Here is a 67,330-nt window from a genome sequence, read left to right as displayed (position 1 = left end):
AGTCTCTCTCTCTCTCTCTTTTTTTTTTTTTTTTTTCTTGAGACAGAGTTTCACTCTTGTTGCCCAGCCTGGTGTGCAATGGCGATTACCTTCCACCACCATGCCCAGCTAATTTTTGTATTTTTAGTAGAGACGGGGTTTCACCATGTTGGTCAGGCTGGTCTCAAACTCCTGACCTCGTGATCTGCCCACCTCAGCCTCCCAATGCTGGGATTACAGGCGTGAGCCACTGTGCCCGGCTTCTTTTTTTTCTTTTTTTTCTTCCTTTACGTTTTGAGCCACCTGAAGCCTGAGTTCTTTGTCTCTGGCTGACAAGAGGGAAAGTGGGAAGAGGAAAGGCGCCCTGTGTCTCCAACCAGCAGCCTCTCTGGGGACGCCCCCCACTGCAAGATAATCAGTACCTTTTTTCCTTCTTTTTTTAAGTAAAATGTGTAGAACTACTTGTAATTCTAGGTGGCTAAAATATTTTTTTTCTTTCCTCCCTCTCTCTTTGGACGTTTACCTGACAAGCTCATGGTGGCACTGAGTAGCGTCTGTTGTGAGCAGTGAACAGTCTTTGTTCCCATGTCTTGGTCCTACTGATTATCTTTTTTTTTTTCTTTTTTGAAACAGTCTCGCTCTGTCGCCCAGGCTGGAGTGCAGTGGCACAATCTCAGCTCACTGCAACCTCCGCCTCCCGGGTTCAAGCAATTCTCCTGCCTCAGCCTCCCAAGTAGCTGGGATTACAGGCACCCACCACCACACCCAACTAATTTTTTGTATTTTCAGTAGAGACCAGCGTTCACCATGTTGGCCAGGCTGGTCTCAAACTTCTGACCTCAGGTGATCCACCTGCCTCAGCCTCCCAAAGTGCTGGGATTACAGGCATGAGCCACCGTGCCCCGCCATCTCTTTTTTTTTTTTTTTTTGAGACAGGGTCTCATTTTGTTACCCAGGTTGGAATGCAGTTGTGTGATCACATCTCACTGCAGCCTCAATCTTCCGGGTTCAAGCAATCCTCCTGTCTCAGCCTCCTGGGTAGCTGGGATGACAAGCATGCACCACCACACCTGGCTAAATTTTTTTATTTTTCTGTACAGAGTTTCACCATGTTGCCCAAACTGGTCTCACACTCCTGGGCTCAAGCAATCCTCCAGCCTCAGCTTCCCAGAGGGCTGGGATTACAGGCATGAGCTGCCTCGCCCAGCCTGATTATCTTGATCTAGGTATTTACTTAAGAGAAATGAACATGTATACACACACAAGTTTTGAGTGTACTAATTATAATAGCTAAAAATTAAGAAGGGAGGTTATCAGATAGTGAAGGGATAAATTTTGGTATATCCATACAATGGAATCCTCTTTGGCAATAAGAAGGAATGAAATATATGTGAACTGACTTGGAAGAATTGCAACAACATTAGGATAGTGAAAAAAGTCAAATAGTAGACAATATGACTATTCCATTTATATAAAATTCTAGAAGAGGCCAGCTGGGCGCGGGTGGGAGAGATGCTTCTAAGTTCTCACGCCAGTGAGACTCACGCCTGTAATCCCAGCACTTTGGGGACCGAGGGGGGCAGATCATTTGAGGTCAGGAGTTTGAGACCATCCTGGCCAACATGGTGAAACCCCATCTCTACTAAAAATACAAAAATTAGCCAGGCATGGTGCTGCACACCTGTAATCCCAGCTACTCGGGATGCTGAGGCAGGAGAATCACTTGACTCCCAGGAGGCGGAGGTTGCAGTGAGCCAACATCATGCCACTGCTCTCCAGCCTGGGCAACAGAGCAAGACTCTGTCTCAAAAAAAAAAAAAAGGAAGAACCTCGTGGAGGTAGAGTAGACTGACAGTTATCAGAGTGTAGGAAGGGGGCAGTGAAGACAGGTTGGTTGATAGCTACAAAAATACAATTAGATAGAAGAAATAGGCCGGGCACAGTGGCTCATGCCTGTAATCATAGCACTTTGGGAGGCTGAGGCGGGTGGATCACCTGAAGTCAGGAATTCAAGACCAGCCTGGCCCACATGGTGAAACCTCATCTCTACTAAAATTACAAAAATTAGCCGGGTGTGGTGGCATGTGCCTGTAATCCCCGCTATTCAGGAGGCTGAGGCAGGAGAATCGCTTGAGCTCAAGAGGCGGAGGTTGCAGTGAGCCAAGACTGCGTCATTGCACTTCAGCCTGGGTAACAGAGCGAGACTCCGCCAAAAAAAAAAAAAAAAAAAAAAAAAGGGAAATTGAAAAACAGGAAGCAAAAAACAAAGTCATCCGCAATCACCAGCATTTTACAGCTTGACATTCCTTCTAGGGTCCTGGGTGTAGGCAGAACATCCAATCTTATAGGACTGAGATCACACAATACGTATTATGCTTTTTCACGCATCATGAATATTTACCCATTCAAAACCTAAAGCTATGTGAGCATTTTGGTAACCAAGAATACACATCACCAACTCAATCTGTTAAGGAAAAAAAATGTAATCCTGCTTTTCTTGAGACAAAAATTTCATAGAAGACAAAAGTGGCAATAGGCGTCTAGATAAAAAGCATTGGCAGAGTTCTGATTAAAAGACTGCATTCCCTTAATGCTCAATTTAAAATAAAAACATAGACCAGACACAGTGGCTCACATCTGTAATCCCAGCACTTTGGGAGGCTGAGGAGGGCAGATTGCTTGAGCTCACGAGTTCGAGACCAGCCTGGGCACCATAGCAAGACCCCTTCTCTACAAAAAATGCAAAAATTAGCCCAGCGGGGTGGCACACACCTGTAGTCCCAGCTACTGGGGAGGCTGAGGTGGGAGGCTCACTTGAGCCCAGGAGTTTGAGGCTGCAGTGAGCTATGATTATGCCACTGTACTATAGCCTGGGTGACAGAGCAAGACCCTGTCCCTTAAAAAGAAAAAAATAGATTTGGGGAAAAGTAGATCTTTATAGAGCCGAACACCTTTTTATTTATTTATTTATTTTTTTTTTTTTTTTGAGACGGAGTCTCACTGTGTTGCCCAGGCTGGAGGGCAGTGGTGCGATCTCGGCTCACTGCAACCTCTACCTCCTAGATTCAAGCAATTCTCCTGCCTCGGTCTCCCAAATAGCTGGGATTACAGGCGCCCGCCACCACGCCCAGATAATTTTTTGTATTTTTTAGTAGAGACAGGGTTTTGCCATGTTGGCCAGGCTGGTCTTGAACTCCTAACCTCAGGTGATCCACCCACCTCGGCCTCTCAAAGTACTGGGATTACAGGCATGAGCCACCACACCCAGCCTTTTTTTTGAGACAGAGTCTCACTCTGTCACCCAGGCTGGAGTGCAGTGGTGCGATCTTGGCTCACTACAGCCTCCGCCTCCCAGGTTCAAGTGATTCTCCTGCCTCAGCCTCTTGAGCAGCTGGGATTACAGGCACCTGCCACCATGCCCGGCTAATTTTTGTATTTTTAGTAGAGACGGGGTTTGGCCATGTTGGCCAGGCTGGTCTCACACTCCTGACCTCAGGTGATCCACACACCTCGGCCTCCCAAATGCTGGATTACAGGCATGAGTCACCATGCCTGGCCTTAAATTCTTACTTAAATTTATTAAACTTATTCTTATTTAAATTCTTTTATTCCTCAATTCCTTTCTATAAATTTTCATTATTTTACTTTGAAATATCTGCCAGGACATTCAAGAATCATAATTTTGGCAACCCATATGCCAGCCTTATGTGTCTCACAATTAAAGCACAATGTTTTGAGCATTGAAAAGAACCAATATGTTGATTCACACTCATAGTTGCAAAACAAACGTGTTAGGCCATTCTTGCATTGCTATAAATGCCTAAGACTGGGTGATTTATAAAGAAAAAAAGTTTATTTGGCTCACGGTTCTGCAGGCTGTACAGGAAGCACGGTGCCAGCATTTGCTTCTGGTGAGGACCTCAGGAAGCTTCCACTTACAGGGGAAGTTGAAGGGGAGCTGGCATGTCACAGGGCAAGAGAGAGAGCAAGAGAGAGTGCGGGAGGGAGGTGCCACACTCTTAAACAACCAGATCCCACTCACTATTGCAAAAACAGTACCAAGGGGTTGGCACTGAACCATTCATGAGAGATCCACCCCCATGAGCCAAATACCTCCAACCAGGGCTCATCTCCAACACTGGGGATTACATCTCGACATGCAATCTGGAAAGGACAAACATCCAAACTATATCAACAAATGAAGGCTGGAGAAATCCAAGGACTGAAGGACATCCTGGTTATAATTCCTACATTTAAATCACATTGAGATGTGACATAGTATTGTACAACAGAATTTTTAAATCTTATTTGCCATGCCTTAGAATCTTTTTCTTTTGAGACGGAGTCTCGCTCTATCGCCCAGGCTGGAGTGCAGTGGCACAATCTCAGCTCACTGCAACCTCTGCCACCCAGGTTCAAGCAATTTTCCTGTGTCAGCCTCCCAAATAGCTGGGATTACCAGTGCCCACCACAATGCCCAGCTAATTTTTATAATTTCAGTAGAGACAGGGTTTCACCATGTTGGCCAGGCTGGTCTCAAAATCCTGGCCTCAAGTGATCTGCCCACCTCAGCCTCCCAAAGTGTTGGGATTACATATGTGAGCCACCTCACTCAGCCAGAATCCCTTCCAAATTAAAAATCAAACAGAAACCCCACAGAATCACATTTGTTTGGCATTGCTCTAGTAATATGTGCATCTTGGGTGCAAGCGTCTAAATTGCTAAACCTGCATCTGCAGTTTTACATTTTAAGATGCTTCCGGCCAGGCATGGTGGCTCACGCCTGTAATCCCAGCACTTTGGGAAGCCGAGGCAGGTGGATCACTTCAGGTCAGGAGTTTGAGACTAGCCTGACCAACATGGTGAAACCCTGTCTCTACTAAAAATACAAAATTAGCCAGGCGTGGTGGCGCACGCCTGTAATCCCAGCTACTCAGGAGGCTGAGGCAGGAGAATTGCTTGAACCCGGGAGGCAGAGATTGTAGTGAGCTGAGATTGCACCATGGCACTCCATCCTGGGCAACAGGAGCAAAACTCCGTCTCAAACAAACAAAACAAACAGAAAAAAGATGCTTCCAGCTGGGTGCCGTGGCTCACACCTGTAATCCCAACACTGTGGGAGGCTGAGGCGGGAGGATCACCTGAGGTCAGGAGTTCAAGACCAGCCTGACCAACATGGCAAAACCCGATCTCTACTAAAAATACAAAAATTAGCTGGGTGTGGTGGCAGGTGCCTGTAATCCCAGCTACTTGGGAGGCTGAGGTAGGAGAATTGCTTGAACCAGGAGATGGAGGTTGCAGTGAGCTGAGATCGTGCCACCGCACTCCAGCCTGGGAGACAGTGTGAGACTCCATCTAAAAAAAAAAAAAAAAAAAAAAAAAAAAGATGCTTCCATCCACTGTTCATCTCAGATTAAATGAAGACCAAGGCTAGGCACAGTGGTTCACGCCTGTAATCCCAGCACTTTGGGAGGCCCAGGTGGGTGGATCACTTGAGGTCAGGAGTTCAAGACCAGCCTGGCAAACATGGCAAACCCTCTCTCTACGAAAAACACAAAAATTAGCCGGGCGTGGTGGTGGGTGCCTGTAGTCCCAGCTACTTGAGAGGCTGAGGTAGGAGAATCACTTGAACCTGGGTAGTGGAGGCTGCAGTGAGCCGAGTGAGCTGAGATCACACCACTGCACTCCAGCCTGGGCAACAGAGCAAGACTCTGTCTCAAAAAAGTAAAAAATTTTAATATAAATAATGTGATACTTATTAACCCAGTGATTGGGACAAATCCAAATTGAGGGACATTCTACAAAGTAACTGGGCAGTGGTCTTCAAACGTGTCAAGATCATGAAAGACAAAGAATGAGGAAGTGTCCAAAACACAGGGCACTAGTCGGGCATGGTAGCTCACGCCTGTAATCCTAGCACTTTGGGAGGCTAAGGTGGACAGATTACCTGAGGTCAGGAGTTCAAGACCAGCCTGGCCAACATGGTAAAACCCCATCTCTGCTAAATACAAAAATTAGCCAGTTGTGGTGGCAGACGCCTATAATCCCAGCTACTCAGAAGGCTGAGGCAGGAGAATCACTTGAACCCGGGAGGCGGAGGTTACAGTGAGCCCAGATCGCGCCACTGCACTCCAGCCTGGTTGCCAAAGCAAGACTCCATCTCAAAAAAAAAAAAAAGAAAATAGAAATAATGAAAAGAATACAGATAAGGCCTCCAGGATACAGCAAAAGCAATGCTCAGAGGACAATGTATAGCATTAAAGTAATTATGTCAATAAATAAGAATGAAAATAAATAAACAGCCAAGTGTGGTGGCGCACCTACAGACCCAGCTACCGAGGTGGGAGGATCACTTGAGCCCAGGAATTCTGAGCTATAGTGCACTATGCCAATCCAGTGTCTGCACTGAGTTTGGCATCAATGTGGGGACCTCCTGGGAGCGGGGCACCACCAGATTGTCTAAGGACGGGTGAACCTGCCCAGGTCAGAAGCAAAGCAGGTCAAAACTCCCTGCAGATCAGTAGTAGGATTGTACCTGTAAATAGCCACTGAACTCCAGTCTGGGCAACATAGCAAGAGCCCCTCTCTAAAAAATAAATAAATAAATAAATAAAATTAGAAATCCAATTCCAGAAGTTGTAAAACAAACAATAAAATAAACCTGAGAGAACACATAGACGTTAATAAAGATAAGAGCGGAACTTAATAAACCGGAAAACTGGAAAACACATGAAAAGATGCTCAAATTTCCTCATAATAGAAAGTAGGCCAGGTGCGGTGGCTCATGCCTGTAATCCTAGCACTTTGGGAGGCCAAAGTGAGTGGATCACCTGAGGTCAGGAGTTCAAGACCAGACTGGCCAACATGACAAAACCCCGTCTCTACTAAAAATACAAAAATTTGCTGGACATGATGGCACATGCCTGTAATCTCAGCTACTCAGGAGACTGACACAAGAGAATCAGTTGAACCCGGGAGGCAGCGATTGCAGTGGGCAAAGATTACACTGAGCCGAGATAGCACCACTGCACTCCAGCCTGGGTGACAGGGCAAGACTCTGTCTCAAAAGAAATAGGAAAAATTAAGCTAATTAAACCCTTAATGCTTACTGAATTAAATATATTAATTTAAAAATTAATTAATTTTTAATTTTTAAAAAAATAAAGTAACTGGCCTGATGCAGTGGCTCACGCCTGTAATCCCAGCACTTTGGGAGACCAAGGCAGGCAGATCACGAGGTCAGGAGTTCAAGACCAGCCTAGCCAACATGGTGAAACCCCGTCTCTACTAAAAATACAAAAATGAGCTGCGCATGGTGGCGCGCGTCTGTAATCCCAGCTACTCAGGAGCGCGCTTGAACCTGGGAGGCGGAGGTTGCAGTGAGCCAAGATTGTGCCACTGCACTCCAGCCTGGGTGACAGAGCAAGACTCTGTCTCAAAAATAAATAAATAAACAAATAAATAAAGTAAAGCTGTACTGAAATACCATTCACCTCTTAAATGGGACAATTTTTTTTGTTTTGTTTTTGGAGTTTGTTGAGACAGGTTCTCACTCTCTCATGCAGGCTGGAGTACAGTAGCATGATCACAGATCACTGCAGCCTCAAACTCCTGGGCTCAAGCGATCCTCCCACCTCAGCCTCCCAAGCAGCTATGACTACAGGCACAAGCCAGCACACTCAGCAATTTTTTATTTTTTGGAGAGCTGGGAGTCTCACTATGTTGCTCATGCTGGTCTTGAACTCCCGGGCTCAAGCGATCCTCCCACCTCAGCCTCCCAAAGTGCTGGGATTACAGGCATAAGCCACCACATCCAACCAATTTTATTTTACTTTTAAATATACTATGTTGGCAAAACTATAGGCAACCAATAACTAGTGACCCAGTAATACATGTTGAGGAATTTATCCCAGTGATATACTTGCAACACTGCAAAATTATTTGTGCACTAAGTTTGTAATAGCAAGTAACTGAAAGCAACTTAAATGCTCATCAGTAGGGGACAAATTAAATTATGTTACTTTCAACTGGGCAAGGTGGCTCACGCCTGTAATCCCAGCACTTTGGGAGGCCAAGGCATGCAGATCACCTGAGGTCGGGAGCTCGAGACCAGCCTGACCAACATGGAGAAACCCCGTCTCTACTAAAAATAAAAAATTAGCCGAGAGTGGTGGCACATGCCTGTAATCCCAGCTACTCAGGAGGCTGAGGCAGGAGACTCGCTTGAACCTGGGAGGCGCAGGTTGTGGTGAACTGAGATCGCACCATCGTACTCCAGCCTGGGCAACAAGAGCGAGACTCCGTTTCCAAATAAATAAATAAATAAATAAATAAAATTATGTTACTTTCATGCAATATAAAGTATGCAGCTTTTCATTAAACAGGGAAAAAATAAAGAATGAGGGCCAGGTGTGGTGGCTTATGCCTGTAATCCTAGAACTTTGGGAAGCCGAGGCAGGTGGATCACTTGAGGTCAGGAGTTCAAGACCAGCCTGGCCAATATGCAGAAACCCTGCCTCTACTAAAAATGGAAAAATTAGCCAGGTGTGGTGGCAGGCGCCTGTAATCCCAGCTACTTGGGAGGCTGAGGCAGGAGAATCGCTTGAACTCTGGGGGGCGGAGGTTACAGTGATTGGAGATCACGCCACTGCACTCCAGCCTGGGTGACAGAGCTAAACTCCGTCTAAAAAAAAAAAAAAATGAGAAAGTCTATGATGTACAAATCTGGAACTATCCTTAAGATATACTGTTAGCTAGGTTTCTTTTTTTTTTTTAAGTCAAGTACAGAAGAGTGTGTAAAGGATGCTACAATTATGTAAAAACATGGATTCAGGGCAGAAAAATACCTGTTGATGATATATGCATGTACCTGTTTGGGCTACAGAAAAAAATGAAGAAAAAAAGTGGGTAATATATGCAATATAGGACCACAGTTAACACTGCTTTAGGAATGAATACTGGGTCGAGGAAGGCAGGGAAGAGGAGAACTTTTCACTTTATACCTTTTCAATTTTATGAATTCACTAACTGTCCAAATAAAATATAACTTTTTTTTTTTTTTTTTTTTTAGGACAGGGTTTCCCTTTATCCCCTAGGCTGGAGTGCAGTGGCACGATCTCAGCTCACTGCAGCCTTGACTTCCTAGGCCCAAGCGATCCTCCCAACTCAGCCTCCTGAGTAGCTGGGACCACAGCCACGCACCGCCACACCCAGCTAATTTTTGTATTTTTGGTAGAGAAGGGGGTCTCCCTATGTTGCCCAGGCTGATCTCAAACTCCTGGGCTCAAACGATCCACCCACCTCGGCCTCCCGAAGTACAGGGATTAAAGGCGTGAGCCACTGTGCCTGGCCCAAAATGTAACTTAAAAAAAGATATTCCCCAGCCAGGAAATAACTTCTCCCCACTCTTCTAAGATCTTTCCCCTCTCATTTCCGGCCATCACTGTTGCCTGCAGCACAGACATTTGTTAAGTGCGCCCAGGACGAGGATGGGAGGGTGTCACAACTGAATGAAAGTAGGGAAGCCAGGCGCGGTGGCTCACACCTGTAATCGATTCCAGCTACTCAGGAGGCTGAAGGCAGGAGGATCGCTCAAGCCCAGGAGTTCAAGGCCAGCCTGGGCAACATAGCGAAACCCTGTATCTATCCAAAAAAAAAAAAAAAAATAGCCAAGCTTGGTGGCATGGGTCTGTAGTCCCAGCTACTCAGGAGGCTGAGGCGAGAGGATCCGTTGAGCCCAAGAGGTCAAGGCTACAGTGAGCTACAATCGCACCACTACACTCCAGCCTGGGTGACAGAGTGAGACCCTCATCTCTTTTTTAAAAATTAAAAATTTAAAAATAAAGGAGGAGGAGTCCCGCCCTAGATGCAGAGAGCCCCGAGATGTTCTGAGCTGATCCATTTTCTGCTGTAGCTCCCATGTGTCAATGGCCCAAAGCTTCCCAGCACAGCCCCAGCCCCGACCCTGGCCCTGCTGGGCACCTCTCTAGTGAGGAGGGGAGGAAGCACCTGCCACTGCCCACATGCCACCACTCTAGGACCCCAGGGTTCCCCACCCTCCCCTGTGGCAGAGCCCCAGTCTCTAAGTCAGTTAGGGAGAGGAAGGGTAGGGAAACAGGGCAGGCGCAGAGAGGGGCTAGGAAGTAATTGTCATCTCAATATTTAAACTCGGGCCGGGCGCAGTGGCTCATGCCTGTAATCCCAACACTTTGGGAGGCCGAGGCAGGCAGACCACAAGGTCAGGAGTTCAAGACCAGCCCGGCCAACATGGTAAAACCCCGTCTCTACTAAAAATATAAAAATGAGCTGGGTGTGGTGGCACGCGTCTGTAATCCCAGCTACTCAGGAGGCTGAGGCAGGAGATTCGCTTGAACCCGGGAGGCAGAAGTTGCAATGAGGGGAAATCGCACCACTGAACTCCAGCCTGGGCAATAGAGTGAGACTCTGTCTCAAAAAAAAAAAAAAAAAGAGGAGGAAGAACTTGGGGGAGAATGGGAGGCAGAAGATAATCATCTCCCAGGAAGCACAGGGACTTGGGCAGGGACCCCCACCCCGCAACAATGCACACACCCCACACCTCTCTCCTTGGAAGGGAGGGGCCAGGAGGGCCTGAGAGACTCTACTTGATTTTCCAGAAGTTACAGGAGAGAGTCGCTGCAAAACAGCCCAGCCCATCCAGGTCAGAGTTCTCACCCAAAGTCCAAAGCCTGCAATTTACCAGCTGATGAAACGAAACAACCTCTGTATCATTACCTGTATGTAATGCCTCTGGGCATCAGTTTCAGTTTCCCAGCTGTTAAATTGTACTAAAAATAGCCTGGGTGTGGTGGCTTATGCTCATAATCTCAGCACTTTGGGAGGCCAAGGCAGGTGGATCAGCTGAGGTCAGGAGTTGGAGACCAGCCTGGCCAACAGGGTGAAACCCCGTTACTACTCAAAATACAAAAATTAGCTGGGCGTGATGGCAGGCGCCTGTAATCCCAGCTACTCAGGAGGCTGAGACAGGAGAATCGCTTGAACCCAGGAGGTAGTGAGCCGAGATCACACCATTGTACTCCAGCCTGGGCGACAGAGTGAGACTCTATCTCAAAAAAAAAAAAAAAAAATTGTAATGAAAATACAGCCTACCCACTGGGGCTGGGCACAGTGGCTCATGCCCGTAATCCCAACACTTTGGGAGGCCGAGGCAGGCTGATCACCTGAGGTCAGGAGTTCGAGACCAGCCTGGCCAACATGGTGAAACCCCGTCTCTACTTAAAATACAAAAAATTAGCCGGGCGTGGTGGTATGCACCTGTAATCCCAGCTACTCGGGAGGCTGAGGCAGGAGAATCACTTGAACCCGGGAGGCAGAGGTTGCAGTGAGCCAAGATCACGCCATTGCACTCCAGCCTGGGCAACAAAAGCGAGACTTCGTCTAAAAAAAAAAAAAAAAAAAAAAAGGCAAAGAAAATACAGCCTACCCCATTTGAATGCTACAAGTGAGAATTAAATGAAATGATATTTAGCAAAGCATTCAGGAAGCGGCTGGCAAACAAGCTCTTCTTCCCCATACATGCTACTGTGAAAGCAACATTGGATCTGGGCTACTCTTCCACTCCACCCTGTTGTCCCCAGTGTTGTGGACATTTAAGGGATCCAGCTGACCACTGGGCCAACCTCACAGCCAGCCTGCACTGTCCCCAAGCCAGGTGGCAGAATCCCAAACCAGTCCTCCTCACTTCTGCACCAATCTTGTGTTAAATACTCAGTGTCCCTGGAAACCCCAGCCAAGGTCATCTATGGAACCTGTGCTTCCGGCACAGCTCTCACTTGGCCACTTGATACCTGCAGGGCAGCCAGGAGTGACCAGGAGCTCTCTGGGTGTCAAACATCTATAGCACCTAGTGTAACCTCACCAGCTATTTCCAAGAAGCCATTCAAGATGCACTGCTAACATTTAAACTGAAAACCGAGTCAGGGTTGGCTGGAACCTGTGAGACCAGGAACTGAGAGCCAGTTGGACCAGCATGCCAGGGACCATGTCAGATGGATGTCAGGTCATACCAGGGAAGATGAGTGGCAACATGGCGTTCAATGTACTACTGGTGAATTAAATTGCATATTTCACTCCTTTCAGAAGCACTCAAGTTCATGGGCAAAAAGGAATGCCAAGAAAAGTACTGATCAGTTCTGATGGCCGGGCGCAGCGGCTCACACCTATAATCCCAGCACTTTGGGAGGCAGAGGTGGGAGGATCGCTTGAGCCCAGGAGTTCAAGACCAGCCTGGGCAACATAGCAAGACTCCGTCTCTACAAATTAATAAAATATTTAAAAATTAGCTGGGCATGGTGGTGCCACCTGTGGTCCCAGCTATTCAGAAGGCTGAAGGAGGGTTACTGCTTGAGCCCAGGACTTCAAGGCTGCAATGAGATATGATCACACCATTTCACTCCAACCCCGGGTGACAGAATGAGACCAAAAAAAAAAAAAAATTCTGAGCACAAGGGTATGCCACCCGCACTCCACTCTACCCCCGGCCAGAAAAGAGGCTAAACTAAGCAAAAGGTTATTTGGCGAATTGCATGGGAAATACTGTATACTCGTTAAATAAATAACAAAATTGTGAAAACAAAGTAAGACTTTGTACAGACAAGCTATAAAAAATGTGTGAAATGCTCATAACTAGCAAGAGAGAAAAGGGTAAAAAGGATGGATAAGCCGCAAAGAGAAATCATCCTATCCTGTGTAGGATGACGTAACTTGGATCCAGCAGGAAGGCTGGCCCAACATTAAGTAGGGGACATATGAAGGGGTGGGTAGAGGGAGGAAAGTCCTTTGTGTGGCCTCAGGCTCCCAATTCTGCCAGGTTACAATCTCGCTTAATGGGGGGTTGGGCAAAGGCTCATCATTAAAGGAAGAGTTCGGCCGGATATGGTTGCTCAGGCCTGTAATCCCAGCACTTTGGGAGGCTGAGGCAGGTGGATCACTTAAGGCCAGGAGTTTGAGACCAGCCTGGCCAACATGGTGAAACCTCATCTCTACTAAAAATACAAAAAATTAACCAGGCATGGTGGTGCGCACCTGTAATCCCAGCTACTCAGGAGGCTGAGGCGGGAGAATCACTTGAACCTGGGAAGTGGAGGTTGCAGTGAGCCGAGTGCCACTGCACTCCAGCCTGGGGCGACAGAGTGAGACTCTGTCAAATAAATAAATAAATAGGAGATACTGTTCTTCAGCCCCTCCTCCTTCCTGCTGGCTGGAATGTAGATGTGATGGCTGATGTTCCAGCAGCCATTCTATGCCATGTGGTGGAAGTCACATGCTGAAGATGGTGCAGTAACAAGATACTGTGCAAGGAGCAACGGGGTTCCGTGTAAAGAAGCCTGGACCCTGACATTGAGGGCACCATGCCAACCCTGCAAGACTCATTTCTAGGTCTCTCTTTTTTTTTTTTTAAGACAGAGTCTCCCTCTGTCACCCAAGCTGGAGTGCAGTGGCGAGATCTTGGCCCACTGCAATCTCCGCCTCCCAGGTTCAAGCAATTCTTGTGCCTCAGCCTCCCAAGTAGCTAGGAGTACATGCACACACCACCACACCAAGCTAATTTTTGTATTTTTAGTACAGACAAGGTTTTACCATGTTGCCCAGGCTGGTCTCAAACTCCTGGCCTCAAGTGATCCTCCTGCCTCAGCCTCCCAAGTAGCTAGAACTATAAGTATGCACCACCACACCCAGCTAATTATTTTTATTTTTTGTAGAGACAGGGTCTCACCACATTGGCCATGCTGGCCTCATACTCCTGGCCTCAAGTGATCCTCTCTCCTCGTCCTCCCAAAGTTCTGGGATGACAGTCACTGCACCTGGCCCAAGAAATACATTTCTATTATTATTTTTTTTTTTTTGAGTCAGAGTTTCGCTCTTGTTGCCCAGGCTGGAGTACAATGGCATGATTTCCGCTCACTGCACCCTCCACCTCCTGGGTTCAAGCGATTCTCCTGCCTCAGCCTCCTGAGTAGCTGGGATTACAAGCATGGGCCACCATGCCCAGCTAATTTTTTTGTATTTTTAGTAGAGACAGGGTTTCTCCATGTTGGTCAGGCTGGTCTTGAACTCCCAACCTCAGGTGATCTGCCTGCCTCAGCCTCCCAAAATACTGGGATTACAACAGGCATGAGCCACCACGCCTGGCCTCTATTATATCTTGTTAAAGCCATTATTTGGTTTTTGGTCTCATACAGCTGAACTGAATATTAACCAATAAATAGAGGAAATAAGAATCTTTTGTGTTAGAAGATGTGGATCAAGGTCTGTAATAGAAGTGGGGTTCCCTGCCAGGCATGGCAGCTCATGCCTGTAATCCCAACACTTTGGGAGGCTGAGGCAGGAGGATCACCTGAGGTCAGGAGTTCGAGACCAGCCTGGCCAACATGGTGAAACCCCACCTCTGCTAAATATACAAAAATTAGCCAGGTGTGGTGGCAGGCGCCTCTAGTCCCAGCTACTCAGGAGGCTGGGAAAGGAGAATCCTTGAGCCCAGGAGGCAGAGGTTGCAGCGAGCTGAGATGGCATCATCTCTACACTCTAGCCTGGGCGACAGAGCGAGACTCTGTCTAAAAAAAAAAAATGGCGCTTCCTTCCAAGGTGGGAGACAGAGATAAAAGAGGGGTAGGGAAATTCTCTGAATTGGCAGAACTGGTAGTAGAAGCAAGGCTCATTCCTGGATAAACAGAAATGGTGAGAGAAGAAATGGGAAAAATCAAGGACATCCCTGCAGTGACAGCTGTGGAGGGTGGGGAGTTTACTATGCTAGACTATGTAGGGAAACGCCTCCTGGCTTGACAGGTTAGGTGCCTGTGTTGACAACGGTTGCTGAGAGCTCAAGGTGAAAAGAGGGATAGTTCCAGGAAATGATAACCCTGGTGATAAACTATCCCTGCCCTCCCTATCTTCATTGTACAGGCCTAGAAACTCGTGACGACAGAGGTTAGGTGACACCTGCGTGGCACAGTTCGTCTGGAGGGTGACAGGGGCAAGCCTTCATCACTAGCAGGGCCAAAAATCCCTAAAGCCTCAGGACTGGGGCAGGCCTCAGAGCACTCGTTCACAGTTTGTTTCCATCATTTTATTTTTTTGCGGAGAAGGGAGTCTCGCTATGTTGCCCAGGCTAGTCTCCAACTCCTGGACTGAAGCGATCCTCCTGCCTCGGCCTCCCAGAGTGCTGGGATTACAGGCACCGCGCTAGGGGCCACACGCGGCCCCATCATTTTAATAATTCATAATTACCACGCTTAGAAACCTGCCTCAGATCCATTCCCCCCGCAGCAACACCCACCATCCACCCTCCTGTCCCCTCCCCCATGCACAGCCCTTACATCTGCTCTTCAGGGATCTCAACTAGGGCACATGGTCTGGCCAGTGAGGAGCCTTCAACTAGTGCGGCCAGAACGCTGAAGGCCGGATACAAGGAGCCTCGGTGTCCAGGCAGGGGATTTGGGGTTGCCTGAGATTGGGGCGGGGAAAGCCGGAGACAGTGGGCACAGATGGCAAGGGGTTCACCTCCCCAACACCCCCAACCCAGCCCAGTCTCCGAGGCCCGAGTGGCTGCTTTTTGCGCCACCTGGCGGCCGTCTCCAGCGAGCAGAGCGCGGGTGACCGTGCCTGCGGGACCCGGTTCCCGTGGGGCGAGCGGGCGTGGGGCCCGCCCAGCTTGGAAAGCCGGGAACCGCGCGGCCCAGGGACTGGCAAGACTCCGGATTCAACCCCTGCGAGGCCCCGCGACCCGGTGCCCGCGGTCCCTGGCGGCGGCGCCCGCGTGCCCGAGGCGCTGCGGGGCGCTGCGGGGCGCGCGGCGGTCAGAGCGAGCGTGTGCGCACGCGCCCACCCCACGCCGCGCCCCGCACCGCCGCGCGCGCGCACGCACGCCCCGACGCTGGCCTGCGCCGGCCGCTCTCCCACGCGGGGTCTCGGGGGCTCCCGAGCCGGCCGCCTCCAGGAAGCAGGCGCCGCGCGGTATTGCCGCATGCACCTCGGTCGTGGGGACCCCGCTGCAGCAGCCCTGTCCACACGGGTGAACTCCTGGAGGGCGGGGCGGGGGGCAATCTGCGCGGGTCAGGCCCCTCGGAGCAGGCTGGGGGCGCCTGAGCCAGGCCGCTCCCACCTGCCAGCCGCGCGGCCAATGAATGCTAGGCCTGGTGATGTCATGCCCCGACCGGACCCTGGTGACGAAAGTCCGAAGTCACCCGTCAGGGAACCAGCACAGACCCACCCGCGGGGGTTCCAGAAGTTTCCACTGCCGCCGCGGAGTGCGGCCTCGCCCAGCAGCCTTGCGCGTGCTACCACGCTGTCCTGCCTTCTCAGGTGTCCTGAGTCACCCCTTCCTCCCCCAGGGGTCTCCTGTCTCCATAACCTCCCACCTCATTTCCACTAGCGATCCCATTTTACATCTCCATTCCCACAGGTGTCCTTTCATCCCCAGGAGTGTCCCACGTCACCTTTTCTGCACCCGTGCCACCTGGACCCCTAAGGGGACGGTCCTCTGCCACACTCCCACATGCCTCTCCTCCCATGCCACCCGTCTGTGTCGTGGCCGGGGATGCATGACCCCTTGGCCTTGCGCTAACTGCACCAGCCTCAAGCGAGACCGACAGGGTGTCCAAGTGTGTCCGTCCGTCTGTGAAAGTCGTCCCTGCGATTGTCTGTGCCTGTCACTGCATGAGGTCGTCCGTCTGCGCGTGTCTGTCTCCACGGGCTTCTGTCCGTCTGTCACGTGGGTGTCTACTCCGCCGCTGCAGGTCTTTGGGTCGCGTCTGTCACTGCGCGTCTGTCGTCGGTCGGCGTCTGGCACTGGAGTGCGTCTGGGCCCCGGGGTCTCCGGGTCTCGGCTCCAAGGGAGGGAGAGAGAGGGGAGGTGGCCACCCGGGGGAGCGGGGAGGGGCGGGGGCGGAGACAGTGGGCGGGGGCGAGCGGGGGCGCTGTGAGGCCCGGAGGGGGTGTGTGCGGGGGGCCGGAGGCGGCGGCTGTCAGAGTCGGCTCAGCCTGCGCCGGGGAACATCGGCCGCCTCCAGCTCCCGGCGCGGCCCGGCCCGGCCCGGCTCGGCCGCCTCAGGTGAGTCTCCCTCCCCGCCCGGGACTCTCCTTAAGGCCCGCGTCCGGGGCACCGTGCGCTCCCCGAGGGGTCCAGGCCCCCCTAACGGGACGGCTCCCGCTTCCCCGGGCCTGCCCCGCGCCGCCCTCCGCTGCCCCGCACTCGTCCGGAACTCTTCCCCGGCCGCCTCACACTCACCGACGCCCACGCAGGAGCCCGAGCCCGCGGGGACGGCCGCCGCCTCTGCGCTCCGATTCCCGCGGGGACCCCCGAGCACCCCTTCCCCGACCGCTCCCTAGTCCGGGGCCACTGGAAGACACCCCCTAATTGGGGCGGTAACCGAGCTGCGCAGGTTCCCGGCGCCGGGCTGGGCACCCCCATCCCCAGGGCCACAAGCCCAGCGCCCCTGCGCAGCGCCCCGCAGAGGCCCCCTCCGAGGCCCAGGACGCCCCCTCCCGCGGAGACTCCATGTCTATTTTTTGGGAAGGGGAGGCTCGGCGGAAGCCCCGAGTTATAATTAGCGCCACTCGGGTTTCCTAGTTAATCTCCAGCAGCACCACCACCCCCAGCTCAGGGCGGCGGGGGCTGGGCTAGGGGTGACCGGCGGGAGAGGGGGGAGTTCCCACCCGGGGAATTTTGATCCTTTGGCTGGAGATGCCGGAATCGTAGCAGCTGCTGCCCCCAAAATAGCGCCCCCGCCCCTGCAGCCGGGGATCTCCGGAGTCCCGGGAACGCAGGCGTCCCGGCTCGCCCTTCAGGCGGCTCTGCAAGGCCCTCGAGCCCCCAGGCCCCCTCCCCAAGTTCCCGGCTCCCGGCTCGGGGCGGGGAGCGCCGACCTTTTCTCGGTCTCTACTGCCCTCCGCCGGCGGCGGCGTGCACGGCAGCTTCAGACGGATGGGGGGCTCTCGAGTCCTGGGGGACGCGGGCTGGCGAGCCTGTTTGCTGGGGCTGGGCTGGCAGCGTGCGCAGCTGATGGGAACCCGCGGGCATCCGCGCTCGGTGCCAGACATTGGATGAGAAGGGGCAGGGTTGGGTGGGGAGTGGACTAGGCAGGATTTGGGGGACCCCGGGACCTGAGGCTTCCACACCCTGAATGCCCAGCCCACCGCCCCCCAGGGCCCCGGGTCTGGCCGACCCAGGAGAGCGGGGCTGCGCCTTCAGGCCGCCGCAAGCTCCCCCAGCGGCGCTGCCCGTCCGTGAGGCCGCGCCCCTGTCGGGTGGCCTGTTCGTGGACTGAGGCTTCTGGTGCCCTCACTGCACGAGCTGGGCCCGGCCCAGTTCCGGGAAGAGGTGAGGGCGGTGGACCCCTGCGGGGCAGAGAGGGTGCTCCTCTCTGTTCCCTGCATTTGTCTGGATATGGGTGTCTGCCTGATCTCTTTCCCCTCCTGCCCGCTGGCCTGTGTCCTTGTCTCTGCCTGTCTCCTTCCCTCCCTTCCTCTCTCCCCTCATCTTTGCCAACCTGCCCCACCTCCTCTGCAGCTGAGCGATAACCCTTGGGCCGACAGTGCCCTAATCTCCTCCCTCCTGGCTTCTCGACCGACCCTTCACCCTTTCCCTTTCTTTCTCCCAGCAGACGCCGCCTGCCCTGCAGCCATGAGGCCCCCGCAGTGTCTGCTGCACACGCCTTCCCTGGCTTCCCCACTCCTTCTCCTCCTCCTCTGGCTCCTGGGTGGAGGAGTGGGGGCTGAGGGCCGGGAGGATGCAGAGCTGCTGGTGACGGTGCGTGGGGGCCGGCTGCGGGGCATTCGCCTGAAGACCCCCGGGGGCCCTGTCTCTGCTTTCCTGGGCATCCCCTTTGCGGAGCCACCCATGGGACCCCGTCGCTTTCTGCCACCGGAGCCCAAGCAGCCTTGGTCAGGGGTGGTAGACGCTACAACCTTCCAGAGTGTCTGCTACCAATATGTGGACACCCTATACCCAGGTTTTGAGGGCACCGAGATGTGGAACCCCAACCGTGAGCTGAGCGAGGACTGCCTGTACCTCAACGTGTGGACACCATACCCCCGGCCTACATCCCCCACCCCTGTCCTCGTCTGGATCTATGGGGGTGGCTTCTACAGTGGGGCCTCCTCCTTGGACGTGTACGATGGCCGCTTCTTGGTACAGGCCGAGAGGACTGTGCTGGTGTCCATGAACTACCGGGTGGGAGCCTTTGGCTTCCTGGCCCTGCCGGGGAGCCGAGAGGCCCCGGGCAATGTGGGTCTCCTGGATCAGAGGCTGGCCCTGCAGTGGGTGCAGGAGAACGTGGCAGCCTTCGGGGGTGACCCGACATCAGTGACGCTGTTTGGGGAGAGCGCGGGAGCCGCCTCGGTGGGCATGCACCTGCTGTCCCCGCCCAGCCGGGGCCTGTTCCACAGGGCCGTGCTGCAGAGCGGTGCCCCCAATGGACCCTGGGCCACAGTGGGCATGGGAGAGGCCCGTCGCAGGGCCACGCAGCTGGCCCACCTTGTGGGCTGTCCTCCAGGCGGCACTGGTGGGAATGACACAGAGCTGGTAGCCTGCCTTCGGACACGACCAGCGCAGGTCCTGGTGAACCACGAATGGCACGTGCTGCCTCAAGAAAGCGTCTTCCGGTTCTCCTTCGTGCCTGTGGTAGATGGAGACTTCCTCAGTGACACCCCAGAGGCCCTCATCAACGCGGGAGACTTCCACGGCCTGCAGGTAACTAGTGGCTAGCTGGCGTGAAGCTGGCTCCTCTGGGTCCCAACGGTCCCTCCCCTCCCTGCAGGGACCCAGGCATGAGGGCTTCTCCAGGCCCATTCCCAGAAGTCCCAGAAGTCCTCCCTGAGGGCTCAGATCCCAGGGTGGTCAGCAGGGCAGACAGGAAAGCCACCGTGGGTCTATTTTCTCTTTCTCTGCATCCCTCCCCTGATCTCGTCCTCTCTCTGTCCATGGTTCCGGGTCTGTAACTGTTCATCTCTCTGGCTCTTTGTCTGTCCATCTGTTTCTGTCTACTTGTCTGTCTGTGCCTGTCGCTCCATCCCACCCCCCTCTCCCTCACCCCCAGGTGCTGGTGGGTGTGGTGAAGGATGAGGGCTCGTATTTTCTGGTTTACGGGGCCCCAGGCTTCAGCAAAGACAACGAGTCTCTCATCAGCCGGGCCGAGTTCCTGGCCGGGGTGCGGGTCGGGGTCCCCCAGGTAAGTGACCTGGCAGCCGAGGCTGTGGTCCTGCATTACACAGACTGGCTGCATCCCGAGGACCCGGCACGCCTGAGGGAGGCCCTGAGCGATGTGGTGGGCGACCACAATGTCGTGTGCCCCGTGGCCCAGCTGGCTGGGCGACTGGCTGCCCAGGGTGCCCGGGTCTACGCCTACGTCTTTGAACACCGTGCTTCCACGCTCTCCTGGCCCCTGTGGATGGGGGTGCCCCACGGCTACGAGATCGAGTTCATCTTTGGGATCCCCCTGGACCCCTCTCGAAACTACACGGCAGAGGAGAAAATCTTCGCCCAGCGACTGATGCGATACTGGGCCAACTTTGCCCGCACAGGGTCAGCAGTGCAGAGGGAGAGAAGGCTGGGGAGGACAGGAGTCGGGGGCGGGAGGACACACAAAGGCAGACACACGGAGACAGAAAGGACGGGTGGGACAGGGCAGGATAGAACAGCCAGAGAGGGATATGCTCACAAAGTAGATAAAAGGGGAGAGAAAAAGAAAGGAGACAGAGAAGGCAGAGGGGGACTTGCAGAGACAGAGGCAAAGGAAAGTGAGGAGGAGACGAGGTAGACATGGAGGGGGCGGGGCACAGTGGCTCACCCCTGTAATTCCAGCCCTTTGGGAGGCCAAGGTGGGAGGATCCCCTGAGGCCAGGAGTTTGAGGCCAGGAGTTTGAGACCAGACTGGACAACATAACAAGACCCCGACTCTTAAAAAGAAAAAAAAATACAAAACTTAGCCAGGCACGGTGGCTCGTGCCTCTAGTCCCAGCTACTTGGGAAGGTGAGGCAGGAGGATTGCTTGAGCCTGGGAGGTTGAGGCTGCAGTGAGCTATGATGGCACCACTGCACTCCAGCCTGAGTGGCCCTATCTCTGGGAAAAAAAAAAAAAAAGGGAGACCAAGACAAAGGAGTTGGAGCTGGATTAAGTCAAACCAGTGATGATTCACTAGCAGTGACACATTCTCTCTCTCACACACACACCAGTTTACCTGGATCGAGAAGAGGACAATGAAATCTAGCATTGGATGGGTGTTGTTAAAAAATGTGATGTTTGTAGACATAGGACCCGTCCTGGTTATTTAGGAAAGTCTCAAGACATCCTAGCCATTTTTTTAGTGAGAGAAACAAAGATGGAACAGAAAAGCTGAGGGAAACGGAAGGAGACAGGGAGCGCTTGAGGAAGGGAAGACCCCAATGACAGCGCACATTGGAGAAAGTGGTGGGAGGGAGGGGACGGGTTCTCTGGGGCTCTCCGCTGAGCTGAAGAGTCCGGGGTCCCGTGGAGTTGGGGGCCACCTCCTCCCACTGCCCGTCTGGACTGAGCCTTCCCTTCCTTCCGCAGGGATCCCAATGAACCCCGAGACCCCAAGGCCCCACAATGGCCCCCGTACACGGCGGGGGCTCAGCAGTACGTGAGTCTGGACCTGCGGCCGCTGGAGGTGCGGCGGGGGCTGCGCGCCCAGGCCTGCGCCTTCTGGAACCGCTTCCTCCCCAAATTGCTCAGCGCCACCGGTATGCAGGGGCCAGCGGGCAGCGGCTGGGAGGAGGGGAGTGGGAGCCCGCCAGGTGTAACCCCTCTCTTCTCCCCCTAGCCTCGGAGGCTCCCAGCACCTGCCCAGGCTTCACCCATGGGGAGGCTGCTCCGAGGCCCGGCCTCCCCCTGCCCCTCCTCCTCCTCCACCAGCTTCTCCTCCTCTTCCTCTCCCACCTCCGGCGGCTGTGAACACGGCCTCTTCCCCTACGGCCACAGGGGCCCCTCCTCTAATGAGTGGTCGGACCGTGGGGAAGGGCCCCACTCAGGGATCTCAGACCCAGTGCCCCCTCCCTCCTCAAACCGAGAGACTCACACTGGACAGGGCAGGAGGAGGGGGCCGTGCCTCTCACCCTTCTCAGGGACCCCCACGCCTTTGTTGTTTGAATGGAAATGGAAAAGCCAGTATTCTTTTATAAAATTATCTTTTGGAACCTGAGCCTGACATTGGGGGGAAGTGGGAGGCCCCGGACGGGGTAGCACCCCCCATTGGGGCTATAACGGTCAACCATTTCTGTCTCTTCTTTTTCCCCCAACCTCCCCCTCCTGTCCCATCTGTTCCCGTCTTCCGGTCATTCTTTTCTCCTCCTCTCTCCTTCCTGCTGTCCTTCTCCGGCCCCGCCTCTGCCCTCATCCTCCCTCTCGTCTTTCGCACATTCTCCTGATCCTCTTGCCACCGTCCCACGTGGTCGCCTGCATTTCTCCGTGCGTCCTCCCTGCACTCATGCCCCCCCTTCAACCCGCCCAAATGTCCGATCCCCGACCTTCCTCGTGCCGTCCTCCCCTCCCGCCTCGCTGGGCGCCCTGGCCGCAGACACGCTCGACGAGGCGGAGCGCCAGTGGAAGGCCGAGTTCCACCGCTGGAGCTCCTACATGGTGCACTGGAAGAACCAGTTCGACCACTACAGCAAGCAGGATCGCTGCTCAGACCTGTGACCCCGGCGGGACCCCCATGTCCTCCGCTCCGCCCGGCCCCCTAGCTGTATATACTATTTATTTCAGGGCTGGGCTATAACACAGACGAGCCCCAGACTCTGCCCATCCCCACCCCACCACCGACGTCCCCCGGGGCTCCCGGTCCTCTGCATGTCTCAGGCTGAGCTCCCTCCCCCGCGGTGCCTTCGCCCCTCTGGGCTGCCAATAAACTGTTACAGCCACGGGAGTGTGCGCGACTAGGGAGCCAGGGGTAGAGGCAGAACGCCGGAATCACGGGGGCCGAGTCTATGCAGGAGCGGGGCTGGAGGGCGAGAAACAGGCGAGCTCCGAGGCGGGCGCAAGGCAAAGGCCAACCCCTGGCCCTGCCCTGCCGGGCGGAGCTCACGCCTGCGCAATGAGGCCCGCAGGCAGGCTAGCTGGTACGGCGGAGGGGAGGAGAGGAGAGGGGAGGGGAGGGGAGGGGAGGAGAGGAGAGGGGAGGGGAGGGGAGGGGAGGGGAGGGGAGGGGAGGGGAGGAGAGGAGAGGGGAGGGGAGGGGAGGGGCGCGGCGGGGCGGGGCGGGGCGCGGCGGAGCATTGTGGGAGCTCCTCGATCGGTGCCGCTCGGTGGCTGCCTCTTGCGGCCTGCGGTGATCAACGAGGCCCGGGGAGCGCGTCCCCAGTCTGCGCGCCGGTCCTGCGGCAGCTGGCCCAAGACCCGGAGCCGAAAGGAAGTGTTGGAGCCTGAGGTCGCTCCGCGCCGCTAGGAGGACGCTGTGCCTGGCCTGGGACCTCCGCTCCCACCCACCGCCCTGGAGCCGCTGAGGGACGTCCACGTGGGCCTGTCCCCGCCGAGCCGCGGCCCTGTCCGCCTGGCGCTGCTCTCGGGCCACTACCTCTACTACCACTACGGCTGCGACGGCCTGGACGACCGCGGCTGGGGCTGCGGCTACCGCACTCTGCAGACGCTGTGCTCGTGGCCAGAGGGCCAGCCCGCGGGCGTACCTGGACTGGCCGCCGTGCAGGCGGCCCTGGAGGACATGGGCGACAAGCCCCCCGGCTTCCGGGGCTCCCGGGACTGGATCGGCTGCGTGGAGGCCAGCCTCTGCCTCGCTCACTTCGGAGGGCCCCAGGGACGCCTCTGCCACGTACCCCGGGGAGTGGGGCTGCACGGGGAGCTGGAGAGGCTTTACTCGCACTTCGCAGGGGGTGGGGGCCCAGTCATGGTTGGGGGGGACGCAGATGCCAGGTCCAAGGCCTTGCTGGGAGTCTGCGTCGGGTCAGGCACGGAAGCCTATGTCCTGGTATTGGACCCTCACTACTGGGGCACTCCAAAAAGCCCCAGTGAACTACAGGCTGCTGGGTGGGTGGGCTGGCAAGAGGTGAGTGCAGCCTTTGACCCCAAGTCCTTCTACAACCTGTGCTTGACCAGCCTTAGCTCCCAACAGCAGCAGCGCACCTTGGACTGAGGACGAAGTTACAGAACTGAGATTCTCGGGTCCCAGACACGCACCTATGTACCTCCCACTGGTGTCCCTGCAAAGCCTGGCGCTTTTGACATCAATAATAAAAGTGGCAGGGCTGAGCAACACCTCAGGAGTTACTCTGGAAGGATGGAGGAGTTATGTAACACACAAGAGTCAGGAGCCCTGTGGAAGTGCTTTTATTAGCAGTAAGGCTGATCGTACAAAAAATTCTCAGAGCTTGATAGGACAAGTATGGATGATACAGGACTGAGGAACGGGGGACGGCTCAAAAGAAATCAACATCGTCTGGGGCATCCAGGTCCCGATATTCCACAATGGCCCTTGGGTCTCCACGAACCATCCTGTGAGGTGAGAGGTAAAGGATGAGAGCTGAGGGCTCCCAAAAGGGAGTTTGCAGGCGGCAACAAAGCTTGGGCGTCTGCCCTCCTCACCTGTTGCGAGGTTTCCCAGGATAACCTCCCTGGCCTCGGAAGGCATCATAGTTCCCTCGACCAGCACCATACGGGGCATGGGGGTATGGAGGGCCTCCTGTGGGGACTGCAGGGCGGACAGCACCAGCTATGACAGAGATCAGTGTTGAGTTGCAAAACTCTGTCCTCAATTCCATCCTCTGTTTTCTTCTCCCAAAGCCACACACTCACCAAGCCCCTTCATCTCCCTCCTGTACTTACCTCCATAGCCCAAGATCGGGGGCCGGGGCTGACCATAGGGCATCAGGCCCTGGGGAGTCTGGTGTGGGTAGGGGAGTCCTGGGGTCAAACCTGGGGGGAGTACAACACAGACAGGGACATGAATTACTGCGGGGGCGGGGAGGGGGATACGGGTACAATTGACTTCTAGGGCTATGGCCTGAGGATGGGGCAGAAACTTCTCGGGGTGACATATTAAAGAGAAACGGGAGTCCCTGGGTAGTCAAGGAAGAGGGCACATGCGACCTTCATGGATCGTATCTTACTCTGGGCAGGGCCAGGTGGCTGGGCTGGCTTGATCTCAGGCAGAGCTGGGCGCTTAGCATCAGTGAGGAAGTTGTTAAAAAACGCGACTTCCTTTTTCACTTCCTCAATTTTCTCTGCATGCTTGTTGAAGATATGTTTGCGCACAAACTCAGGACCCTGGGTGGAGAGAGGAGAGGGGTCAGGACAGCCACATAAGGGTTGCCTCGCTCCCAGGCCCGAGCTGGAAGGATTCCCAGCTCCTGCCTGCCAGTGCAGTGAGCAGTTCCCCCACCCCTGCCCAGGGGGCTTCCTGTCTCAACCCCACCTCCCACCACCGTAGCTCGGCCATTCTCCAACATCCCACACCTTGAATTTCTTGCCACTGAGAGGACACAGCCACTTATCCTTGCCCAGTTCCTGCGTGTTGGAGGTGACGAACTTCTCCACTTCCTGCTCTGGGTCTTTGCGCCCCATCTTCTGGGCCTCTTCCTCTGAGAGTGACTCCCGCACACTCAGCAACGGCGTGAGCTTCTCCTCAAAAGTCTTCTGCCACTCCAGCACTGTGGTTTGGGAACAGAGGAAGGAAGGTTGGCAAGGGAGCCGGAAGGAAGGATGGTGGCAAGGGGCTGGAGGACCAAGGCCAGGGGCAGCCGGGAACAAAGGGGAACCTGGAGCTCACCTTCCCCGTGACTGATGCGGTTGGGTGGCATGGGCCCCCGAACGTGGATGATCCCACAGCGATTGGGCATCTCGTCCTCGTTGGGGTACTCACAGGTGTTGTAATAATCCAAGGAATGCACGATGCGCAGGTAAAGGAGGAGCTTGTCCAAGACCTAAGGGAAGTGAATGCGAGCGTTCAGCTCCTGCCCTCACCGCCCGAGCCCCCACGTGCCCCGCGCTGCCACTGGCACCTTAATCAACTTCTCATCCCGCTCCACGTTGATCTCTGCTGGGTTCCCTTCCTTAGGAGGCTCCTCAGGAGGAGCGCCCCCGCTGCTCCCCAGCAGCTCCTCCTCCTCGGCGCTCACTTCCTCAATCAGGTAGTCGGTGATATTCTTCAAGATCGGGTTTTGCGAGGGCAGGCTCTGATGGGAGGAAGAGAAGCAAGTAAGGCAGAGAAAGACCTTCAGAGGAGGTAACCTGAGACCTTCCGCAAGTGAAAGAGCAGCGAGGGGAGAGGAGTTCACCGGACATAAATGGCACCTTTTGCCCCCTTGAGATTTGTCTTTATTTTAGCTTTTGTTCCACCCCAGCCACAAATGATCACTAGCATCCCCCCCGTTCTGCTGGAAGCTGGAGGTTCTGCTACCCACACACGAAGGGGCAAATGAGTGAGCAGGCGAGTGGGTGCAAGGGGTCAAGGCTACAAATAGGTAAGGTCAGAGGTGCCCACAGCAGAGGCACTACCGGTTGCTTCTGACAAAGTCCTTTGGGGAGTCACTGACCGTTGGCAGGGGAGGCGTCCCTGGTTCTGAGGCCCAAAGCTGGGTCCTGTCGTCCAGCGTGTGGATCAGCTTGGCCGCCAGCTTGATGTCGTTGCGCACAATCTGCTTGTGCTGGGTGATGCCGTTGATGTTGCGAACGCGCCGGGTCAGGTCCCTGTTCACACCAGGGCTCAGCTCACACTCCCGGAGCTGGAGGGCAGACATCATCAGCAGCTTACCCCACTTACCCCGCTTGCCAGAGAAACAGCAGCTCTAAGACCCTTCCCTCTTGAGCACCAGCGATTGATCAGACTGCGAGCTCCCTGGGGACGGGGACCACATAGGTCCCGTCCATGCTAACGCCCTAGAGCCTTGCCCAGAGACAACGTAGCCAGACAAAACGGTCAAAGAGTGTGCAGAACAACCAGACTATCAGATGAACAAAGTCACACAGAGGTCCCGTGTGGCACAGAGTCTCCCTTCCTCTTCCCCACAGTCCCACCCCCAGCACTCACACGGATGTTCTGCAGGTTCCAACAGATCTCTTTAATGTTAACACTGCGGTCGAAGGTCACCCAGCCACGACGGAAAAACCTACACAAGAAAGAAAATGTTAGCATAGTCAAGCGAGGGAGTTGGTGTTGGCCATTAACGTTCCCCTGCACTTTTCCCTCCAACTCACCGAGTTACTCACCTCCTCTCTGGCTGGGGCTCTGAGAGCGCCACCCGCATAAAGCCTGGGTACCTTTTACAAAGCTGCAAGAAGCAGAAAAGCAGCCCCACATAGTGACTCAAGGATTCATTCGCTTCTTCCTCCAATCCCCCATTGCCCTCAGAACCCTAGGGACTAACTGCCTTATCACTCTTCCCATCCTTGGGCAGGGAAAAACCACTAAAGGGCTTCAGAACACCAGCACCTGAAAGCCAATGGCGCTATCAGGACTAGTCCTCGGAGGCCATGGGCCCTGGGGAAGGGGCCTCCGTAGCAGGTGAAACGGGGGCATCTGTCACAGGCAGGGCCCCACTGCCCTCCCTCTACCCTCCACTTCTCCATCAGCCCTGCCCTGACTCCACGGGTCCCCACTCACGGAGATGATCTCGGCCCGGGAGATGTTGGGCGCGATGTTGCGCATGAAGAGGGAGCAGGTCTTATGCAGCGGCCGCGGCTTGCACTCCAGCCCCGCGGCGTCCTTGGGCTTCTCCCATTCTTCTTCCTTGGGCTTCTCCTTCTCCTTGAGCGCTTCTTCTAGGCAGGAAGGGGGGTAGGAAGGAGTTGGTGCGTTTTTATTACTGATTGTGGTGGGGAGGATACAGAAGCTTTCCCCTAAAAGCCACCCACCCTCCCGTCAATGTTGCCAACCTCTCACCTCCCCACCCGCATTAGAAGAACGCACTTTAAAGCAGAAAAGAAACCCTACCAGCCTCCTCCTTCTCCTCCTCAGCCTGGCCGCTCTCTGACTCCGACTCGGACTCTGACACGCTGCCCTCGTCAAAGCTGTCGTCACCGCTGTGCTTCCGGTTCCGCTTCTTGCTACTCTGTGTGAGCCACAGCAGAGGGGACAAGTCAGCGTGCCAGGACCCCAGCCCCAACACTCTGACCCCAGGCCACAGACACCTCACCTTTTTGGCTTCCTTCTCGGAGTCTTCTTTCTTCTCTTCCTTGTCCCCATCACCCTCCGACTTCGTTTTGTCATCATTAGAACTGTCATTCTCAGCCTATGGTAAGAGACAACCACTGGGGATGTCAAACTTCCCCTCCCACCTTTATCAGAGGGCCCCCACCCCCACAGCTGAGGCCACAGGTTCATTTTCCCCAGCCCCCTACTTCTAGCTCCTATGGACCCCTGCCCGCCCCCCTCCCCCAGGCTGCCGGGGACAACACTAGGAGACCCAGGGCTCGGACCTGCTTGCCGTCTTCCTTCTTCTCATCCTTGTCGTTGGTTTTGCGCTCCCCGTCCCCCAGGCCTGCTCCAGCCCGTCCTTCTTCTTTCTTGCTGGGCTCCCCAGGCTTTCCTGCCTGTTCCTCCTCCTCCTCCTGCTCCAGGATGCGGAGATCATTCTCCGTGCCTCCTTCCATCTTAATCACGGCTACCAACAAAGGGAACAGAGGTCATGACCCCAGGGCCCTGGCTCCTGTCAACCGGCTTCTACCTGATCCCCAGACACCCCCACCCCCATGGGGCCCAGATGCCTGCCACCCCTCCAAATCCGCACACCTGCATCCAGCATCTTGACAATGGCATCAGCTTTGTCTATGTCCAGGAGAAGGTTATCAAACCAGCCAGTCTCCATGAGGGACAGGAAGACCCTCAGTCGGTTTTGCAGGGCCCCCCGGGCCTCCTGCCGACGCTTCCCCACCTCATCTGGGTGGTACTTAGACCGAAACCTGGGAACGAAGCGGGGGAGGGAAAGACAAAACAGTTATTGGAAGCCAAGGCCAGGATGTGGGAAGGGGCCCAGGAAAGACAGGGCATATCCCCCTTCCTCTCACAACCACAAAAGGTCATCAAAATAGAGAGATTAGGGGATAGGGGTGCGCTAGAACCACCCAACACCCCAAAAGGAACCAGAAGTTGTGTTCTGTGAAGATTTGGGGGAGAACCAGGAACTAAGAGCTCTGGATTTGGGAAGACCAATGACTACAGGGGGACGCCAGGGTTGGAGAGGCAGATTTACCACTTTAAATCTCTGGGAAACACTAACGTAGTAAAAAGGTGTCATTTCCCAAAGCTTCAGAGAGGAAGGCTCAGGAAATAGCAGGCCCTGAAGAACCTCCCCTCTCCTCACCAACCCCAAACTGCAGTCATTCAAAAACTGCTCCCGCCAACTCCCTCCACCCCGAGGTGGAAGACAGAGGGCCAGATAGCAAAAGCCCAGAGGCAGGGCACCTTTCTCCACCCGTGGGAAGATAAGCAAGACGGTGAAGGGACAGGAAAGACCGAAGGGAGACACTGGAGTGCCCTTTAGAGCCTCAGGTCCTGCCCACAGGGGGAGAGAGAGGAGAGGGCTGGAAGGTTAGGGAGAAGAAAAATAAAACATTTCAAATAGGACCTCAGAGGGAAAACAGAAGAAATGAGGAGTATGAGGAAAAGGGGAAAGGGAGGAAAGGGGAGAGTGTGAGAAAGTCCCAGAAACTGAAAACAAAGGGAAAAACTAAAGATCAGAGAGAGAAACTAAAAAAACCAACAGGGAGGAAGGTGGTGTTAGGCAGGGAGCAAGAACAGAAACAGAGAAGAATGAAGGTGCATGAGAGATTAGGACAAAGACACAGAGCAATTCGAGAGAGGGGACAGCGAAAACAGAACAGAACCACGAGTGGGGCAGAAGAGGAAAGGAAAGCCGCAGGCATCACCTCCAGGATCTTTACCTTGGCCGCTTGGTCAAACAGAGCTCAAGATTTAACTAGCGGCGCCCAGGGCCCATGCTGGCTGGTGGGCCACCGGCTGGCTCCTGGCTGGGCGCCCGGCCGAGATGCCCACGCGGGACTCCGCAGTGGGGCCTGACTGGCTAGCTGCCTGAGCAATCACATTCAGCTAAACCGCTGCATTGTGCACAGCAGTGCCCTGCCTGTCTGCCTGGCCGGGGCCGCGCAGCTCAGCCCAGGGGCTCATGTATGGGCTGGGTATGGTGGGGGTGGAGGTGGGTTTGCTCCGAGCTCCGTCGATGAGCGGGTGTAGTTCCCAGTTCTGGCTCTTTTCAAGGAGGAGGAGCAGAAAGAGGATGAGGAGGAGGAGGAGCAGGAAGGGGGGAAAAGATGGTTGATTAAAATTAAAACATCCACAAAAGGAAAAAAAATTAAAATTCTTTTTCTGTCAAACGACCCTGAGATCTTTGCTTTTCTTGTCTGGATTCACTCGTCGCTTTAGGAGGACGCCACAGCCACACAGGGTCCTGGTGATCAGGGATGACAATGACCCAACACCAACAAGTGGGAAGCAGTCTGTCTGCTGCCCCAAGGGGCCAAGTGGCTCTGGCCTGCTGCCTGGAGGTGTCCCACTCTCTGAGGACAGCAGGACAGGAGACAGGGTGGGGCGGGGGCCGTGGCAGTCGCTGAAGTGAGGGGGAGACCCCATCAGCCAATGCTGTCATACTTCCCAACCCCCGCCCCCAGAAAGTTCTGGACAGGGAAAACTGGGAAGAGGACAGGGCTGTGGCTCCACCAGCGGGGCCAGGGGGACATGCCAGGGCAGAGGTCCAGGGAAGCAGGGGCACTCACCACTCCTCATCTTTGTGCGCCAGGAAGAAATCCTGCATCTGTTGCCTCCGGAAATCCAGCTTGTAGTCATTATAGCGCTTGACGGCCTCCGTCTCATCCACCGAGTCATCCAGGGAGAGGAGAAACTCCTTGAAGGTCTTCATCACGGGCGGCGGCACACCCAGGTCAATCTCTGCAATGCTGCCCAGCCTGGAGGGGACCCCGGTCAGGAAGGCTTGGTTGTTGGGGAACGGTGGGAGGCTACAGGGGCCAAAGTAGCTGGATGCCCCTTTACTTTGTCCACCATGGACATCACCCCAAACCCCAACAGCTACCACCCCTACCCCAGGGACATGCCTCTGTGTGCCTGACCCGCTCCCTGGCTTCAGCCATGGCCTTCAGCAACCCCATCCATCCCCCAGGCCTACCAACCTTCTTCTGAGAAGCCCCGCCCTTACCTGGCCTGGATAGGCAGGACATGGTGCTGCATGATGTGGACATCAGGGTGGCCCCAGGGCTGAGGGGGGCCATAAGTTGGGCCCCCACCCCCCCCAGCATAGGGCATCTCATAGCCACTGTGGTATGGGTCAGAGCTGTGCTCATCCCTGAAGGTGGGGGACACAAAAGTAAAGCAGAGAAGGGAGTCACCTCCCCAGAGCATGGAGGATGGACAGACGGGGGTACACACAGCATGGTCTCCCAGACAAGGGTTTCAAGGGACAAAGTAACGATGGGTGATGGGAAGTTGAGAAAAGGAAATGACAAAGATTTAGGCACAGGTGAGGGGAGAAAGGGGAGGCCCAGGTGGAACTGAGGCAAAGGGGAGGAGAGGGAAACCGCTCCATCTCACCAGTCTCTCCTCATGCGCTTCTGTGGCGGGCTGAGTTCGTGGCGAGGTGGCGAGAAGCGCTCTCGCCGATTCCGGTCATAGTCCCGATATTCACCCCGACTACGGCGCTCACGGCCACGGTCCCACTCTCTGGCAGTAAGAACAAGTAACAAAGATTAAAGGCCAGGCACGGTGGCTCATGCCTGTAATCCAAGCACTTTTGAGGCCAAGGCAGAGGAACACTTGAGGCCAGGAGTTCAAGACCAACCTGGGCAATAGTGAGAACCCCCCCCCCCGCCCCCGCCATCCCTACAAAAAATTTTTTATTTTTTAAAAAGGTAACAATAATTAAAGATACAGCTGGATATGCCACAGCCACATTCCTATACAGGCCCTTCTTACACCCTGAGATACCAGACTAAAAAGCCTACAATTATAAAACTTTGCTCCTAACAGAAAAAGATTTTTCTCTAGTCAGGGCAAGCCACTGCACTCCAGCCCTGGCAACAGAGACCCTGTCTCAAAACAAAACAAAACAAAGATTCTTGTCTAACTCCATGAGTTCAGCCAATACCCAAGAACTGATGGTTCTCCAACTCTTCTCCCAGCCTGGCCTTCCGCCTGCGCTCCAGACCCACATGAATCACCCCTGCTACAGGCCCACTTACGGGCAGGTCGGGGCTGCAGCAAGCTTCGACTGCACCAGTGCACTCAGCCCGGGTGACAGAGGGAGACCCTGTCTCTAAAAATAAAACAAAAAACTTTTTAAAAATCATCCCCTACTAGAAGTCCATCACCCCCTCAAATTCAGCCTGTCAGAATCAAGCCTATTCGGCCGGGTGCGGTGGCTCATGCCTGTAATCCCAGCACTCTGGGAGGCCGAGGCAGGCGGATCACGAGGTCAGGAGATCGAGACCATCCTGGCTAACATGGTGAAACCCAGTCTCTACTAAAAATACAAAAAAAAAATTAGCCGGGCGTGGTGGCAGCCACCTGTAGTCCCAGCTACTCGGGAGGCTGAGGCAGGAGAATGGCGTGGACCCGGGAGGCGGAGCTTGCAGTGAGCCGAGATCGTGCCACTGCACTCCAGCCTGGGTGACAGAGCAAGACTCCATCCCCCCAACCAAAAAAAGAAAAAAGAATCAAGCCTATTCATCCCACCACTATGGACCCAAATGTCTTTTCCTCCTCCCGCTCCCCACTCTGCTGTATCAACGAAACAGCATCTCTCGCCAGCTGTCATTCACTACCCTCACCGCTAATTACTGCTCCTGCTAATCCTCTGCCTCAAAGCCTATCAAAGCTTTCCCACTCTCTGCCATCCCCACACACCCTGTCCTAGTCTTTGTCCTTGGCCAGTGTGGCTCCTGCAGCCCTGGCTGCCCGCCTGCTTCTGGTCTCTCGCTTCTGTCTACCCACTGGCAGGCAGACCTTCCTCAAACACAAGTCTCATCACATCACACCCTTACTTCAATGTCAGTAAGCAACACTATTGTTTTAACTTGGGCTCCTGGCTGTCACTCCAGCCTCTCGACCAGTCACCAGCCTCTCCACCAGTCACCAACCTCCCAACCAATCACCAGCCTCCCCCATCCTCATCTTCCTCTTTTTTTTTTTTTCTTTTTTTTTTGGAGACAGTCTCACTCTGTCGCTCAGGCTGGAGTGCAGCAGCACAATCACTCTCGGCTCACTACAGCCTCCGCCTCCTGGGCTCAAGCAATTCTCCTGCCTCAGCCCCTTAATACTCTTAAAAATGACTGAGGACACCAAAGAGTTTCTGCTTATGTGGGTTACATCTATCGATACTTACTATATTCAAAATTAAAACGAAATGTTCCAAAACCTTCATTTTTAAATTACACAGTAAGATGAAACGCATTACATGTTTTTATGAAAAATCGTTTTCCAGAAAAATTTTGGTGAGAAAAAGTGGCATTGTTTTTACATTGTCACCAATCTCTCCAAGTTCTGGCTTTGTAGAGGATAGCTTCTACACTGAATCTGTTGAGATATTTTGTTCTGCTTGAAAAATGAGGCAGGCCGGGCATGGTGGCTCACATCTGTAATGAATGCTAGCACTTTGGGAGGCCGAAGCAGGTGGATTGCTTGAGCCCAGGAGTTCAAGACCAGGCTGGGGCAACATGGTGAAACCACCTTTCTACTAAAAATACAAAACTTAGCTGGCTGGCTGGAAGTGGTAGCTCATGCCTGTAATCCTAGCACTTTGGGAGGCCAAGGCAGGCAGATCACTTGAGGTCAGAAGTTTGAGACCAGCCTAGCCAACATGGCAAAACCCTGTCTCTGCTAAATACACAAAAATTAGCCGGGCGTGGTGGCAGGCACCTGTAATCCCAACTACTCGGGAGGCTGAGGTGGGAGAATCGTTTGAACCCGGAAGGTGGAGGTTACAGGTGGAGGTTACAGTGAGCCCAGATCACGCTACTATACTCCAGCCTGGGCAGAGTGAGACTCCATCTGAAAGAATGAATGAAAGAATGAAAGAAAGACAGAAAAGAAAGAAAAAGAAAGAAAGACAGAAAGACAGAAAGAAAGAAAGAAAGAAAGGAAGGAAGGAAGGAAGAAAGGAAGGAAGAAAGAAAGAAGGAAAGAAAGAAAGAAAGGAAAAGAAAAGAAAAGAAAAGAAAAGGAAGGAAGAAAGTAAGTTAGCTGGGTGTGATGGCATACACCTGTAGCTCCAGCTAATCAGGAGGCTGAGGTGAGAGGATCACCTAAGCCTGGGGAAGTCAAGGCTGCAGTGATCTGTCGCCATGATCGTGCCACTGCACTCCAACCTGGGCAACAGAGTAAGACCCGTCTCAAAAAAAAAACAGAAAATCAGGCCTCATACTGATAAGGAGTTGGAAAGGCCTTTTCAGATTAACTGTAGATATTCATTTTGGATACTACCCAAAATTCAACAAGAGATAGGTTCTTTTTTTTCTTTTCTTTATGCTACCTTGTCCAAGAAGGAAGTAGTTTCTCACAGGCTAGTTAGAACCTTCAATCTGAAATAGTATCAGTGAATATTTCTTTCTCTGCTGCATTAAAATCCACTGTTCTATCTTTCCCTTTCAATGGACCTTGATTATGTCTCACCCAATATCAAAATGTATTCATCAGCATCACTGCCTATCTCACCAAGAAAGTCTTTACTTAATAGGAAGCTGTCAAGCTCACATTAGTAGAAGTTTTCCAGAATTTTAATTTCCTTTTTTTTTTTTTTTTGACAGGGTATCTCTCTGTTGCCCAGGTTGGAATGCAGTGGTGCCATCAAGGCTCACTCCCACCTCCACCTCCCAGGCTCAAGCCATCCTCCCGCCTCAGCCTCCTGAGTTGCCGGGACTACAGGCATGTGCCACCACCCCCAGCTAATTTTTGTATTTTTTTGTACAGACAGGTTTCACCACGTTGCCCAGGTTGGTCTCAAATTCCTGGGCTCAAGCAATCCACCCACCTTCACCTCCCAAAGTGTTGGGATTACAGGCATGAGCCACTGCGCCGGCCCAAAATTTTAATTTTCACTGGAAAGTTCTACTTCATCACTGGCAACAAATACCAACAGCTTACACTGAAGTAACAGGTTCTCAGTTCATTTTCAAGATGTCTGCCAAATACCCAAGTATGAACAATCACTGTTTGTCATTCATTCAAGTAAAAATAACATCCCATGGAAAAAAGCTGTTAGTTCAGCTCACTCAATCACATGCGTACTCTTGCTCAAGAAAACTAACGCAGGCCTGTAATCCCAGCACTTTGAGAGGTCGAAGCAGGTGGATATGTGAGGTCAGGAGTTCAAGACCAGCTGGCCAACATGGTGAAACCCCATCTCTACTAAAAATACAAAAATTAGCCAGGCAGAGTGGCACGCACCTGTAATCCCAGCAACTCGGGAGGCTGAGGCAGGAGAATCACTTGAACCCAGGAGGTGGAGGTTGCAGTGAGCTGAGATCGCCCCACTGCACTCCAGCCTGGGTGACAGAGCAAGATTCTGTGTCAAAAAAAAATTTTTTTAAAAAGACGTACAGTCAAGAGTCCAATTTAATCAAATTTAAATGTTTTACTCTTTCATCAAGAATCATTGATGGAAGCGGCTTTTTTTTTTTTTTTTTTTTTTGAGACAGAGTCTTGCTCTGTCGCCAGGCCGGAGTGCAGGGGTGTGATCTCAGCTCACTACAACCTGTGCCTCCTGGGTTCAAGCAATTCTCCTGTCTCAGCCTCCCAAGTAGCTGGGACTACAGGCGCGCACCACCATGCCTGGCTAACTTTTGTATTTTTAGCAGAGACAGGGTTTCACAATGTTGGCCAGGATGGTCTCAATCTCTCCATCTCGTGATCTGCCCGTCTCGGCCTCCCAAAGTGCTGGGATTTCAGGTGTGAGCCACTGGGCCCGGCTGGCTTTTCTTTTTTTTTTAACTCTTTGCTGTCACTGCCTTGATGTTTGGTAAAGCATCAGCGGTTTTACCCATCATTGCTATGGCACCAACAGTGGAAATGGCAATAATATGTAAACATTACCACAAAAACTAATTTTAGCCTCGGAGACCCCCTATGGTCTGTGGACATCCTGAGAAACAGGACCCTAACCAAACTAGAATATGCTAAAATCACACGTTATGTCCACAACTCCAAGCTGTTCATGTCACTCGTGTCTGGGGAATTCCCACTCATCTTTCCAAGTCTAGCCAAGTGTCACTTTCCAGTGGGTCCCTGACACACAACCTCCAGCACCGCTCCCCTCCTTTAGAGATCTGTTCCCTCAATGCTTACCCTCTTTATAACTTCCACCATATATACTCATTTACAGAATACATCCACTGCCATTCTGATCCCCCATGCCCCAAGCTCACTGTAACACCCTAAGGTCAATAACCACATCTTATAATCAATTAATCCAATCAGCACCACCCTATGAACTCTGAGATTTTAGGCAAAACAGTGACAAGAAACCTAATCATATATTGTCAGAGAAATAATCTGACAACCTCTCCAGTCAGATCAACTCTATATTATTATTTTTCTGAAGCAATCCTCCTAAAATATAATTGACAACCTGGGCAACAGAGCAAGACGCTGTCTCTACAAAAAATAATTTTAGACCAAGCACTGGCTCATGCCTGTAATCCCAGCACTTTGGGAGGTCGAGCTGGGTGGATTACCTAAAGTCGAGAGTTCCAAACCAGCCTAGCCAACATGGTGAAACCCCGTCTCTACTAAAAATACAAAAATTAGACGGGCGTGGTGGCAGGTGCCTGTAATCCCAGCTACTCGGGAGGCTGAGGCAGGAGAATTACTTGAACCCCAGAGGCGAAGGTTGCAGTGAGCCAAGATTGCGCCATTGCACTCCAGCCTGGGCGACAGGGCAAAACTCTGTCTCGAAATAACAATAATAATAATTTTTAAAAGTTAGGCGGGCGTGATGGCCTCCCCCTGGAGTCCCAACTTCTCAAGAGGCTGAGGCGGGAGGATCGGTTGAGCCCGGGAGGTGGAGGCTGCTACGACTGCATCAATGCACTCCAGCCAGGGCAGCAGAACAAGACCCCATCTCAATAACAAAACAAAAAAAAGCAAAAAAGCACGCTTTTCGTGCATGTATAAACAGTGCTTCTTCATACTCAAACTCTTAGCTCTATAGCTCTGATCTGCAGAGAATTTCAAAAACCAAGCCACAGCTAGTTATTTGGCCAACAGCAAATAGGCTGAACCACAGAAAACGGTCCAATGAGCCATTTCATAGGGTTCGCCCTCATAAAAATTACAAGGGGGAGAAAGAAAAGCGACGCGGGTGGAGTGAAACGGCATGAAACGGGGACAAGATGAAGTTAAAAACGGCTCACCTGTCATTCCAATCGTCCCCTCGACGTCTTTCATCTCTCTCGCGGGAACGGTCGTAGTCGCTGCGCTCTCTTCTGAACTTGTCCCTGCGCCTTCGATCGTACTCGTCATCACTGTCACCCATGGCACGGTCTGAGGGGGCCTGGGGACCGGGGAGAGGCGGTCGGAGTGGTGCAAAACGACGAGCGGAGGAAGGGACCGTCCCTCGCGGGCAGCTCGCCCGCTTCCCTCCCGCCAAGGCCAGCCCTCCGCGGCCCCCACCATCCTAGGCCTGAGGACGCGGCTCCAACGCCTCCACTCGCCCCGAGGTTCTCCGCGCCCGCCCCCGTGGACCCCGGTTCCTCTCCCGCCCCAGCGGGGCCCCCCAGGCTCCTCCCCTCCCCCACCTTGGTGCGGCCGCGGCCGTTGGACTCGCGCTCGGACGGGCTAGATTTCAGGGCGACCTGGGTCGCGGGCGCGCGACGAGGGCTTCGAGGAGGGCGAGACCGAGACGGAGCTCTTGAGTAGAGGGCCGAAAAGAGGCGAACAAAAGTGGGACAACCGAGGATGGGCGGTAGCGCACGCAGCCCGCTCTGCGCCTGCGTCACCCACGCCTCCGAGGTACAAAGCTCCACCCTCGCGGCCGGAACTGGAACTAACAAACCGAGCGCGAAGGGCGGGGAGAGCAGGGCGTGATGGGAAAGGGGCGGGGATCTCGCAAGTCTCGCGCGGTTTTTCGAGACGATAACGGCTCGAGCGTTAGGAACTACGGGACCTCGGCTGGGCCAAGCGCGGCCTCGGGAGACGAAGAAGCCCTCTGGGCGCGAAGGGAGAGCCGAAGTCGAGGATCGCGCGACCCCAGATGTGTCGGGGTCCTAAGACAGTTCTCATCCAGCCATGATCCCCCCACGGGCCTCCTGACCTCACCGGGGGTGATTTCGTCCCCTCCTCGGGCAGGGCGTGGGCTTGGGAAGCGCGGGCGCTTAGGGGATGGAAGGTGGAAGCAACCATTTTAAAGCATCGTATCCCACCATTTTCTGCTCCAAATATCCAGCCAAAATTGGGTCCCACAGTGCGCACTAAATGCAAAGTCCGCCGTTCCTGCTTTTCCTCGACAAAGACGCCCCATCTTTAAGTAAAATTGGCAGATCTCAGTCTTAACCCCGCTCAGTATTTGGATGAAATAGGCTGTAAGTTAACGCCCTAAACAGAGTATGGACCGCCCAGATTCAATGGATTACCACCCCCGGGAGTAACACCAAGGCCCCTCTCAGTGAATTGAGTGTGAGACTTAATAGGAAGACCAGCTGAGATGGCTCACGCCTGCAATCCCAGCGCTTTGGGAGGCCGATGTGGGAGGATCACTTGAGCCCAGGAGTTGGAGACCTGCCTGGGCAACATAGCAAGACCCCTTTACAGAATATTTAGGGCCAGGCACATTGGCTCACACCTGTGATCCCAGCACTTGGGAAGGTCGAGGAGGGAGGACTTAAGCCCAAGAGTTCAGGACTAGCCTGGGCAACATAGCAAGATCCCATCTACACACAAAAAAATAATAACTGGGCTTGGTGGGATGCCCCTGTGGTCCTAGCTACTGGGGAGGCTAAGCCAGGAGGACTGTTTGAGCCCAGGAGTTCAGGGCTGCAGTGAGCCTTGATTGCACCACTGCACTCTAGCCTGGGGAACAGAGTGAGGCCCTGTCTCAAAATAGATACATAGAGGAAATCTTGCCTCCTCCCTGAGGCGTGCTTGCTCCCAGCACTGAGAGGAGGGTAGTGACGGACTACAAGAGTTGTCAAAAAAAACTGGACCTGAGTCAAAAAGACCCAGGTTCCACCATTTAAGAACCATGCAATCTGGGGGAGTCACCTCTCAGCTCTGACATCCTCACATGTAAAAATGCAGACAGTGGCCAAGGGCGGTGGCTCACGCCTGTAATCCCAGCACTTTGGTTGGGTGAAGCGGGCAGATCACTTGAGGTCAGGAGTTCAAGACCACCCTGACCAAGGTGGTGAAACCCCGTCTCTACTAAAAATACAAAATTAGCCAGGCGTGGTGGCGAGCGCCTGTAATCCCAGCTACTCAGGAGGCTGAGGCAAGAGAATCACTTGAACCTGGGAGGCAGAGGTTGCAGTGAGCCGAGATGGCGCCACTGCATTCCAGCCTGGGTGACAGAGCCAGACTCCGTCTCAAAAAAAAAGAAAAAAAATGCAGGCAGTAACAACGACTGGTCCTGTAATGGGCTACTGGGAGAATCAGATGAGACAACAGACTTGGAAGTGTTTTGTAAACTCGAGGGATTATTATTTCTTGATTGGAGAAAGAGGAGACAGCATTTGGTGACGAAGTCATACAGGTGGATGTCAGGGAGAGTGATCAATCAAAGGATGGGAACTGGAACTGAGAACCCAGCAGGTACTTCTAGGAAGACTCAGCAGTCAGTGGTGACGGTGGCTGAGAGCTCCTGGATGCGCCAGGCGCTGCAGGCCTTGCACAAGATGTGCCCATCCAGCGGGTAGCAGCCCTGACACTCGCCCTCAGAGGAGAGCAGCAGCCCACACTCCTGTTGAAAAAGAAGCAACAATTGGCCGGGCACGATGGCTCACGCCTGTAATCCCAGCACTTTGAGAAGCCGAGGCAGGAGGATCACAAGGTCAGGAGTTCAAGACCAGCCTGGCCAATATGGTGAAACCCTGTCTCTACTAAAAATACAAAAATTAGCCAGGCATGGTGGCCAGCACCTGTAATCCCAGCTACTCAGGAGGCTGAGGCAGGAGAATCACTTGAACCCGGGAGGTGGAGGTTGCAGTGAGCCAAGATTGTGCCACTGCACTCCAGCCTGGGCAACAGAGCGAGACTCCGTCTCAAAAAAAAAAAAAAGAAAGAAGCAACAGGTTTCCATCAACCCCAGACCTCTGTGTTCCCCCTCTCTCATGCTCTACCCAGCACCCTAGACACTGCCAGCCCCTTGCACGTGCTGGGGGCCCCTGACCTCGCACTTGTAACAGCCAATGTGAAAACTTCGATCCAGAGCAACAATTCTCACAGTCTCCTCCTGACCTGGCTCAGGCATTATGGCCCCACCGCACACTGAGCATCTTGGGGCAAACTTCCTGCAGGGGAAGAGAACCAAGAAGGCCATCAAGCCTTGGGGTTGCAGGGCACCAACAATGGAACCCAGAGAAGGTGGGGCACAGGAGGGAATCAGAGAGGCCAGAGGTATGGCCTTAGGTCTTGGGGAAGGGATGATGTCAAAGAGAATGAGAGAGGCTAGGTGCAGTGGCTCTAGCCTGCAATCCCCCGACTGTGGGAGGCCAAGGCAGGAGGATCACTTGAGGCCAGGCGTTCAAGACCAGCCTAGGCAACACAGCAAGACGCTGTCTTTATTAAAATACAAAGAAGACTGGGTGCAGTGGCTTACGCCTGCTATCCCTGCACTTTGGGCGGCCGAGGCAGGTGGATCGCTTGAGCTCAGGAGTTTGAGACCAGCTTGGCCAACATGATGAAAGCCTGTCTCTACTAAAAATACAAAAAAAAAAAAAACTAGCCAGGCGTGGTGGCATGCGCCCGTAATCCCAGCTACTGGGGAGGTTGGGGCAGGCAAATCACTTGAACCCAGGTAGTGGAGGTTGCAGTGAGCTGAGATCGTGCCACTGCACTCCAGCCTGGGTGACAGAGTGAGACTTCATCTCAAAAAAAAAAAAAAAAAAAAAACGAAGAAAACTAGCCAGGCATGGTGGCGTGTGCACCTGTAGTCCCAGCTACTCAGGAGGCTGAGGTAGGAGGATCACTTGAGCCCAGGAGTTGGAGGCTGCAGTGAGCTATGATCATGCCATTGTACTCCTGCCTGGGCAACAGAGTGAAACTCCGTCTCTAAAAAATAACAGTAACAAAGAACGAAGGAGGGCCAGGGTTGGAAACAGGAAGAGACAGTCCTGGGGCATGAAGAGATGAGAGAAACAGGAAAGGTCAGACATTGTGAGACAAGTTGGAGGCCGGGCCTGACCTGTGAAAGTCCTCAATGCAGTGGATCTGGCTCGTAGCATCCACTGTGAAGGGGATGCCGTCGAGGCCGCGGTGACATACCACGCAGGTGAAGCAGCCAGGGTGGTAGGCCTTCCCCATAGCCCGCAGGATCCGGTCCAGGATGGGCTGGGAGCACGTGGCACATTTCTCCAGGGTGGCCTGTTGGGAAGGAAGGCAGGAAGATCTGGGAGCGGGCGGGAGCCATGGCAGCTCAACAGGAACCCCAGCAACCCAGCCATCTAATTTCTGCAGCCTCCTGCATGCAGCCTCCTGCATGTGATTCGGTGAAAGGCAGATTTGAGCAGATCTGAGTTCAGGTCCCAGCACTATACACGGTATTTAAACACTATGAGAAAAACAGGAATCAGGCTGGGTGCAGTGGCTCACGCCTGTAATGCCAGCACTTCGGGAGGCCAGAGTGGGCGGACTCCTTGAGGCCAGGAGTTTCAAAACAGCCTGGCCAACATGGCGAAACCCTGTCTCTACTAAAAGTACAAAAATTAGCTGGGTGTGGTGGTGGGCACCTGTAATCCCAACTGCTCGGGAGCCTGAGGCATGAGAATCGCTTGAACCAGGGCAGGCTGAGGTTGCAGTGAGCAGAGATCACCCCACTGCACTCCAGTCTGCGCAACAGAGCGAGACTGTCTCAAAAAAAAAAAAAAAAAAAAAACCAGGAATCAGTAGTAATACCTGCCTCACAGGGGTGTCATGGGAATCTAACACATTCTCTTTAACTGTAAGATGCTCCACACTTGTAAGAGCTGCGTCCTTCCCTTCAGCCACCAGTGTTAAGCTACTTGCTTGATACTTGCAGAATTCCGCCCTGTTTGTACATCACTTTCAGTCGCCTGGCTTTTAGCACCGTTCCTCCTTTGGGCTTGGACGCTCTAGTTCCCACCTTGGATGGAAGCCCCCTGCATCCAGCCGCTGACTCCCTCCTCCCAGCCCCAGCCACTCACCACGTAGCAGCCCTCGCAATATGCCCTCCTCTCCACAGCGTAGAAATGCTGGCCGCGAAGCTGGGCCCGGCATGTAGAACACACAAAGCAGCCCACGTGAAAGACGCGATCAAGGGCCACAACCCCAGCCCCATCCCCAACCACATCTTCTCCGCAGCCACCACACTGGCCTGAGGACAGGGAGAAACAGCATCAGTCTTCACAGACCCAGGAAGCCACTGTCCCCTCTGTCTCCCAGCCTCCCTTCCCACGTCCCACCCACCCCACAGCCTCAGCTCACCAAAGTACTCCCCGCTGGGCGGGTGGTTCATGTCGTGAACCAGCTTCTTCGTCAGCCTATCCAGCTCATCCTCTGGAGGCTGGCTCAGGGGCACCTGGAAGGTGGGAATCAGGGGCTCGGTCCTACTCTAGCTCCTGATGCTGTAATACCAGGGCCCTCAGCCGCCAGGCCATGGCCTGTTAGGAACTGGGCCACACAGCAGGAGCTGAGCAATGGGCAAGCAAAGCTTCATCTGTATTTACAGCCGCTCCCCATCACTTGCATTACCGCCTGAGCTCCACCTCCTGTCAGATCAGCAGCGGCGTTAGATTCTCATAGGAGCATGAACCCTATTGTGAACTGTGTGTTCGAAGGATGTAGGTTGCAAGCTCCTTATGAGAATCTAATGCCTGATGATCTGTCACTGTCTCCCATCACCCCCAGATGGGACTGTCTAGTTGCAGGAAAACAAGCTCAGGGCTCCCACTGATCCTACATGATGGTGAATTGTATAATTGTTTTGGTATATAGTACATTGTAATATACATTGTAATATATACCGAAACAATTATATATACTATATATTCTATTATTATTATAACAGAAATAATGTAATGTGCTTGAATCATCCTGAAACCATCCCCCTCCCACCCCCTCCCATCCCCCTCCCCAGTCCATGGAAAAATTGTTTTCCCCAAAACTGGTCCCTGGTGCCAAAAAGATTGGGGACTGCTATAATGTCTCTGAAGGTGGCCAGGCAGTTCCAGCTAGAAAGCTCATCTGAGAACATCTCAGCCCAGGGGCCCGTAGGCAGTTCTTTTTTTTTTTTTTTTTTTGAGACTGAGTTTTGCTCTTGTTGCCCAGGTTGGAGAGCAGTGGCGCGATCTCGGCTCACCGCAACCTCCACCTCCCAGGTTCAAGTGATTCTCCTGCCTCAACCTCCCGAGTAGCTGGGATTACAGGCACGCGCCACCATGCCTGGCTAATTTTGTATTTTTAGTAGAGACGAGGTTTCTCCATGTTGGTCAGTGTGGTCTCGAACTCACGACCTCAGGTGATCCACCCGCCTCAGCCTCCCAAAGTGCTGGGATTACAGGCATGAACCACCGCTCTCAGCCCCAATGGGCAGTTCTATCCTGCTCCCCCGCACCGCCCTGCCCTTACCTATTCCACGTCCCAGACCTCTGACTCTGCTCCAAAACCAGCCCCTTGGCCAGGCGCGGTGGCTCAGGCCTGCAATCCCAGCACTTTGGGAGGCTGAGGCAGGCGGATCACCTGAGGTCGGGAGTTCGAGACCAGCCTGGCCAACAAACTGGGGTTTTAGTGAAACCCCGTCTGTACTAAAAATACAAAAATTAACCAAGCGTGGCAGCGTGTGCCTGTAATCCAGTTATTCAGGAGGCTGAGGCAGGAGAATCACTTGAACCCGGGAGGCAGAGGTTGCAGTGAGCCAAGATGGCACCACTGCACCCCAGCCTGGGCAAACAAGAGCAAAACTCTGTCTCAAAAAACAAAAAAGCCCCCTAAAACACCACCAGCCACCCCACCCAGTCGGTGTCCCATTGTCTGTAGGGCCTGAAATCCCAGTTCCCCAGGGCTCACCTGGGGCCCGTGCTCGCCTCCTCTTCCTCTTCCTGCAGGGCCAGAGACCCCAGCAGCTTCCTCTTTGGCCCCTGGCCCTGGCTCTCTCTGGCTCCTATAGCCAGGCCCCCAGATTTCACCTCGGCCTGGGAGAGGAAAGTGGGGGCCCGGGAGGGGCCCAGAGGCCTGAGAGGCTCCCCGCCTGGGTGGGCCACAGCCCCTCACTGGCTGTGCCACCTTCACTTGCACGGGGAAGGCCGGGCCAGCCGGGGTGCTGGCGGTAGCGTAAGAGGCTGGAGTGGGGCCCCCATAGGGAGACGCTGGGAGCGGCGAGGCTGGATTTGGCTTCAGGGAGCCCGTGCGGTAGGCAGGAGGTGGCGGGGGCTCATATGCCTGAGGAGAAATGCAGGCCAGAAGTCGTAAGCAAGGACCCCACTCCAGGACCCACATTTGTGGAAATGACCCTGGGTGTGGGGAAGCACAGGCTTTTTGCATTTGACAAGGTCCCGTCCTCAAGTGGCTGACATGTTGGTACTTGCAGCCATGCTTCCTCCATGCTGGGGTGCACATTACACACATGGGGGATTGATCAGGCTGGGTCTGAGAGTCCAGAGAAGGGGGCAGGGTGCTGACGGGGAGGAGGGGCAGAGTCACCTGTCGGTCTGGTCGCCGTGACGCATGACTCCGACCCCCATTCAGCTCGGCCAGCGTGCTGCTCAGCAAGTCTATCTCGGCGTCCAGGCTTCCAGGGCGAAGGCCCCCCCTGTCTGCAGGGAGCCCCTGAGGATGGAGCCAGGGCAGGAAGAATGCAAATCACCATAGGCCTTCTCCTGTCCTGGGTCCCTCAGACTCGGTTCTAGGGGATCCCGCACGTCCCACCCCACGATCCCGGGTCTCACCTGCATGTGCTGGAGTACTCCATGGGACCCCACCCAGGCCGGCCCCCGATCCTCTGGTCCCCCTGGGGCCTGGTAACACTGCTCAGATGGAAGGGGGCAAAAATTGACCCTGGGGTGGGGCTGGAGTGCTGGGTTGAGGGAAGAGAAATCAAAGGTGGGGTGGCGGAGGACAGGAGGGGTGTATATTTGAGGAGCCACCCTCTCCGCCCCTCGTTACCTCCTCCCCCAAATCTAGGGTCCCAAGAGAGCGCAGGCGGCTGTTCCCCCCGCCTCGGCTTGGGGAAGGGGCAGGAGGAAGCAGCCAGGGCGGGAGGCTGGAGCCGTAGGACAGAGGTGAGCGCCACAGCTGGGTGGCTCTTCTGTCTCACAAGGGCTGCCTTACCTGCTCCGTGGGCCGGTGGTGGCCCCGGGGTGCCGCGGGGGATCGCCCTCCCCTGAGGGTCTCTGGCGGGCTCCGGCTGCTTCGGGGGCAGCCAGGTGGGCCCCGACATGGCCTGGAACGGGGGGACTCCAGACAGCGGTCTTGAAGCCCCGAGCCTCTGGCCTTCACCCCCTCTTCCGTCCCGCACCTCGTTTGGGACTCCAGAAAAGAAAACTTTTTCTGGTTTTTTTTTTCCTCTTCCTCCCTAATTTTGGGGACGACCACGCCTCCGATGACGTCACCACATTCCTGGGGGAGGGTCACGTGGCCCCCTAGGCCCTAAACTGCCATTTCTCCCTGAGTCGGCCCCCTCCTGCCGAGAGGGGAGGGCTCTCCGGGGGATCCCGAGTCACTGGGGGTTGCGGGCAGCTGGGGATGGGAGGTGCGGGCCCGAGCCAGCCTCCAAGTCCACGGATGCGTCCGGGCCCCGCACCCCAGCCCTGCACGTGGCAGCCTCGCGGCGGGAGGCTGAAGGCTCCGATCTCCACCCCTCTGCAGAGCTCTCCATTCCCACCCCCTCCCTCTCAGCTACCCACCAGCACTGCTCAGCCAGCCTGTAGTGTTTTGGTCTTTTATTCATGGTCAGCAGAGTTAGAAAAATAAAACAGAACGAAAACATCACCACCCCAGTGGGCCGGTGAGTCTGGCCAAAATGGGGAAACTGAGGTAGCCCAGAGTCACAGAGGAGGCCTGGCCCCTAGCATCAAGGCACCAGTGAAGGGAGGCTGCGGACTCCCTCCCCTGCACGGTGGGGACAGCCACCCAGAGTTAGTGTGCTGGGGTCCCTCTGCCAAAGGAGGTGGGCGTGATGCCCAAGCCCAGGATCCCCTTCAAACCTCCCCTGGGCTCCACGTCCCAAGGGCAGGGCCACGGGCCACAGTGGCCTCCTCTTCCTCCTCCTCCAAGGATCAGGATAGGCCGCCTGTCTGGGCCCTCTCTACCTAGCCCTGGAGGCAGGGGCATCACAGATCAGTGCAGGTGACTGGAGTGACCCCATGAACCAGCAGCGTGGGGCCCAGGTCTCGGGTTAGAGTCTCCAGTAGCGCCAGGTAGCGGGGGTATCGGGCGGGATCGGCTGGCGGCCGAGGCAAGTACAGGAAGGTGAGGGCTGTGATGGGGCCCTCAGCATCCCCACCCTCCGGCCCACCCGGCCCTCCTCCTGTGCCGCGCCCCTGCTGGGCCCGAACCAGGGCGTTGGCGCTGCGTGCCAGGGCCTCTGCCTCTGCGTCTCCCCGCCCACTGTTCACAAAGTCCCCTTCCTCCTCCGCCTCGGGTTCCCCAGCCCCAGCCCCCTCGCCCCACACCACCTCCTGCACCTCAGCCCGGATCCTCAGTTGGCTCAGCAGTGCCCGCAGCCGCCCCTCGGCCGCCCCAGGCGCCTCCCGAGGCCCCAGGCACAGGAAGATCCGGAGCCGGGCGCTATGCCAAGCGGGCACCATGCCCAAGATGGTTGCCATCTGCAGCAGGAAGAGGCCGCAGACATCCACATAGCCGGGCCCACCCCGGGGCCGCAGCAGGTTGAGGGGCCACACGTCCACGTGGTGCAGCTGAGAGGTGCCCCCAGACCCCCGGCTCAGCCGCTCAGGGGGCAAGGCCCCGCTGGCCCGGGCCAGCACCACATTCTTGTTCATCTTGAGGGCATCGGCCACCGTGGCCACGTAGTCCTGGGGACTGAGGGCCCGGGGGCTCCCAGGAGCCCGGGGAGGAGGGAACAGGGTGCTCAGAGCTGGGGAACTGCCCTCCCTGGTGCTGTCTGCAGGCTCAGAGAAAGCCGGGTCCGTCAGGAAATGGTCCTGCGGTGGAGCGTCATCGTAGAAACCCAGGACCAACGTGTTGGGCTTCATGCCACCTGGGGGCAGAGCGGGGAAGGCAGGAACAGACAGGAGTCAGGCTCACAGGCTAAGTTTACACCACGCTCCCACACACTGACAGCAAGGTGCGTCAGCCATAGGTATGACATTCCCACTGTGTACGGGCTCTTACGGCAACATTCTGCATATTTGCATAAAGACTTTTCATTTTTCCTAAACACTTTCACATGCATTTATTTTATTATCTCATTGACTAATCTCCTCCACTTAAACAGGCAAAGTTCGCCTTAGGATTCTTGCCACTAATGAGCACTCCAATTCTATGGAGAGGAGGACGCTGTCCACTCCCGGCTTCTAGCGGGGCATCTGTTTCACGGCAGGGGATGCGAGTTTGACTCTATTGTGCAAACCAGACACCCTGATCAGCCAAGCTCATGACCTGAATCCCCAGGGTAATAGCGTCCCAGACTCTGCAATGGGAAGATGAAAAAATGGACCAGGCAGGGCACCGTGGCTCACACCTCTAATCGCAGCATCTTGGGAAGCTGAGGCACGTTGATCACCTGAGGTCAGGAGTTTGAGACCAGCCTGGCCATTACGGTGAAATGCTATCTCTACTAAAAATACAAAAATTAGCCGGGCATTGTGGTGGGCATCTATAATCCCAGCTACTCAGGAGGCTGAGACATGAGAATTGCCTGAACCCGGAAGGTGGTGGTTGTAGTAAGCCAAGATCACACCACTGCACTCCAGCCTGGGCAACAGAGCGAGACTCCATCTCAAAAAAAAAGAAAAAAAGAAACAGGGCTACCCAGTATGTTTACTGCAGTAAACCCTAACCCTAGTAGGTTTTACCAAAACCCTAATCATGGTGGTTCATTGCATGGTATCCGCTTACCAGGGGCTATGTCCTGTAGAAAGCACTTTATATTTTAACTTATTTGAAACTCGAAGTAATGCTATGAGGTAGGTAATATTTAGTCTCCTCTTTTTACTGATAAGGAGCCCAAAGCACCAAGGGATTAAGTCACTTGCCCACAGGCTCACATCTGGTAGGTACTGGGGCAGGTAGGCCAACGCAATCCGCCTCCATCCAGCGTGAGAGGCCACACTCTGAGCCACCGAGCTGGGCACGTGGCAACCACAATGCTCCAAGTCCCTGCTGACAAGCTCTTGGTTCTTAATTTTTGAACAACCCTTGTGGAATCGGATAATTGCTCCCTTGAACCAGGCTGAGTTTACAGGGAGACGCAGAGACCTCTTCCAAGACCCCTTCTCATGAAACAAACACTGCTCAAGCCATAAATCAAATTTTCTATGACAGGAGAATCCACCATTTAAAGGAACTACTTTTCCTTTTATTGTAATAGGTTGGTGCAAAAGTAATTGCGGTTCTTTTTTTCCCCCATTAAAATGGCATCCCAGCACTTTGGGAGGCTGAGGCAGGCGGATCACCTGAGGTTGGAAGTTCGAGATCAGCCTGGGCAATATGGTGAAACCCCGTCTCTACCAAAAATATACAAAAATTAGCCGGACAATGCTGGCATATATCTGTAGTCCCAGCTACTTGGAAGGCTGAGATGGGAGAATACTTGAACCCGGGAGGCAGAGGTTGCAGTGAGCTGACATTGTGCCACTGCACTCCAGCCTGGGCAACAGAGTGAGACCCTGTCCAAAAAAAAAAAAAAAAAAGGCAAAAACCGCAATTGCTTTTGCACCGACCTGGTATCTTCCACAGGAAAAATTTCATATTTCATAAGCATTGTGGTCTCTGCACAAAAAGTGAAGACCAGGCTCTCAGATGTTCTGTGGGTCAATGATGCTTGACGACACCCCAAAACATCTCCGCAGGTGTGAATTCCAGCTGATCTTGCAAAATAAACTAGTCATGCCCCCTCCTGAGTATTTCCCAGGGTTCTGATTTACACTGAACTGGGCAATGTCCAACACTGTTGAACTTTAGCCAGACTCTGAATAGAGAAGGAAGCATGCACTTTGGTGACGGGCACTGGTCCAGGATTAAGGGAGAAGGCAGTGACTGAGCATAGATAACCCTGGTGGCCTCAGCGCTAAAAGCTGAGAATTTACCGCTCCATCCACAAACGTCCGCCCCACACAGCCTCCAGCATCCTTTGTGGCTTTGGGTGGCGGGGGCAGGGGAGACATGTTACATCTCCTACATCCCAACCTCTTTCAAAGTCTGGATGAATTACCATCTCTCCGCAAAACCTTTGCTGGCCACATCAGTGTATAGTGGCTGGCCTGCCTTCCTCTGAACACTGGTGGTTAAAAACCATCTGATTTGATGAGGCAGCTAGAGATTCAAATAATGCTCCATTGTCTCCAAAAATACACTCTTCAGTGCCTATGCCCCAATTTTTGGATCAGAAAAAAAAAGAAGGAAAGGCTGGGCACAGTGGTACATCCCTGTAATCCCAGCACTTTGGGAGGCCGAGGCGGGTAGATCACCTGAGGTCAGGAGCCCGACACTGGCCTGGGCAACATGGTGAAACCCCCATCTCTACTAAAAATACAAAAATTAGCCAGGCATGGTAGCACATGCCTATAGTCCCAGATATTTGGGAGGCTAAGACAGGAGAATCACTTGAACCTGGGAGGTGGAGGAGGCAGTAAGCCAAGATCGTGCCACTGTACTCCAGCCTGGGCAAGACAGAGTGAGACTCCGTCTCAAAAAAAAAAAAAAAAAGAAGAAGGAAAAAAAAACCACAACATCGCCCACCCCATCACTAGTCCCTAGCATCTCCTATTAGACCTTATCACACACTGTCTGAGGCTATTATCTTTGAGCACTGTCTTATCTCCTCTCGACTATAAGGTCCTTTTGCAGTTTGCAATCTGTGGCTGACTCTCTAGGGGAGGGGAGCGGAGATTTGAAGTGGCCACAGAGGAAGGCCGAGGGCATCCAGGGAGAAGCAGCTCACCGAGGCCGGAGATTCGCAGCAGATGCTGAGCCCCCTGGCGCACGGAGGGTGAGAGGGTTAGATCCACAAAAGCCTTCACCTGGGCACGGTCCACCAGGCTGAGCCATGCCCCATACTGCGGCTGTACAGGGTCCGAGGGCAGGGAGTCTACAGAGAAGATAAGGAAAGGAACGTAGCCAGTGTTGTCCAAACTCAATGTCTCCTAGAGTCCAAATCACAGACGGGCCTGGGCAGGGCTATGGCTACTTGGAGGGGTCATGGGAAAGGAGATAAAAGGGGCAGAGGGGCTGGTGTCGGGGCTCATGCCTGTAATCCCTGCCCTTTGGGAAGCCAAGGTGGGAGGGCTGCTTGAGCCAGGAGTTCCAGACAGCCTGGGAAACATAAAGAGACCTCATCTCTACAAATGAGCCAGGCCTGGTGGCACACACCTGTAGTCCCAGCTACTCAGGAGACCAAGGCAGGAGGATTACTTGAGCCCAAGAGGTTGAGGCTGCAGTGAACTATGATGGCACCACTGCTCTCCAGCCTGGGTGACAGAGCAAGACCTTGTCTCAAAAAAAAGCGGGGGAGGGGTTCTGGCCATGGTGGCTCACACCTACAATTCCAGCACTTTGGGAGGCCGAGATGGGCGGAGCACTTGAGGTCAGGAGTTCGAGACTAGCTTGGCCAACATGGTGAAACCCCTTCTCTACTAAAAATACAAAAACTAGCCAGGCATGATGGTGTGTGCCTGTAATCCCAGCTCAGGAGGCTAAGGCAGGAGAATTACTTGAACCTGGGAGGTGGACGTTGCAGTGAGCCAAGATCGTCCCACTGCACTCCAGCCTGGGCAACAGAACGAAGCTCCATCTCAAAAAAAAAAAAAAAGGTAGGGGGAGAGAAGGATGGGAGTGAGTGAGTGAGTGGGAGGGCAGCTCACCGAGGTCTCCCAGGGTGACGTGGCCCAGCACGTACAGCCCCCCCTTCTTAAGCTGGTTGGCCAACCGCAGCAGAGGCAGGGCGCCCCGGGGGTTCCCCACCAGGAGCAGCAGCTGGGGCCGCCAGAACTTCACGTGATCCTTCCGGACGTCCAGCCGGAGCAGATACTTACGCACCTGGGTATAGGGGTGAGGCGGTGGGGAAGTGGCAGGATCAAATGCACAGCCCCGTTCAGCGCCTCCTGGACGGGAGCACCAACTCCAGCCAAAGAGAGAGGGGGTTCTTTGACCACCTCCCATTACCCCACCGCCCCACCAGCTCCCCATACCTGGTGGAAAAGCAAGGCCTGGCTGACATAGCCCCAGCTACTGGGGCCTCCTCGCGCGGTGAGCAGGGCAGCCAGCAGACCCATGAGGAGCAGGGAGCCACCAGCCGCGCCGGGACTAATGAGGAACATCATGAGCAGGCAGGAGGCCACCCCCAGCAGGCAGGTGTGCCAGGAGAACAGGCTGAAGGTGGGGCTGCGGGCATGGAGGGGAGGAGGGACAGAAACTCAGGGCGGGCCGCACGCAAGGCTGCAGTCCCCAGCCCCACGCCTGAGCCCGAGTCCTCCCTTCTTCTCTCTGGGGACACAGATCTGAGTCTCTCACCGGAAGTTGGGGGCCGAGGCCCACTCCAGGCTCAGGCAGGACAGGTCCACGGCAGCATAGGCCACCAGGTAGAAGACAGTGACCACAGCGGCCAGTGTGTTCAGCTTCCCAGCCAGGAGCACCAGCTGGGCAAGGGCCAAGAGGCGTGCCGTTGTTCCAAAGTGCCAGTGCACCCCCAAAATGCCAGTGAACACCAAAGAATGCCAGTGTACCCCCAAAGTGTCAATGAGCCCCAGAAAGTGCCAGTGAACCCTGCAAAGTGCCAGTGCACCCCAAAGTGTCAATGAACCCCAAAAATGCTATTAAACCCCAAAAGTGCCAGTGCACCCCCAAAGTGTCAATGAGACCCTAAAATGCTATTAAACCCCAAAAGTGCCAGTGTATCTCCAGTGTCAGTGAATCCCAGAAAGTGCCAGTGTACCCCCAAAGTGTCAGTGAACCCTGGAAAGTACCAGTGAACCATGCAAAGTGCCAGCACACCCCCAAAGTGTCAATGAACCCCAGAGAGTGCCAGTGCACCCCAAAGTGTCAATGAACCCTGAAAAGTGCCCGTGAGCCCTGTAAAGTGCAAGTGCACCCCCAGTGTCAATGAACCCCAGAAAGGGCCAATGCACTCCCACAGAGTGCCACCAAACCTCCAAAGTATCAGTGAACCCCCACAAAGTGTTGGTACATCCCACAGAGTGCCAGTGAATCCCTCAAAGTGCTGGGGCACCCCACAAAGTGCCAGTGAATACTGAAAAAACACTAGTATACCCCAAAAAGTGTCAGTGAACCCTGCACAATGCCCGTGTACCCCAAAAAGTGCCAGTGAACCTCCCAGGGTGCCAATGAACCCTGCAAAGCACTGGGGCAACCAGCAAGGTGCTGGTGAACCCCACAAAGTGCCAGTGAACCCTGCAGAGTGCCAGTGCACCCCCAAGTGCATACGCATTTGTCTTTGCATTTGTCTCCCAGCCTGCATCTAACTGCACCCCCATCCTGCCAGCTGGTGGGGTGAGGGAAAGGGCCCCTTGAAGAAGAAGGCTCACCTGCACCAGGCCCCAAGAATAAAGTACAGCCGCCCAGGGGTTTCCCCCTCGGGACACAACCTTGGCCGGTGCCAAGATCACGCCTAGAAAAACAGAATCCACAGCAGACACATCAGCCAGGGCTCAGCGGGGACGGAGAGACAGACAAGGGAGGGCGTGCTCCAAGCCAGCAAGGAGGCAGAGAACCCACCAAAGAGGTCATCCCGGGCCAGGGCATGGAGGATGCGGGAGGCACCAATGAGTGAGCTCATGGACGCTGAGAGCGCTGTGGCATAGATTCCGATCAACACCAGTGGGGGCCACAGGCTGATGGCGCGGAAGAACCCATAGTCTTCCTGCAGCAGGGTCCTAGGAAGGAGGAAAAGGAGGACACGGATGATCATGCGTCACGGGGTAAGAAAATCTCCAGCCCCGATCTTAAGGATCAGACTCAGATATCAAATGTGCTAAAGGGATATACCTGGTATTCATTGGGCAGCCTTGGATTTAATCACTCAGTGGTCATTCCTTTCTTTTAAGAGACAAGGTCTCACTCCAACCCCCAGGCTAAAGTGCAGTGCTGTAATCATAGCTCACTGCAGCCTCGACCTCTTGGACTCAAGCAATCCTCCCACCTCAGCCTCCCAAGTAGCCAAGACTACAAGCATTTGCCATCACACCTGGCTAATTTTTGTATTTGGGGGGAGGCTCTTGCTCTGTTGCCCAGGCTGGTCTGGAACTCCTGGGCTCCAGCGATCCTCCTGCCTCAGCCTCCCAAAGTGCTGGGATTACAGGTGTGAGCCACCGCACCCGGCTGTCATACCTAATGGTATATGCACAAGAGGCCAAATATTTGTGGAAATGCAAACTGGGTAGAAAACCACTACCCACCCTCACTCCCAAGCTAAGTGCCTGCAACAGTACTGGGTCCATGGCAGCTGCTGGCTATAGGTTGTCAATTGCTGGTAGCCACCCTCCACCCCAACAAGCTGGGTTTCTGCTTCCCAGCCCCCCAGCCTGTGTTTCCCCTTGGTGACCCAGGTACACCAATCTTGTTCGACACTCCACCCCCATCCCTCCCCAGACACCTGTCACAAGTGAAGCTGGAGAGAAAGAAAAGCAGGACATAGACGAAGAAGGTGTAGGCGACGGCGACGATCGTGCCCAGAGGGATCGCCCGGCTGGGGTCCTTCAGCTCCCCTGGAGAGGAGGGAGCAGAGGGAGTGAGGTCAGCCCTCCAGCCATCCCCCTGGGTCCCTCACGGTGGCAGCCCCAAACCGCCAGGAGGCAGCAGGCAGGGACTCTCACCTGACATGTTGGCCCCAGCCATGATGCCTGTACAGCCGTTAAAGAGGACAGCAAAGACGCTGGCAAAATTCATCACGGCTCCCGTGGTGTAGTCCTCAGCATAGCCAGCTAGGAGGATCCTCCCAGGGAGGAGAGTGCATCAGCATCCCTCTCAGGGATCCAGGCCTCTTAGCCACCCTCTCCACACATTCCCACGGTCCTCTTGCCTCCCCTGCACTGCCCTCACTAAGACCCCAGCCTGTTCCTGCACTGGCCCTGGGTCAGCCAGACACATTGCCACGTCCCCCCAATGCTCCGATATTCCTCCCTCCAGACCCTAATCCACGCTCTTTTATTTATTTATTTATTTTTTAGAGACAGGGTCTGGCTCTGTCATCCAGGCTGGAGTGCAGTGGCACCATCGTAGCTCACTGCAACCTCTACCTCCTGGGCTAGAGCGATCCTCCTGCCTCAGTCTGCCAAGTAGCTGGGACTACAGGTGTGCACCACCATGCCCATCTAACTTTTTAATTTTATTTATTTATTTATTTTGAGATGGAGTCTCGCTGTGTCACCCAGGCCAGAGTGCAGTGGTGCGATCTCGGCTCACTGCAACCTCTGCCTCCCAGGTTCAAGCAATTCCCCTGTCTCAGCCTCTCAGGTAGCTGGGATTACAGGTGCCCGCCACCACGCCTGGCTAATTTTTGTATTTTTAGTAGAGATGGGGTTTCACCATGTTGGCCAGGCTGATCTCGAACTCCTGGACTCAGGTGATCCACCCACCTCGACCTCCGAAAGTCCTGGGATTACAGGCGGGAGCCACCGCACCCAGCCTATTTATTTTTTTGAGACGGAGTCTCGTTCTGAAGCCCAGGCTGGAGGGCAGTGGTGGCGATCTTAGCTCACTGCAGCCTCTGCCTCCCGGGTTCAAGAGATTCTCAGGCCTCAGCCTCCTGAGTAGCTGGGACTACAGGTGCGCACCACCACCCCTGGCTAATTTTTGTATTTTTATTTTATGGGTTTTTTTGTTTTTTTTTTTTTTTTGGAGAGGGAACCTCACTGTCGCCCAGGCTGGAGTGCAATGGTGCAATCTCGGCTCACTGAATGGCACAATCTCGGCTCCTCCTCCCGGGTTCAATCAGTTCTCCCTCAGCTTCCCGAGTGTCTGGCACTACAGGTGCAAGCCAGCGTGCCCAGCTAATTTTCGTGTTTTTAGTAGAGACAGGGAGAGGGTTTCACCATGTTGGCCAGACTGGTCTCAAACTCCTGACCTCAGGTGATCCTCCTGCCTCAGCCTCCCAGAATGCTGGGATTATAGGCGTGAGCCACCGCACCTGGTCTCAAGCATTTTCCTGAGATACCTTCCCTCTCTGCTCCCAGCTCCTGGCTGAATCCCCCACCTGTCTATCTCAGGCCACCTCCAGCTCCCCGGCTCCTGCCCTCCCCAGCCCATAGTCAGGCCTCCCTTCTCTCCACTCCTGGGAGATCCTGATCTGTTTAAGTCATGCTGGGCCTTTCTGTGCTATTTAACTGATTCCTGAATGCACGTCTCTCCTCAGCTAGAACACAAGTTCCTCTAAAGCAGGGACTGTTTTGTGGGCTTCCTCCTGCCCCGCTGGCCAAGCACACGCTAGACAGGCTTGAATTAAATTGCACTGCTCTGCAGTCCAGACCTCCTGCCCTCCATTCCCTCTGACACCTGTGCTCATCCAGAGGTTTTACGGGCCCGGCCCGACGTCTGCCCACCCCTCACCCCGAGATCCCTGCCACGGCAGTGCCCAGCTCACCGCCCAAGTTGTCCTTCAGGGTACTGCTGTTGAAGCCGGTGAAGTGGCCAAACCGGGGCGGCAGGGAGGAGCCATTGGGGCCAGGCCTAGGAGTCAAGCGGATGTCCCTCGGCCCCACAGCCACAAAACTGATGAGCACGGAGGCCAGGGAGCCAGAGACCAGCAGGAATGTGAGGAATGAGGCCCGGGCATAGAGGCCGGCTCCCAGGGTGCAGACCCCACCCACAAGGCCCAGCAGCAGGGAGCCATACAGCAGGTTCCAGCCGTAGCCCTGGGGCAGGACCCGGAGCCCACTGGGCCCTGTGGCATCTGGAGAGAGGTAGGGACAGAGTTAGAAGGCCCGATCCTAAGGCACCCCACCAGCTGGGCATGGTGGGCGGCTCACATCTATAATTCCAGCACTTTGGGAGGCCGAGGTGGGAGGATCGCTTGAGTCCAGGAGTTTAAAACTAACCTGGGCAACATTGTGAAACCCCAGCTCCACAAAAACTGCAAAATTAGCCAGGTGTGGGGAGGCATGCCTGTAGTCCAGCTACTGGGAGGCTGAGGTGGGAGAATCGCATGAGCCCGGGAGGCAGAAGTTGCATTGAGCCGAGATGGTACCACTGCACTCCAGCCTTGGTGACAGAGTGAGACCTTGTCTCAAGAAAAAAAAAAAAAAAGAAGGGGCAGGGCGCCAGGGCTCACAACTGTAATCCCAACACTTTGGGAAGCTGAGGCAGGTGGATCACTTGAGGTCAGGAGTTCAAGACCAGCCTGGCCAACATGGTGAAACCCCGTCTCTACTAAAAATACAAACATTAGCCAGGCGTGGTGGTGAGTGCCTGTAATCCCAGCTACTCAAGAGGCTGAGGCAGGAGAATTGCTTGAACCCGGGAGGCAAAGGTTGCGGTGAGCGGAGATCGCACCACTGTACTCTAGCCGGGGCAACAAAGCAAGACTCCATCTCAAAATAAATAAATAAATAAGAAGGGACCCAGCCCCAACCGTGACCCAAAGCAAGACAAGCCCTCCTCTGCCCACCTGCTATCAGAGAGACCACCTTCCCCACTTCCCTCTTAGCTCCATCCTAGCATCTTAGCTCTCCCTGGTGGTCTCTGTCAGTTTTAAGAATCTTAGCCTGGTCTCTCCGATTAGATGGTTAGCTCCCTGCAGGCAAGGACAATCTCAGGGATGTCCACATCTCCTGCACGATGCTGGCCACACAGCAGAAGCTCCAGAAAGCCAAGGTAATGGCTCAGTCTGCCCCTCTCCTGGAGAGGACCTTCTCCCTCATGATCCCACACTCCCAGACCCTGTAAACCCGCAGCACTGCCCAGATCGGACAGAGCACAGACCGGCCCCGAAGACATCAAGCACAGACTCCACCAGCCCCAGGAGGGAGACGGCACAGCCACAGACGTTAGCCAGGTAGAACATGAGCCCAATGCTGCCCCCGACCTCGGGCCCCAGTGTGCGGCTGATCATGACTGAAAGTGGAAGCAGGGGTGAGCATTAAGGGAAAAGACTGAAATGGACGTGAGGAAGTTGCCATAGCTCCAAGCACTGAAGCCAAGTGCAGCCAGGCCCCAGCCATGTGGCTCATATCCTCTGAGTGCCAGTTTCTGCATCTGTAAAACAATCACTGCCTAACAGATGAGATTGTTGGACTAGAAATTGGTATCAACGTGCAGGGCAATGTTGATCTCCTTCACTATACCAGCCTGCCTGCTGCACATTTATTAAAACTTGCCCTGCCAGGCCAGGCACAGTGGCTGACGCCTGTAATCCTAGCATTTTGGGAGGCTGAGGCAGGAGGATCACTTGAGGCCAGGAATTCAAGACCACCCTGGGAAACATAGCAAGATTCCATCTCTACAAAATATTTAAAAATTAAACAGGGGTGGTGGTACATGCCTATAGTGCTGGCTACTCAGGAGGCTGAGATAGGAGGATCACTTGAGCCCAGGAAGTCGAGATCACAGTGAGCTATGATTGCGCCACTGCACTGCAGCCTGGGAGTCAGAGTCTTGCTCTGTTGCCCAGGTTGGAGTGCAGTGATGCGATCTTGGCACGCTGCAACCTCCACCTCCCAGGTTCAAGCGATTCTCGTGCCTCAGCCTCCCGAGTAGCTGGAATCACAGGCGGGTGCCATCATGCCCAGCTAATTTTTGTAATTTTAGTGGAGTCGGGGTTTCACTATGTTGGCCAGGCTGGTCTTGAACTCCTGGCCTCAAGTGATCCGCCCACCTCAGCCTCCCAAAGTGCTGGGATTACAGACGTGAGCCACCGCACCCAGCCTAAAAAAATTTTAAGAATGAAAAAAACACTTGTCTTGCCCCTGAGCCAACAAAGGTAATGGCCCCTTCCACACCCTCCCTAGCAGGCAGAACAGGCCAGACCCCAGTCCATCGATGTTGGAGGATACAGTAGGCTCCGCCCCCCTGCACGGCTCCATTGGTGGCGATGGCACAGACAGAGAGGACGGTAAGTGCCAGGATGAAGTAGGCAACCAGCAGCATGGCCAGGGCCTGCAGTAGCCCAGCATGACCCACCACGAACCCTGAGGCAGGAGCAGCAAATCAGGTCACAGGGGACTCACACCCCATATCCCCCACCCCCTGGTTCTGCAGAGCTCCAGGGTGGAGCTAAATGCAAGCCCACAGAGAGCCCCTCCCCAAACCCTTCAGCCAACCGCTTCTCTTGGGTCCCCTTCCTAATCTTATCCCAGTCCCATCTCCACCCCTCCCCATCATGTCCTCCCATACTACAGTCAGTCCACACCCGTCCCAGGACCCACTCACCAATCCTCAGAAAAACAACTATGCTGAACATGGACAGGACAGTGGGCACCACCACACCCAGGAAGGTGGACAGCTTCCGGGCAGACGCCCCTCCAGGACCCCCGGCCCCATTGGCAGGGAGGGCAGCCCCCTCCTCCCCCAGGAGCCGGTAGGCCAGCAGAGGTGAGCTCTCGCTGGCCATGACTGAGCACAGGTAGAGGAAGCCACAAATGGGTTAGGTGACCTGCAAAGGAGATTATGTTGCATCAAAAGCACCCCCACAGAGCTCGCCCACCCCCAAAGACCACTAATCAAACACCCTGAAGCCTCCCCAAAAGACAGAGCTGCTCTCTACTAAAAATACAAAAATTGGCCAGGCTCGGTGGTTCATGCCTGTAATCCCAGCACTTTGGGAGGACGAGGCAGGCGGATCACCTGAGGTCAGGAGTTCGAGACCACCCTGGTCAACATGGTGAAACCCCGTCTCTACTAAAAATACAAAAATTAGCTGGGCATGGTGGCTCATGCCTGTAGTCCCAGTTACTTGGGAGGCTGAGGCAGGAGAATCCCTTGAACCCAGGAGGCAGAGGTTGCAGTGAGCCGACATCACACCACTGCACTCCAGCCTGGGTGACAGAGTGAGACTCCGTCTCACAAGAAAAAAAAAAAAATTAGCCAAGTGTGAAGGTGCATGCCTGTAATCACAGCTACTTGGGAGGCTGAGACACGAGAATCGCTTGAGTCCTGGAGGCGTAGGGCTGCAGCGAGCCGAGATCATGCCACTGCACTCCAGCCTGGGTGACAGAGCGAGACCCTGTGTCAATTAAAAAAAAAAAGAGAGACAACCGCAAGGAAACAGGAACGCACCCACACCCTGCTTACCGGCAACTCAAAAAAGTCTGTGGGCTGCAAATGGTACCAGCCACTGCCCCACAAAAAAGTGGTACCCCAAACCTGTCAGCAGGGGTTTCAAGGCCCCTCCCGGCTCCTGGGGGCCACCCCTTCCCTTATGTTCCTGAGACTAGGGATGGCACCGGTTCTGGAAAGGGGCAAAGGTTCTCTGACGGCACAGGCTTCTCCAGCCTCTCCTTCCTTAACTAGCAATGCAAGAGGAAGCAAATCTCCCAAAAGGGAAGTAAGTTACGGGCAGGAGAGCCTTCCCCATCCTCTCCTTCGGTGTCCTGAGCTGCCCCTACCAAGCCCCCCAATGCAATCACCGCACCCACAGGCAACAAGAAACTTCCAACTCTTTCAAAACCCCACCCTCCGTCAATCCTCTCCCTCAACCCATCTCAAACCCCCTCCTCCTCGCCTTAGCCTCCCCGATTCCTCCCATCCACACGAGGCACCCCTCCCCACAAACTCTACCAACCCAAACACACCCTAGCGAAACAGAAACACAGACCGGCTCCCACCGAGCGACACAAGGTCCCCGGGTCCTCCTCCTCCCCCAATCCGGGCTCCTGCCCCTTTGCGCCCGTTGGGGTGCAAGGGAGCCAAGATGTCCTTCTCCCCGGCCAGGTGCACCCCACAGCTCGGGGGCCGCGGGGCGCTCACTCACCCACCCGCAGGACGCAGCGCTCGGGGGCGATCCCCGCGAGCCAGGGGGCTCCGCCTCGGGCGGAGAGTACACGGGGGCCGGAAAAGACAGCTGCGGCTACCGGGATGCCAGGCCCGGAGCCTGTCCCCACCCCCACCAGCACGCGCGCGCTATTGGTCCCCGTCCTCGGCCCCGCCCCATGGGCGCGCCCGGAGAAGCCCGACCCTCTCTGCTCTTCCCCAGCCTGCGCTGCTCCAGCTCCACGTGCGCCCGGGGATGCAATGCAGCCCTGCAGACAAGCGTCTCCGGCAGGACGTGGGCCGCGGGTCTCGGAGCCTCCTTCACTTAGGTGCAAACAATCGTCGCCGCAGGGGCCGGACCCCAGTCCGAGCTCCGAGATGCGGTGAGCAGCCACCCCACTAAAGGGGGCGTGTGAGGATGGCGGAAAGCGGCAGGGAGGTGGGCGGGGCTGCAACACCTGGGCCAGGTGCGTCACGGGAAATCCGGCCCACTTCGTTCAGGGACTTCTGGAGTTCTAGTCCTCCAACCTCTCAAAACCCTAGAACCTCCACCGGGTCCCAGCCTCGCCCCTCACCCGCTGCGGGGATCCTCCCTTCGCGCCCGATCCAGCTGCGCTCTTCGCTTCCGCCACCGGAGGGAGCCATTGGCCGCCGATCTGGGCCCAGGGTCGCTTTGCACCTTCTGATGCCCGCTTTCTTGCCTCCCTGCAGTGTTCTCACCTCCAGCAGAAATCCTAGAGCCTATGAACTCTACTGAGAGCTGAGACTCCTTCTTCACTCTTTACAGATCCCATGAACAGCAGTACCGCCTGCCAACGCGTCCTCATATGTAAAATGGGCATAAACTCGAACCTCCCTCCTAAGGCTGTGAGTTCAGTGAGCATTTAATGGGCACTTTAGAACAACGCCTAAAGGTTTGATAAATTATCCCTTGCAAATAGCACTGCATTAAATTAGCCACTCTGTGAGGTAGGTACCGCTATTTCAATTTTTCAGATTAGGAAATTGAAGCTTGGAAAGTTTCAGATACATTTCCTTTTTTTTTTTTTTTTTTTTTTTTTTTTTTTTTTTTTTTTTTTTGATCCAGGAACTATTACGCAGGCTGGAGTGCAGTGGCGCGATCTCGTGTCACTACAACCTCTGCCTTTCCGGCTCAAGCATACTCCTGCCTCAGCCTCCGCAGTGCCTGGAACTACACAGGCACACACCACCATGCCTGGCTAATTTTTAAATATTTTGTAGAGGCCGGGTTTCGCCATGTTGCCCAGGCCTCTCTGGAACTCCTGAACTCAAGCGTGCGCCTGCAGTCCCAGCTACTTAGGAGGCTGAGGCAGGAGGATCGCTTGAACCTGGGAGGCAGAGGTTGCAGTGAGCTGAGATCGCACCACTGCACTCCAGCCAGGGCGACAGAACGAGACTCTGTCTCAAAAAAAAAAAAAAACTTTTTCAGGGTCAGTTAGTTATAAGCACTCCCCTGGCATACCCTGGCCTGTCCGTCACTGAACTCTGCTTCCATAAATCTCAACCTCCACCTTACCCTGTTAGTCTGTGGTTTTGCCTTGGACCTTGTCTTCATCAATGACTGCAGCCCCTCCTCTTCAGTTCACCTCTTCTACTGCGCTTATTAAAGAAAAAAATCTGACTCTTGTTAAAACAGTAAGTCAGACTTTATTCAGGACTATTTTGATTGGCACCAAGAAGGTGGCAAGGAGCTGGGTGCAGTGGGTCACGCCTGTAATCTCAGGACTTTGGAAGGCTGAGGCAGGAGGATCACTTGGGCCCAAGAGCTCCAGACCAGCCTGGGCGATAAAGTGGGACCTCATCTCTACAAAATTTTTTTTAAAAATTGGGCCAGGCACGGTGGCTCACGCCTGTAATCCCAGCACTTTGGGAGGCCGAGGTGGGTGGATCACGAGGTCAGGAGATTGTGACCATCCTGGCCAACATGGTGATACCCCATCTCTACTAAAAATACAAAAATTAGTTGGGCGTGGTGGCACGCACCTGTAATCCCAGCTACTTGGGAGGCTGAGGCAGGAGAATCGCTTGAACACGGGAGGCGGAGGTTGTGGTGAGCTGAGATCTCGCCATTACACTCCAGCCTGGGCAACAAGAGCAAAACTCCATCTCAAAAAAAAAAAAGAAGAAGAAGAAGAAAAGAAAACTAACCAGGCATGGTGGTGCACGCCTGTTGTCTCAGCTACTCAGGAGGCTGAAACTGGAAGATCCCGTGAGCCAAGGAGGTTGAGTGAGCTATGATAGTGCCAGTGCACTCCAGCCTGGGTGACAGAGTGAGATCCTGTCTCAAACAACAAAAAAGACTGTGGCAAGGTGTAGTAGCTTGCACCTGTAATCCCAGTACTTTGGGAGGCTGAGGCAGAAGGGTCATTTGAGGCCAGGAGTTCAAGACCAGCCTGGGCAACACAGAAGACACTGTCTCTAATTTTTTTTTTAAATCAGCTGGGCATGGTGGCGCACACCTGTAGTCCCAGCTACTCAGGAGGCTGAGGTGGGAGGATGGAGGCTGCGGTGAGCTATGATCCTATGGCTGCACACCCATCTGGGTGATAGAGCAAGACCTTATCTCAATTAAAAAAAAAGAAAGAAAAGGAAGGAAGGAATGAAGGAAGGAAAGAAGGGAGGGAGGGAGGGAAGGAAAGAAGGGAGGGAGGGAAAAGAAGGAGGCTGGGCATTGTGGCTCACGCCTGTAATCCCAGCACTTTGGGAGGCCAAGGCAGGCAGATCACTTAAGGTCAGGAGTTCAAGACCAGCCTGGCCAAAATGGGGAAACCCTGTCTCTACTAAAAATACAAAAATTAGCCGGGCGTGGTGGCAGGCAACCGTAGTCCCAGCCACTCGGGAGGCTGACGTGGGAGAATCACTTGAACCTGGGATGCAGAGGTTGCAGTGAGCCAAGATCACACCATTGTACTCCAGCCTGGGTGACAGAGCGAGACTCTGACTCAAAAAAAAAAAGGGGGAAGGGAAGATGTTGGGGAGGGAGAGAAGGGGCACAGTAGAAAGAGGGTAGGATGGATGAACTCGGGATCCAGTGAGGTAGAGAACTGTTGGGCTCAGGCCTGACAGAGACTTTCTCCTTGACTAAATTTTAGTCTTCTCTGGGTCCTCTTTTTTTTTTTTTTAGACAGAGTCTCCCTCTGTTGCCCAAGGCTGTAGGGCAGTGGCGCAATCTCAGCTCACTGCACCCTCCGCATCCCAGGTTCAACTGATTCTCCTGCCTCAGCCTTGGAGTAGCTGGGATGACAGGTGTCTGCCACCATGCCTAGCTAGTTTTTGTATTTTTAGCAGAGACAGGATTTCACCATGTTCTCCAGGCTGGTCTCAAACTGCTGCCCTCAGTTGATCCACCCACCTCAGCCTCCCAAAATGCTGGGATTACAGGTGTGAGCCACCGCACCCGCCCTGGGTCCTCTTCTTGACTGGGTCTCAATGTTGTGTTCCACTCCCTCCACATCCCACTGCCTTGCCAGGCCTGCCTAGCCCAGTTTAGAGTGAATCTGGGAGGTTGAGGCTGCAGTGAGCTGTGATCACACCACTGCACTCCAACCTGGATGACAGAGCAAGACCCCACTTAAAAAAGACATTTAAGCTAGGTAAGAAGGGAAGTGAAGGCTGGGCACGGTGGCTCACACCTGTAATCCCAGCACTTTGGGAGGCCGAAGCAGGAGGATCACTTGAGGTCAGGAGTTCAAGACCAGCCTGGCCATCATGGTGAAACCCCATCTCTACTAAAAATACAAAAATTAGCTGGGCCTGGTGGTACACGCCTGTAATTCCAGCTACTCGGGAGGCTCAGGCACTCCCACCTAGGCGACAGAGCAAGAGTCCATCTCAAAAAAAAAAAAAACAAAAAAACTAACCAAACAAAAAACTCTCCTTATATTAGTTGTCTATCCTAGCTCTTTCTTTCTTTTCTTTCTTTCTTTCTTTCCTTTTTTTTGAGATGGAGTCTAGCTCTGTCACCCAGGCTGGAGTGCAGTGGCACGATCTCGGCTCACTGCAAGCTCTGCCTCCCAGGTTGAAGCAATTCTCCTGCCTCAGCCTCCCAAGTAGCTGGGACTACAGGCTCCCGCCACCACGCATGGCTAATTTTTTGTATTTTTAGTGGAGACGGGGTTTCACCGTGTTAGCCAGAATGGTCTCGATCTCCTGACCTCGTGATCCGCCCGCCTTGGCCTCCCAAAGTGCTGGAATTACAGGTGTGAGCCACTGCGCCCGACCTCTTTTCAACATTTATACCCAGTCCCTTCACGATCTCATCCGGTCTCATAGTTCTATTTTTTCTGTATTTATTTATTTTTTATTTATTTATTTATTTATTTTTGAGACTTGGTCTCACTCTGTCGCCTAGGCTGGAGTACAGTGGCACCATCATAGCTCACAGCAACCTCTATCTCCCAGGCTCAAGCAATCCTCCTGCCTCAGCCTCCTGAGTAGCTATAGGCACATGCACCCATGCCCGGCTAATTTTTTATATTTTGTAGAGACAGGTTCTCACTATGTTGCCCAGGCTGGTCTTGAACTGTTGGGCTCAAGTAATCTTCCCACCTCAGCCTCCCAAAATGCTGGGATTACAGACATGAGCCACTGCACCCGGCCCAATCTGTTTTAATACCATCTATATGATAGTGCCTCCAAGGGTATACCTCTAGCCCAGACCTCTACTCTGAACTTCAGGCTGTATAGCCAACAATCTACTACCATCTTTTTCTGTTTTTGTGTTTTTTTTTTTTTTTTTTTTTTTTTGAGATGGAGTCACTCTGTCGCCCAGGCTGCAGTGCAGTGGTGAGATCTCTGCTCACTGCAACTTCCACCTCCCGGGTTCAAGCGATTCTCCTGCCTCCGCTTCTCAAGTAGCTGGGATTACAGGCACGTGCCACCATGCCGGGCTCATTTTTGTATTTTTAGTAGTGATGGGGTTTCGCCATGTTGGCCAGGCTGGTCTTGAACTCCTGACCTCACGTGATCCGCCCACCTTGGCCTCCCACAGTGTTAGGATTACAGGCGTGAGCCATGGCACCCGGCTCTACTACCATCTCTGCTTGGACATCAAATGGGCAACTCAAGCTTGGTATGTCCAAAACTAAATACTCAAACTCCCACCACCTGCTCCTCCTGTGGTCCTCTCAGGCCGGAAACCTGGGGTTACACCGGAATACTCTCACATCCAACATCCACACCATAGACAATTCCTTTGGCCTCCACTTTCAAGTTATAACCAGTCTGCAACCACATTTTACCACCCAAGTCCAAGCCACCATCACCTCTTCCGCTTTCACAATAGCCTCCTAACTGGTTTTCCCACTTCTGCACTTGTCCCAAAATCTATTCTCAGCTGAGCAGCTAGAGGGGTGCTGTTTAGGTAAACATCCATTCCCGATGGGTGCCACCTTTCATAATTCTCCAATGACATGCCTTTCGCCTCGAAGCAAAAGCCAAAGGCCACATCTGTAAATATGATGGCCTGACTCACCAACTACAGTCCTGCTGTATGCCTGATGCCTTGACTTCAATATTAACAGCATCTCCCGGCTGGGCGCGGTGGCTCATGCCTGTACTCCCACCATTTGGGGAGACCAAGGCGGGTGGATCACTTGAGGTCAGGCGTTTAGGACCAGCCTGGCCAACACTTTATTTCCATTAATGTAGCAGGACGAGCCACAGACAAAACTCAGACACTGAGTTAAAGAAGGAAGGGGTTTATTCGGCCTGGGGCTTCGGCAAGACTCTTGTCTCAAGAGTCAAGCTCCTCGAGTGAGCAATTCCTGTCTTTTTTAAGGGCTCACAACTCTCAGGGGGCGCGCAAGAGAGGGTCGTGATCGATTGAGCAAGCAGGCGGTACGTGACTGGGGGCTGCATGCACCGGTAATTAGATTGGAAGAAAACAGGACAGGGATTTTCACAGTGCTTTTCTATACAATGTCTATAATCTATAGATAACATAACCGATTAGTTCAGGGGTCGATCTTTAACTACTAGGCCTAGGGTGTGGCACCAGGCTGTCTGCTTGTGGATTTTATTTCTGCCTTTTAGTTTTTACTTTTTCTTTCTTTGGAGGCAGAAATTGGGCATAAGACAATATGAGGGGCGGTCTCTTCCTTTATTCCTCCCCTTTGAGACTCACTCAATAGTGGAAGTTCTCACTTTCATTCTCACTACCCATGTCTTCTTGCACGACAGATCGATAGTGATTCATATAGTACACTTGTGCTGAAGCATTTTGGTGAACTAAGGTAGCGATGAAGCTTTTTTTTTTTTTTTTTTGAGACAGAGTCTCGCTCTGTCGCCCAGGCTAGAGTGCAGTGGCACGATCTCGGCTCACTGCCAGCTCCACCTCCTGGGTTCATGCCATTCTCCTGCCTCAGCCTCCCGAGTAACTGGGACTACAGGCACCCGCCACCACGCCCAGCTCATTTTTTTGTATTTTTAGTAGAGACGGGGTTTCACCGTGTTAGCCAGGATGGTCTCCATCTCCTGACCTCATGATCCACCCGCCTCGGCCTCCCAAAGTGCTGGGATTACAGGCGTGAGCCACCGTGCCCGGCCTGCAATGAAGCTTTTTATCATTTGAAGAAGTACAGGTAGCAAACAAAGGAGCAGTAAGCAGGTTCCTATTACTATTATAACTCTTATTATAAGACTTTTAAATTCTCTTAGCGCTGGGAACCATTTTCTAAACATGGCCTCAGGATCAAATCCATGCCACACTTGCCTAGGCACATGTGCCAGTTTTGTCATATCTCTATGTCTTCAACTACTTGCCTTTGATTATCTATGTGTAGGCAGCAATTAGTAAGGTTAAATTTCTTACAAACCTCTCCTTCAGCTGCTAGCAAGTAGTCGAGAGCTAATCTATTTTGATAGAGAGCATTTCTCATCTGAGTTTCTTGCCAGCCTAGAATAGTCAAGGCTCTGCTGGTTTTATTAGTGATTATTTTTAAGACAGCTTGTAACCATATGATTCAGTTGATTATGTAAATGGGGGTCCAGTATCTTCACGAGCCGTCTTGTGTCTAAGTAGCAGGCCTATAATATTGTATGATTCTCTCAGAGGGCCATTTATCATTTTTTCAATTTCCTATGGCTATGCTTCTCTTTTCACGGGAAG

At 54.1% G+C, this 67,330-nt stretch overlaps 5 protein-coding genes across 37 annotated transcripts; 2 read left to right on the top strand and 3 right to left on the bottom strand.

Moving 5' to 3' along the window:
- Window positions 1–15,868: 15,868 nt before the first annotated feature.
- ACHE (acetylcholinesterase) lies at window positions 15,869–22,891 on the top strand. Of its 17 annotated transcripts, none has more exons than XM_054656144.2 (6): window positions 15,869–16,317; window positions 16,589–16,726; window positions 18,618–19,705; window positions 20,052–20,536; window positions 21,546–21,715; window positions 21,796–22,891. In XM_054656144.2, exons 1-6 carry the CDS (start codon window positions 16,140–16,142, stop codon window positions 21,924–21,926), a joined length of 2,190 nt encoding a protein of 729 aa, XP_054512119.1. In that variant the 5' UTR covers window positions 15,869–16,139; the 3' UTR covers window positions 21,927–22,891. The 17 variants fall into 17 exon arrangements, with proteins under 17 accessions (XP_054512119.1, XP_054512120.1, XP_054512122.1 ...); XM_054656145.2 differs by having other exon boundaries at window positions 15,875–16,317; window positions 22,549–22,891; XM_054656147.2 differs by lacking the exon at window positions 16,589–16,726 and having other exon boundaries at window positions 15,875–16,317; window positions 22,549–22,891.
- A 353-nt stretch (window positions 22,892–23,244) lies between these two features.
- UFSP1 (UFM1 specific peptidase 1 (inactive)) lies at window positions 23,245–24,239 on the top strand. Its single transcript, XM_001152833.6, has one exon. It carries the CDS (start codon window positions 23,689–23,691, stop codon window positions 24,115–24,117), a length of 429 nt encoding a protein of 142 aa, XP_001152833.3. The 5' UTR covers window positions 23,245–23,688; the 3' UTR covers window positions 24,118–24,239.
- A 56-nt stretch (window positions 24,240–24,295) lies between these two features.
- SRRT (serrate, RNA effector molecule) lies at window positions 24,296–38,053 on the bottom strand. 5 transcript variants are annotated; one of them, XM_003318658.7, is made up of 20 exons: window positions 37,737–38,053; window positions 37,353–37,492; window positions 31,540–31,668; window positions 31,148–31,294; window positions 30,711–30,899; window positions 28,711–28,880; window positions 28,398–28,582; window positions 28,115–28,210; window positions 27,913–28,030; window positions 27,583–27,740; window positions 27,189–27,250; window positions 27,010–27,088; window positions 26,516–26,704; window positions 25,982–26,155; window positions 25,750–25,903; window positions 25,437–25,630; window positions 25,091–25,247; window positions 24,807–24,896; window positions 24,567–24,693; window positions 24,296–24,476 (listed from the first exon to the last, which is right to left on the bottom strand). In XM_003318658.7, the coding sequence occupies exons 2-20, from the start codon at window positions 37,472–37,474 to the stop codon at window positions 24,401–24,403; spliced, it is 2,616 nt and encodes an 871-aa protein (XP_003318706.1). In that variant the 5' UTR covers window positions 37,475–37,492; window positions 37,737–38,053; the 3' UTR covers window positions 24,296–24,400. The 5 variants fall into 5 exon arrangements, with proteins under 5 accessions (XP_003318706.1, XP_009452105.1, XP_003951136.2 ...); XM_009453830.5 differs by having other exon boundaries at window positions 27,583–27,737; XM_003951087.5 differs by lacking the exon at window positions 37,737–38,053 and adding an exon at window positions 37,612–37,720 and having other exon boundaries at window positions 27,583–27,737.
- Window positions 38,054–39,609: 1,556 nt separating this feature from the next.
- On the bottom strand, window positions 39,610–45,905 carry TRIP6 (thyroid hormone receptor interactor 6). 2 transcript variants are annotated; one of them, XM_063813734.1, is made up of 9 exons: window positions 45,436–45,905; window positions 45,054–45,131; window positions 44,809–44,934; window positions 44,176–44,547; window positions 42,595–42,688; window positions 42,315–42,484; window positions 41,336–41,514; window positions 40,322–40,442; window positions 39,610–39,892 (listed from the first exon to the last, which is right to left on the bottom strand). In XM_063813734.1, exons 2-9 carry the CDS (start codon window positions 45,057–45,059, stop codon window positions 39,761–39,763), a joined length of 1,200 nt encoding a protein of 399 aa, XP_063669804.1. In that variant the 5' UTR covers window positions 45,060–45,131; window positions 45,436–45,905; the 3' UTR covers window positions 39,610–39,760.
- Window positions 45,906–46,031: 126 nt separating this feature from the next.
- Window positions 46,032–60,353, bottom strand: SLC12A9 (solute carrier family 12 member 9). 12 transcript variants are annotated; one of them, XM_054656141.2, is made up of 15 exons: window positions 60,207–60,334; window positions 59,337–59,435; window positions 58,663–58,885; window positions 58,287–58,421; window positions 57,217–57,348; window positions 55,880–56,188; window positions 54,114–54,221; window positions 53,894–54,005; window positions 53,017–53,174; window positions 52,827–52,909; window positions 51,796–51,920; window positions 51,474–51,666; window positions 51,147–51,321; window positions 50,228–50,374; window positions 46,032–47,323 (listed from the first exon to the last, which is right to left on the bottom strand). In XM_054656141.2, the coding sequence occupies exons 3-15, from the start codon at window positions 58,841–58,843 to the stop codon at window positions 46,437–46,439; spliced, it is 2,745 nt and encodes a 914-aa protein (XP_054512116.1). In that variant the 5' UTR covers window positions 58,844–58,885; window positions 59,337–59,435; window positions 60,207–60,334; the 3' UTR covers window positions 46,032–46,436. The 12 variants fall into 12 exon arrangements, with proteins under 12 accessions (XP_054512116.1, XP_054512115.1, XP_009452094.2 ...); XM_054656140.2 differs by having other exon boundaries at window positions 60,203–60,330; XM_009453819.4 differs by lacking the exon at window positions 59,337–59,435 and having other exon boundaries at window positions 60,203–60,353.
- Between the last annotated feature and the right edge of the window lie 6,977 nt (window positions 60,354–67,330).

This window comes from Pan troglodytes, chromosome 6 (genome assembly GCF_028858775.2).
Source record: "Pan troglodytes isolate AG18354 chromosome 6, NHGRI_mPanTro3-v2.0_pri, whole genome shotgun sequence".
Lineage (NCBI taxonomy): Eukaryota > Metazoa > Chordata > Mammalia > Primates > Hominidae > Pan > Pan troglodytes.
The sequence above is the reverse complement of the archived record's forward strand: the minus strand, read 5'-3'. Positions and strand labels throughout refer to the sequence as shown.

Excerpts from the sequence above, each read along its gene's own strand:
- UFSP1 (XM_001152833.6), top strand. The coding sequence starts at position 23,689 with ATGGGCGACAAGCCCCCCGGCTTCCGGGGCTCCCGGGACTGGATCGGC.
- SRRT (XM_009453825.4), bottom strand. Across the intron at positions 26,156-26,515 it reads GGACGCCTCCCCTGCCAACG|AGCCTGCCCTCGCAAAACCC; the intron begins GTCAGTGACTCC and ends TCCTCCCATCAG. Across the intron at positions 24,909-25,090 it reads GCCACCTGGCCCTGCCCAGA|TACTCCCCCCAGGTTTGACC; the intron begins GTAAGATACGAT and ends CTGTCTGTGTTG.
- SLC12A9 (XM_009453819.4), bottom strand. The coding sequence starts at position 58,843 with ATGGCCAGCGAGAGCTCACCTCTGCTGGCCTACCGGCTCCTGGGGGAG. Across the intron at positions 57,349-58,286 it reads GCAGGGGGGCGGAGCCTACT|TCATGATCAGCCGCACACTG; the intron begins GTATCCTCCAAC and ends TTCCACTTTCAG. Across the intron at positions 53,175-53,893 it reads TCCAGCTTCACTTGTGACAG|GACCCTGCTGCAGGAAGACT; the intron begins GTGTCTGGGGAG and ends CCTCCTTCCTAG.
- ACHE (XM_054656144.2), top strand. The coding sequence starts at position 16,140 with ATGCTAGGCCTGGTGATGTCATGCCCCGACCGGACCCTGGTGACGAAA. Across the intron at positions 16,318-16,588 it reads ACGCTGTCCTGCCTTCTCAG|CCTCAAGCGAGACCGACAGG; the intron begins GTGTCCTGAGTC and ends TAACTGCACCAG. Across the intron at positions 20,537-21,545 it reads GCCAACTTTGCCCGCACAGG|GGATCCCAATGAACCCCGAG; the intron begins GTCAGCAGTGCA and ends TTCCTTCCGCAG.
- TRIP6 (XM_063813734.1), bottom strand. Across the intron at positions 44,548-44,808 it reads CACGGCGACCAGACCGACAG|GCATATGAGCCCCCGCCACC; the intron begins GTGACTCTGCCC and ends ATTTCTCCTCAG. Across the intron at positions 42,689-44,175 it reads GAGGCGAGCACGGGCCCCAG|GTGCCCCTGAGCCAGCCTCC; the intron begins GTGAGCCCTGGG and ends CCCACCTTCCAG.